At 37.4% G+C, this 72,089-nt stretch overlaps 2 protein-coding genes across 7 annotated transcripts; both read left to right on the forward strand.

The window, feature by feature from the left end:
* The first annotated feature begins 11,572 nt into the window (after positions 1-11,572).
* LOC137946612 (uncharacterized) lies at positions 11,573-12,028 on the forward strand. Its single transcript, XM_068792942.1, has one exon. The coding sequence runs from the start codon at positions 11,573-11,575 to the stop codon at positions 12,026-12,028; it is 456 nt and encodes a 151-aa protein (XP_068649043.1).
* A 13,194-nt stretch (positions 12,029-25,222) lies between these two features.
* Positions 25,223-35,869, forward strand: LOC137945490 (chloride channel protein CLC-c-like). 6 transcript variants are annotated; one of them, XM_068791397.1, is made up of 10 exons: positions 25,223-25,497; positions 25,991-26,582; positions 26,745-26,832; positions 29,911-30,172; positions 30,441-30,641; positions 31,560-31,737; positions 32,393-32,655; positions 33,104-33,373; positions 33,606-34,734; positions 35,195-35,869. In XM_068791397.1, the coding sequence occupies exons 4-10, from the start codon at positions 29,982-29,984 to the stop codon at positions 35,285-35,287; spliced, it is 2,325 nt and encodes a 774-aa protein (XP_068647498.1). In that variant the 5' UTR covers positions 25,223-25,497; positions 25,991-26,582; positions 26,745-26,832; positions 29,911-29,981; the 3' UTR covers positions 35,288-35,869. The 6 variants fall into 6 exon arrangements, with proteins under 6 accessions (XP_068647498.1, XP_068647500.1, XP_068647503.1 ...); XM_068791399.1 differs by having other exon boundaries at positions 26,117-26,582; XM_068791402.1 differs by having other exon boundaries at positions 26,452-26,582.
* Positions 35,870-72,089: the final 36,220 nt, after the last annotated feature.

Consider the following 72,089-nt stretch of genomic DNA (forward strand, 5'->3'; position numbering starts at 1 on the left):
TCAAAAACTAGCATCCAAAAAAATTCTGGTATGTGATCCCTGGTTCATCAAATCTCTGCTGTCATGATAGCTTATTGCTAGACCATTGCTATCATCGTTATTATTTTCTGTTAACGTTGTATCTTGCTTGTTGGCATCTTCTTTCGGAAACCAGTCTGGTGATTATGTTGTTAATTACGAGTATCATGTAGCTTAATTAATTCCTGTAATTCAGGCTTCAACACGTTGCTTCTACTGTTGCTCATTGTATACCTGTCGTTGTTGATCTAGCCTGCTACCCACGATAGCTGTTGTTTCGTTTACAATCAAGCATATATGCTAAAACTGTTATTGGATCTTGCTGATATTGACTTGCCGTAGCAGAAACGGGTTTTTGGATATTTTATTTCTAAGTTGTTGGTTCATTGTTATTTCCATCCTGGGAGCATTGGCGACGAACCAGCATGCACTCCACTTCAGAATACAAAGACCTGATGAATTAACGGGATTTTCTGCTATTTGGAAGATTATCTCGTTGGCACATCTTCTTTGATCCAAAAATCTGATCATCTATTTTCATGGGGAGATAATCTTGAATTGCTGATTAAAGAAGAGAATGAGTAACATTTTATAATATACTTAAATAGAATATATACCTAAATAAATAATTAACCAAAATAAACATGGTTATTACACTTATAAGTGATTTAACGTGTAGTATTAGAATATATTAATATCCTAATTAATGAAAAATTATATTATATTACTTAATGATTATAGATTATTATAAATTAAAACAATGACTAGAATAAATTATTTAAAATAAATAAAAAATTTAAAAATAACATAAGTGAATATAATAAATAAATAAATTATTTTTTAGTAACATAAGATATAGTTTAACATTAAAACTCACTATTTTAATACAAAATAAAAAATACATAGTAAATAAATAAATATGTTAATTTATCAATAACATAATATATATTTTACATATTATTAATTAATAATATATTAACAAAAAATGAAAAAAATAATGGTTTAATTAATTGGATAATTATACCAATTATGACGATGGTTTAATTTTTCCTAACTTAGGAAAAATTAAACATCATCTTCCTTAGCGCGCATCGTCTTCCTCAGCGGTGGGCCAACGGACAACGGTGATGGAGGCGACGCTCCGACTGTACACCGAAAGGGAGAAAAGAGGGAGGCCGAGAGAGAAGAGAAGCCGGGAGGCCGAGAGACTCTGTGATAGAGGCTCGGCCTCCCGTGCTCTGTGACGGAGGTCGAGAGGGAGAGGAGAGGGAGGCCGAGAGGGAGGAAGGCCGACGAGGGAGGGGGAAGAGGGAGGAGAAAAAAAAACTTTGTTAAATGATCGCGGGGGGAGAGGGGAAGGAGCAACGCGCATCACGCACTTCAATCTGTTGATTCGCAAAATAAGTATGAATCTGCTTTCCCCGATTTTTGCCTGAGTGAATAAAGTGGTGTAATTTCACTTCAATGTAATTCATTCTACACTAACGCCATTATTTAATGAATTAAGTAATGCGGGGGGAATTCATTCCACTTCATTGTGGACTAACCCCAAGTTAGGAAACATTTCATTGGCTCACGAGGTCTGCCCAAGTCTCGGACCGGACTGTTCTGCCGAGTTAATCCGGGTCAACCCGGACCGTATCATCGTCTCTCCCGACGCTGCCACCCGTTGCCGTCGAAAACCGTAGCCACAGTCGATGCTCTCTTCGCCGTCGCCACTGTTCGCCTCAACGGCCACAACGCCGAACGTCCCAAGCCAGTCGACGCCGAAGCACAGAAAGCAGGGGCTTTGCCTCTGCCAATTTCTCTCCCTTGTTCGGTAGGAGGTTGAGTAGGGTCTCTGTTTCCGTTTGTGCAAAATAATCTCACGGATTTGCGAGAATCTCATTCCCGTTGCTATTGTCGGAGAAGACGACCCCAGACTCTGTCGAGTCATCTTACTGTGACGCTGAGTCTCTGTAATCACCGGCACCACGGGGAGGAAGACGAAAACGTCTATCTGCCAATGATTTATTTCAGGCGCTATTGATTTTCCTTTCCAGAAATATTTGCCTCAGTCGGTGTCAAGACGATCTTTCCCTCTAGTTTGCTGTCGTTCCAATCTCTCGGAGGAATATCATGAAAAATCAATTTTTCTAAGTAGGAAACCTGATTTAAATCGCCGATTCAGTCGGTTGCCGAGTCTCGGACCAGACCTTGTCGGGTCAAGCCAGCGAACCTAGCTGCCCTTCTTGCTGCTATCGAGCAGCACCTGTCTACAGAGTTAACTCGGGCCAACTCGGTCTGTGTCAACTTAGCGGGTCAACTCGACCTGGGTCAACCTTACTTGGGCCACTTATTTTCCTGCATCAGTATACGTGTCCAGGTCCTAAGTTCATACATATTTTTTATGACTCGGCTAAATTGGTCTACTATTTGACACTCACGTACCCTTAATGGCCAACCATTTTTAAAGCATTGCTTTGGTTGTCCCTTTTATTGATATGGGTGTTTTAAGTCCAATGAAATTTTTTATTGGTACCCGTGGGTCTTTTATCGTCATCTTGTAAATGACAGGCATTACCCACTTTAGTGATTATTGTCACTATATTCATTCGAAATCCTTTGAGTTTGGTTTCGACGTATGTTTTATCACCCATTTTTACCTTTTGACAGTTTGTGTCCAATTTCGTACTTATTCTTGGGACACCATGATGGAGGAGATTATTACTGCATTTATGTTATTTTGTTCAAGCTGGAATCATTGCCATTACCTCCCAGCTTGAGGGGGGTGTTGGAATATATTATGTAATTAGGGTGGCACTTATGTAATTAGTTTATGTTTTCTGTCTCTTCTTCACTCTTATCAGGGTTAAGGGTATACTTGTAATATTGATAGTTTTGATATCTATAAATATAACTTATGGGGGAGGGTTTGGATCAAGTCCATAACCTCTTTTTTCATCTTGTTTTCTCATAATGATACCTCTCCCTTTTTCTCCATGAGCTAAATCCATGGAGTCTTGAAAATCAACAAATTATACCTTGTGCAAACTTGCAAGTAATATATAGCATCATTTATCATCCCCTCAAATTTATCGATCAACCAAAACTTTTCAAAATGAACTATAAAGTATGATCGATCATTCTCACCATATTGATCAATCATACCTGTCTAGGCATTGAAAATATAAGACATGATTGGTCATACCTATGTATTTGATCGATCTAACATAACCATACCATTATGGGACATTAATGATGATCGATCATACCCACTATATTGATCTATCATACTTAAGTTTGCACAACCAGAGCTTCAGTGCATTATCAATTATTTAGGTTCTAATTGATTGATCAACATAAGTTTTTTGAAGGCTTGATCTTTCATTGATCGATCTTACCATCGATTAATACTTTTTTCAGACTTTTGATAACGGGCAAAAGACAACTAATTTGACTTGAAAATCTATAAATAGGCAGCAAAATCGTAGAGTAACATAACGTTAAGCTTACCTTTGCATACCCAAACTCTACAAAAGTATTTTGAGTCTCATTTTCCAATCTTACCCTTTTGAAACGAAAAATCTCATCATTGCCCAAATCTTTCTTTTCTCTTCCTATTCTCTATGCATAAATTAATTCCATCCTACTCCAAATATTCAATATCTTGTGATAAAAGCAATGGAGGCATAGATCTCACTTGGAGAATATTAAGTTGTGGAGCCTAATCAACGCCCTATGCTATGTCGATGCACGGATCAACCTTAAGGGTAATTTGGGAATTTTACTCTTGTATCGTTGTTGCCCTAGTTTTCTCTTTATATTTCAGGTGCCGCTATTAGGATTCATTCATCCGAGGAGCATCAGTTGCAGCCGAGAGAGGTTAGAGAAAAACAACACCTGTAAGTGTGTGCGATCTCTCTTGTAAGTTATTTCATCTCCATAGTGGATTACTGCAACAACGAAAGACAAGACATAGTCTCACCTTGAGGCGAACCTATATAAATCTTGTTATGTTTTTCAGTGCTTGTTTTATTTTTATTTTTTCATGATTATTATTTTTTCTCTCGTTAGTTTGGAATTAGGTGTCTAATTCCTAACAGGTAGTATCAGAGCTTTGGTTCGTGATTGAGATCAATGGCTAGCGGAGAAGGATCGACACTAGGAATCAACAAGTTCGATGGTATGGATTTTGCATTTTGGAGGATACAGATCAAAGATTCTCTATACATTAAAAAGTTGCACTCATCACTTCTGGATATGAAACCAGAAGGTATGAAAGATGATGAGTGGAATCTTCTTGATAGACAGGTGTTGGGAGTAGTCCAGTTAACACTATCGAAGAACATTGCTCACAACATAGCATCAGAGAAAACCTCAGTGGGGATGATGAAGATTTTTTTCAACATGTATGAGAAGCCTTTCGCAAATAATAAGGTATATCTCATAAAAAATTCTTCAATTTAAAGATGACAAAAAATACATCAATGGCAATGCATTTGAATGAGTTTAGGACGATCGTCAATCAATTGACCTCTGTTCAAATTAAATTTGACGATGAGGTTCGTGCCAAATTTTTGGGAGGCTATGAGGGTTGTGATAAGAAATTCTATAGGCAACAAAAAATTGATTTTTAGTTATGTTCAGGATACCATTCTTGTAGATGAAGTTTTTAGAAAGGACTTCGGAGAATCGTTGACATCTAATTATGCTCTAAATGTTGATACTAGGACAGTAAATTCGAGAGAAATTCTAACAAGGGCATTGGTAGAGAGAAGTCAATGAATAGAAGAAGCAAGTCCCAATTCAGAAGGAATGTGGAGTGCTGGAATTGTTGCAAGTTTGGATACATAAAGAATAACTACATAACACCGAAGAAGGATGAAAAGAAAAATGATGCTACAAATACGGTGACTGAAGAAGTATAAGATGTTTTACTCTTGTCGGTTGATAGCTTTATTGACTCTTAGGTGTTTGATTCAAGAGCTTCTTTTCACACTGTTGGATTTATGGAAACGAGAAATACTTCATTAACTTATTGTAATCAGAGTACATGAACCTCTATTTATAAAAGACGACGGTAGTAGAGTCCCACTACAATTAAACTACTTTTGTCCCAGTTACACCCAAACTTTAACACTTTAAAGATAAGTCCTAGCACAACTATATAACCCAATATAAATAAAAGACTAACATGACTAAAACACCTTTAAATTGAAACTCTTCTATGAGACCTCCCATAATAATTGTGGCTCCGCAAGACTTCTTCTTGTGTAAGACTTCTTATTGTGTAAGACTCATAATGCCACCTCACGAGATCATGATGGGTCCCACCAGCTCGTGTGATCATGGTGGGTCCATATATTATGGGTTTGGGCCCATCTTCCAACAAGGAAGGCCCATATCCCCCAACACACTTGGATATGTGGGCCTTCCTTGGTCTTATGGGCTTGGGCCCATCTTCCAACAAGGAAGGCCCACATCTTCCAACACACTTGGATATGTGGGCCTTCCTTGGTCATGTGGGCTTGGACCCATCTTGCAACACACACCACTGTGCACCATGAGATCATGGAGAATTATGTTGCTGGAGATCATGGGAAGGTGTATCTTACTGATGGAGCACCTTTGGATATTGTCGATATTGGTAATGTTAATTTGAGGATGTCAAACGGAACAGTGTGGAAAATTCACAAGGTGAGACATGTACCAAAACTGATGTGTAATATGATCTTAGTAGGACAACTTAATGATGAAGGTCATAATGTGACTTTTAATGGTGTTGCCTAGAAAGTCACAAAAGGAGCCATGGTTGTTGTACGATGAGTTAAAATTGGAACTCTTTACATCACCTCCAGTTGCAGAGACACAGTTGCAGTTGTTGATGATGTTGTTGATTCTGATTTGTGGCATTATAAGCTCAGTCACATGAGTGAGAAGGGAATGAAAGTGCTTCAGTCCAAAGGGAAGCCACCAGGGTTGAAAACTGTAAATAACAATTATGTGAAGGTTGTATTTTGGCAAGTAGAAAAGGGTTAGCTTTTCTAAGGCTGGAAAAGAGCAAAAGACAACAAAATTGGAGTTTGTTCACACAGATGTGTGGGGGCCTTCAATTGTTACTTCCCTTGGTACTTCTAACTACTATGTGACATTTATTGATGATGCAAGCAGAAAGGTATGTGTATATTTCGTGAAAAAGAAATTTGGTATCTTTGATACATTCAAGAGATGGAGAGTAATGGTTGAGAATGAGACTGATTTGAAGGTGAAGTACTTGTAGTCAAATAATGGGGGAGAATACATAGATGATGATTTCAAGCGGTACTGTGTTAATAATTGAATCAAGATGAAGAAGACCATTCTTGGAAAACCTCAGCAAAATGATGTAGCTAAAAGGATGAACACGACCTTGAACGAGCGTGCTAGGAGCATGAGATTATATGCGGGATTGCAAAGATGTTCTAGTATGAGGCTATTAGCATCACTACCTATTTGATCAACAGAGGTCCTTCAACATCATTGGATTGCAAAATACTAGAAGAGATCTGGAGTGGCAAAGAGGTAAACCTTTCTTTTGTGAAAGTTTTAGGTTGTGTTTCTTATATTCATATTGTTTCTGCCATTAGAAGTAAACTTGATGCTAAATCTAAGATATGTTTCTTTATTGGCTATGGTGGTATCAAGTTTGGTTATCGTTTTTGGGATGACCAAAGTCGTAAGGCTATCAAGAGCAAGGATGTGATCTTCAATGAAGGTGCCCCGTATAAAGACAGGTTGAGAACAGAGTCTCAAAGCACAAGTAATGAAGCCAATAAGTCTAAAGTGATTCAGTTGAGAGATCTTCCAGTTATTGAGATGGAGAATATTGCTCAGGAAGACCAAAAAAACATACCCCCAGAAGTAAATTAGAACATTCATGTAATTGAACTTAGGAGATCTTCCAAAACTAGTAGACCACCATAGAGGAACTCCCCTGCGCTGACTTATAATCTGTTGACTGATAAAAGTGAACTAGAGAGTTATGAGGAAGTCGTGCAAGCTGATGAATCAAATAAGCGGGAGTTGGCCATGAAGGATGAGATGGATTCACTTCTATCCAATCAGACATGGCAATTGAATGAGCTACCAAAAGGGAAGAAGGCCTTGCTGAATAAATGGGTGTATCGAATAAAAGATGAACATGATGGAAACAAATGGTACAAGGCAAGACTGGTGGTAAAGGGATTTTAACAAAAAGTAGGCATTGACTACACTGAGATTTTCTCTCCACTAGTAAAATTAACTACTATTAAAACAGTGCTTGGACTAGTGGCAAATTAAGACTTGCACTTAGAGTAGTTGAATAAAAAAATAGCCTTTTCTTCATGGTGATTGTTAAGAACTTAGCCAATACTACCCAAAAGACCGGCCTATTAGGAGCGAAAGACATAGGTACTTAGCCTAGGACCATAACATCACACCCCACTTTCACGAGCCGATGACCACGGCAGCCCACTCTAGCGACGACCTACTCTAGCGACGACCCACTCTAGCGATGGTCCACTCTAGTGACATTGGTCGGACCCGAGTTAAATTCAATTGTTGAAGTTAAAAAAATGGAACTACAAAGGGTAAATGACTGCTGGAACTTCATCAAACATATAACGGGCATCCAACAACATAACACAAACCCATGAACAACCTTAAGTAGGAGAAGATACAGCAACATGTACTGGAATTCTACCTCAAATGAGATGGATCCAAATTACATAAAGGTAATTGAATTTTATCAATCTTAATAAGATGCAAACAACAAATGATCTTGATCACTCTTGTAATTGATTTACAAGGAGTTAAGATTATAACATCAATTTAGTCATAAAAATAAATCTTTACAACATATAAAGATTTATCTTGACTTGATGTGACTCAAAATTCAAGAAGTAAAAAAAACAGTAAAAAGAAGTATGTAAATAAGAAAAGGAAACAAAAAAATACGTAAATAAGAAGAGTATGAACTTATCTCTTCATAACTGAACTCCTTTTAAAACTTCTTGAACATATTTCATAATAACTCCATGAAGAGATCCTGAACTCCTTGCTCTGGTACCAAGTAGAATTTAGGATCTCATGAAAGGAGCTTTAGATCAACAAGAAAGAAGAAGAAGAAGAAGAAGAGGGTGGAAGGAGAAGAAAAGAAGAAGAATGTGGAAGGAGAGAGTTTGGATTAAGGAAGAAGAGGGTTGCGTCAAAAAGAAAAATGAGGGCTGGACAAATTTGTGGAAAGAGAGGAGAGTGCTTCAATGCCCTATCTCTTAGCCAATGCCTTTATTTATAGTTGTACAATGCCCTTAGGGCTACAACTTGATGAAACAAAAGACATAAAAGGAACACATATTTACACTTCTATGCCATCTTTATGGAAAGTACCATATTTTACACATGTGCCACTCCTTTGACATGTGAGCTTCTTGTCTTGAGTTCGTGGGCTTGAGCCCATCTTCCAACATGAGGATCTTAAAATCAACACAATGCTACAATGCCATGGCCAAAAGCATCACATTCAACAATAAATACTTTGTTGAGAAATTCGACAAAGCTAAAATCTAGGCTTACTTCATTACAACTTTAAGATGTTGAAGGAATGGTATAGCCTCCTTGTTCCATAAGAAGGCCCCCTTCTTCAATAGTCTTATGACGTGTCCAACTAGGATGACATAGTTCTTTATAAATTATCTGTAATAACTCATCAAACCAAAGAAAACTGCTAAAATACTTAAAAGGGGATTGAACTGGACAAATGTCAATTGCAACCAACTTGTTGGGATCAGCCATCACTGCTTGGATGCCAATAACGTGACCCAAATAAACCATCTTGTTGGGGCCAAAAACATACCTAGAACTCTTCAAATATATCTTGGATCTCATTGAAGAAACATGAATGAAGGGTTGTCGACCAGTTGACACACCTATGGATATAAATGTAAAATTGTGTGCCACAATTGGAGAAGATATTGATATTGGTAAATATCAAAGACTCGTGGGAAAACTGATCTATCTCACGGTAACTAGGCCGAAAATTTTAAATGTTGTAATTATTCAAGTCAACATTTTTGTGGGATTTTCCATAATATTTACTTCATCGAATTGCTATTATCTACCCTCGTTTATACATGTTCAGTTGTGAAAAAGTCGGTTGTATAAAGTCATTGACAAGGGTAACTTTTCAGCACTTGATTACTAGCTATTAATCTAGTGTTGATCCTTGCTCCTTATCTTCGTAAGTCGTTGTTTCATTCATCAATCCCTTTAGAATTAAAGTCTTTCTTTGTTGCTTAAGATGGCTGAAAATTCAAATACATTATCATATTCCTCATCATATGCTAATTTAGCAAGCATGATCTTTTGAGAATCAATACTAGTCCACTCGAAGGTTTGAGAAATTACTAATACTGGTCACAATCAGTTAAACATTTCTTGATTACAAGTGAATTGGCTCTGACACCTATTACTTAAGATGATTCTTGGTTGAAGGAAGACATTTTGGTTATGAGTTGGTTGATAAATAGTATGGAAGAATCAGTTGCAAATAAAATTTTGCACTTGGATACAACCATGATTATTTGGGAGGCGTTTAAAATTGCATTCCACTCCTTATAGTCTTCAAAATATTAATGATAATTTTTAAGAGATGTATATGATAAAGCAAGGTAGTAATCTCCATGAATACTTTGCCAGATTTAGAGGTCTTTTACAAGAGTGGAATGTTGCTCAGCCACACTCAACTGATATAGAAACTCAAAAACCAAAGAGAGGCCTTTGCCTCTGCCATATGTCTTGACAGTTTAGTCATATCTGGACGCTACAAAATCTCAGGTATTTAGTTCTTTAACTAGACCTTTTGATGATGTTAGTGTTGTCATGCTTAGGATTCCAGCCAAGCGATCCTTATCTCAGTCATAACCTATAGAAAATTCAGCTACGTTCTCCCAAGGAAGGAGGAGCAACAACCTATGGCCGAGGTAGAGAAAGAGGTGGTTGATCATAATAGAATGTGTACCTTTCATGGTTTAAATAACCATGTGGTAGAAAAGTGTTGGAATCTACTTGGTAAACCAGAATTTTTCAAGGCTAATCAAGGCTAATCAAGCCTCTATCTCTATTATGGAAACCAGCATAGAACTTCCTCCAAATCTTTCAAAAGGGAAAGTTTTTATAGAGGAAGATTATGATTAGTGACAAAAAATAAAATAAAATTATGGGTGCCCTTCAAAGTGCTCCTATAATTACAATTACTACTGCTAATATTTACTCTCCTATCTCATTTTCTAGTTCTTCCCATTGGATTATTGACTCAGAAGCCTTTGAACATCTTATTGGAAAAATTGGAAATTTATACTCATTATCTTCTTGTGCTATAGATTAATTTGTATCTATTACAAATGGGTCTCAAACAAAAGTTTGGAGTACTAGTACTTCTACCATATCCTCTTCCATATCACTTTCTAATGTTTTATTGGTATGTCTTTTAGAACATCAAGACGAGACAAGTGATTGGTGGCGACCGTGAGTGATGGAGTCTCTACTTTCTAGACTCTTCAATTTTGACAATTGTGGCAATAACAAATCAAGAAGCATTTCAGTGGCATTGGTCATCCATCCATTTCAAATTTAAAAACATTAGTTCCTTATTTTAAACATCTTACTCAGTTATCTTTTGAGTTTTGTGAGCTTGGCTAACATCAAGGTCTGTTTTCCTACCTAAGCAAGTTAAAGTCAAATATTTCTTAATCCAATTATTTTGTTTTATTTGTGGTTGATTATTCTAGGGTTACCTAGTTATACTTGATGAAAGTTAGATTGGAAGTATTTGCTATTTAATTCCTTTTGCTTTGTGGTTGAAACTCAATTTCACAAGAAAATTCAGGTTTTCCACTCTAATAATGCTAAAGAATATTTCTCTTCTCAAATTTAATCTTTATGTAAAAAAAAAGGTATCGTTCATTAATCATCTTATGCTTATATACCACAACAGAATGGTGTTTCAGAAAGAAAAAACAAACACCTAGTAGAAGTTGAAAGAACACTTTCCTTATTTTGTCTAGCTCCAAATTTTACTCGTAGTACATTGTAGTAGATTTGTGTCAATCGATAGTTTATTTACCATCTTCGATATGCAAAGAGATATGATTTGTAGATTTATCTATATGCAAAGAGAGTCGGTTTATATGGTTTGTATAAATCTGTTTTATATTGACTTCGAAAGATCTGTATCTTGAATGAAAATTGCAATTGCTGGTTAATAAAAAAAAATGTTTTAGAGGGAAGATAAAAAGCACAAAACAGTGCTAGAGGGTAATACCGTAAATTGACGCGCCTTGTCATCGACCTGCCGAATGCATCCCCTAATACGAAATCAATTCTCTTTCCCGCGCGGTCCAGTTTCTACCGCCAAACTTTAAACCATGGCGCCAAAATCTGCGCGCCAGTTCCTTCCCTCCTGCCAATAAGAAGAGCTGGCCAAGGAAGGATTCTATCATCACAAGAAATCTGCTTGCTCTGATCTGCGAGAACCGTCCAATTTGCAGCGAGGATGGTAGTTCCTTTGGGTCCAGGAAAGTTTTACGGGAGCAGCCTCCCGAGGCCGCGCTTCTACACGGACGTGAAGCTGAATGAGGAGAGGATAGATCCGCCGTTGCCGGTCCTAGAGCCGTTTCTTTCATGGGCAAGGGAGGCTCACTGGTCTATGGGTGGTCTCAGCTTTAAGCGCTGCCGCCTCCAGGGTAAGATAGAAGGTAACATCACCAAGCTCAAAAATCTACACGAGAAGGTGAATCACGAGTCCAAGAGGAGGGCCTCACGCCTAGATTCAATGCCTGACGAGCACGACGAAGAGCCTCTAGAAGATGCTCCTTTCGTAGCAAGAAGGGCCGAAAGCGCCTCTCTGCAAACTGGGGATAATGAGTTAGAAAAAGCTTCTTCTCCCGACAACGTAACTGATGGCCCGAGGAGGTCATCAAAGAGAGGTAAACGTAAAATGCGCTATTAGACTCCCTGATCTGCTGCTATTCCTCCTAGCACAAGAAGCCCGAGCAGTGAGACGTCCGTTTCCGTATCTCTTGTGACAGAGATTTTTGTCGATATTACAGTGACTGACTGACTTCATACCCATGGTTTAGTTTCTTTTTAGGTGATGTGTTTGCACATGGGATTCTATTTCTTTTACCATTTCCTTACTTGAATGATTACATGAGCTCGTTGCAGAGATAAAGAGTTTGATTGGCTGTATTGCGAGATTTTGTAAATGAAATGTAATTGGAAATTGTGATTTAAATAAGACAGAATTTCTGAAATTCCCATTGTTCAGATTCATGTGCTTCAGTTCCTGTGAATCTAGTTTCAGCAAATTCACGTCAGTATGACGGGTTTCACTTCGAAATTCTCTTGAAAAGACCTCTCCAAACCAAGCTAATTGTGTGTTTTCTATCTTGTTTTGTTTGCGTTTTACGTTCTTATCATGGTATCTAAGCAGAGATGAAATGATTTTAAACATTTTCATGGTTCTCTGCCACTTGAGATGTGCTTTTGAGGAAACCAAAAGACAAGATTTTCGCATAGCTTTGATCCAATGTCATGGTTGTCTTCAGATTTATGAAATCTGAAGTGAAAGGAGTAGCCATTGGAGTAAACTCGGGTTTGGGTGATGGGTTAGGATTTTTCGGGGTCAAAACCCGTCCCTATGTGACCCATTCCCACCCTTATTTTAAACCCATTTCAATAACATGAATCTTGAAGTGTAACCTTCCCAAAATAATTGATGGTTATATAACTGATATGGAAGTTGGAATCACTCTCCTATTCTGTACAAATTCCTTTCCAGTTGTGACCCCTAAGAGGACTGTGAAAGGGGTCTCAACGATGAGGGATGAGACTCAATTTGGAGAAATCCTTCCATGCTTTCTCTCTTTCTCTCTCTTCAGCTTTTGGCTTCTGAGCTTCACTATACGTTCTCCTATACCAGTTTTTTTGAGTTTTGTGAAGTTTGTGAGGTTCTTTTAGTTTTATGTACTTCTAAGAAACCACAAGGTCTATTGTATTCAAAATTTGGCACACACAAGAAGGTGAATCTCTTTAGAGGATAGATGTGTTTTGGACCTAGCCTTTTAATTTTTTGGTGTATGAAGCAGCTCAATGAACAGGTATGAATCAGCATTGATACAATTACATTGGGTTTTTTCATGTTATGCAAGTTCAAATAATTTTTTAAAGAGATTCTACTTTTGAGTCAATAGAATGGGTAAATCCAATGATTTAATGAACCAAATATTGAAATCTTTTGATGGAAAACATTTCATTATATCATAGACAAGAATAGAATATTGGTTTACCACTCTAGAAATGTTATATGTGATCTTGAAAGACACAATTGGGCCTTAAAAGAGCACATACCTAGAAAATTGCCCACCAAACACAAATGTAATAAGGATGATTAATTTATTTTCAAAATTAATTCTTAGTGCTTTTAGCAATAGTTTGTATGATATTTATTAAGATAGCCAAAAGTTCTAGAGGGTTATGGAAAACATTGGAGATGAAATATGGGAAAGAAATTGAGTAACACCAAGTGCTTTTTGTATGAAATTATTTTACCAACACTACTAGTAAATCAATAATCAATCAAACACATGAAACGGAAAATGTAGTTGTTAAGATTATCACCAAAGGTATCCCATCCCCCTAGAAGATAGAGTTTAGATTTTTTATCTCATTGAAAAGCTCTAATTATCTTGGTCTAATTTAAAGTTTAGATGAAACATAAGAGAGAAATTTTTGAATTGGAGAAAGTACTAATATCCTTTTAGATTAAAGAAAAACATAGAAATAACACAAAAATAGAACTAGGTGATAGTACAGAAGTTAGTTGAAAAGCTATGGAAAACAAAAAATATAACTACTCACGGAAAAATCCTATAAACACTTTAGTAATAGAAGATTCAAAAGGAACAAAACAAAAGGAAATTTTGTCCATGGGAAACGTGGACACTCTTCCAAGTAGCGGTGACATTGAATTGAGCTAGTTCATGAATAGCTCGAGCTCGATTCGGTTTGATTTGAATAAACCTGATCTCGAATTGAATTTGACATCGGGTTTTTGTCCTGTTTAAGTAATTGAGCCGAATACAAACAAGGTTTGGAAGCCCTTTGCGAGCTCACGAACTTTTTAAATAATTTTTTTTCTTTTTAATAGCTTGGGCTGGATACATGAACACCACTCATGGTGGTCAAGTGATCTTGCGTGCCCAAATTTGTTTGGGTTCCATAATCCTCACATTTGAAGTCACATTTTGACTACCTTTTCAGCTCCAAATTTGCTTCGCCCCATTTAGCTCAAATTTTCTAATTGTGCATTCAAACATTTAGTGACCATTGACATCCACAATACTAGCATATATGACAATGAGATGACTTCAATGTGGTCCTCAACAAAATTACTCTAAAGTTGTTGCTACGACTCCTTTCTCTCATTTATCTTATCTCCAAGTTAAATGCGTCTTGGAGTTGTTGGTCTAGGTGGTTTCTCAAGAGGGGGTGGAATGAATATCAAAATAAAAAAAAATGATTTGTTGATTGTGAAAATAAAATTGAGAAATATCAGTAAAAATGAACACACCAAAAAGATGCCAAGATTTTTATTCTCGATGTTCTCTTAGTGGTAATCATCGTCCAAAAATCATTACTTGAAAAAAATTCATTAATAAGTTCAAATAACTGAAATTACAAAAGAGATCTTGGCACTCTTTAAGCCAACTATAATACCTAATTACACTACCTCAATCTCTCCCAAAGAGTTTCAATATAACTAGCTTCTAGCTTTAGCTGAAAATTCCCCTCTAGACAAAGGTTCAAGAAAACCTCTTTCAAAAAATTGAAAAGACAAAAATGAAAAAGAAATTTAAACCTTTGGAGACATAGCTACTTCTAGAGTGTTTCCAAGTTTCCAATACTTTAGACAAACGAAAATGATTTTGGAACCTTGGAGGAACTAATGCTGCCAAGAAAAATGCAAGAATTTGAACGATTTTGCTAAAAAACTGAGTTCTCTTGCAAAAGGAAGATTTTGGAAATGTGCATTTACAAATATTTCTTAAGTAATTAGATTCACCAATAAATGCACTATAACTATTGAAGGACAAGTTTGGCTCCCTATTTATAAATTTCCTAATGAAACTAGTCATTTTAGATAGTTGTAAAAAAATTGCTTTCAAGGGTTGATCACTCAACCATTTTCATTAATTGATCAATCGACCCCCAACAACTATATTTTTATCCTTACGATCGATCGTACCATTGATCAATATTATTTTTTGCTCTTCTGTAGTATGTTGATTTATCAAGATTTAAATGGGTTGATCAATCAAGCTTCATACATTGGTTTGGTAGGATTTTGGTTGATCGATCATGCTTTATGACTTCTACTTGTAGTATTTTTTTATGATTGGTTAGGCCTATAGAGGTTGATTGATCTTGCTTTATAAACTTGCGTGTCGTCATACTAGAAGTGCGATCATGGGTACAAAGATTGATTGATCATGCTTTATGCTAAAGTTTATTGCATATTATATAATCGATCATGCCTTGTAAAGGTTAGTCGACCATGCTATTTTGCAGTGTATATAATTAAGTGCAAAGCATAACTAAGGTAATAAATTTTTATTTAAAGGCTCCAAAACTTTTAAATGAGCTTTGAAAACATGCATGTCCTATGCTCCAAAAAAAATCATACCTAAGTTTCGAAAACTTGATGGCGATCCTCTTTACACAACTAGAGTTTTTGAGATTTTTTTTTTTAAATTTGCCTGGACTCTAGGTCTTCAATTCTTCATTCTTCTCCAAGGTGCTTCTTTATTGTCACTTGACCTTCATTTTGACTCGAGGTCTTGTGTCGATTTTCCAGTTCTTCCTCATAGACCTTGTAATTAAATCATTTGAAGAAATACATATGAAAATGCTATGAATTGCAAATTTATTAGCTTACTTAGCTTGAATTTTTTTATCATCAAAATATGGGAATAAATCAACCTAGATTAACATTTTCTCCCTTTTAAATGATGACAAAACCTAGCTTTTGGAAAACAAAACTTTCACCTTGCATTATAAAACATGCATGGTTAACCTAGCTTGAGGAAAATAAAATTTTCACCTTGTATTGTAAAACATGCATGAATATAAAGTCCCCACCCCCCACCCCTCAATTTGTGTATGCATGATAAATTTGATTAAGAAAATTTCACTTTAGCTCTCCCCCTTAAGATATTCTTTGTTTCTTCCCCCTTTTTGTAATTATTCAAAAAGATAAACAAGAGACACTACATCATGATAATCAAAATAGATATCAACAAAGAAAAAATCAAAATACATGATATGAAGCCTAGGTCAAAATAGCTAAGGAGCCAAAGGCCCTACTCCTCAGGTGGAGGAGGTGGCGGTGGGGTAGGAGTCACATAGGTTAGGTTGGAGTAGTTCCTCCATACGTTTCTTAGCCGCTTGAATCTTCCATTGCCCTTCCTTGAGTTCCACCATATCTTCTTCTAGTTTTGTAATGCGATCCATATTAGAAGATCCCACACCTCTCTTTCTTTTTTTGAAGATGAATTTCTCGGTGTCTTCTCTCTTAGGACTTGCCTCATTAGCCAAACACTCCACTATTCGGGGATCCTTACCTAGGCTTTGCTTGGGAACCCATTCCCCATAAATTTTCTCAAAGCCAAAATTTCCAGAGAATCAACATGATGATTTTTTCGATTGGCAAATCATCTATTTCGAGTATTTCCAGCCACATCCATCATCTAGGGTAGAACAAAAAAGGCGTAGTCGAGTTGAACTCCTATTGGTAAGGCCTACATCCAAAACATGTCCGCAGTTGTGAGACATGAGAATGTGTTGTTGCATGGATTGAGGATGTGAGTGATGATCTCCCCATACTCAACTCAATGGCATTCTAATGTCCTTGATCCTTATGTTGTATGAGCTCCCAACATGTTAACCACAAAACTCATAAATTGCATCTTGAATGGATTGAGCATGATTATCCTTAAGATCAATAGACCAACTTTATGTGATGTTTCAACTTAGCCTATACATCTGTGTGCCAAATAGTGAGTTGAGCTCCCTTATGCTAATAGAAATTTTAACCATCTTCATATGAGAGGTGAATCTCAACTTATTTCCTTCTTCCCCCACAATCTTCAAATTGGAGTAGAAAACCTTCACAAGATTGGGGCATATTTCCTCATTCATCTTGAGAATGGATTCATATGGCCAAAATATGTCTTAGGGGAAACTCCCTTCTACATAGACCAATGTCTAGTCTTGGAGGTTCTACCATGCTTCATTCTAAAAAAACTCCATATACATAGTCTGCTCAGCTTTGGTATGAAAACGCCCTTTCCAATCGGGATGTCGAATTGGTCACTCTAGATTCTCCTTCTTGAGGACCTCTTTGTCCTCACCATCTTCAATAAACCAAGAATGAAGGAAAAGAAGGTGTGTATGAGGTTCAGGTTAGGGTTGGGTGGATGGAATCTGCCTGTATATACACCTCAATAGAATCATACTTCCACTCTAAGGTTTGATCTTCCTGTATATACACCTCAATAGAATCATACTTGTGAGTAAATATGTATTTTTTTCATAATATGGAATAGTGGAAAAGATAATAAAAAGTCACAAGATAACAAAAAATGGAATATAAATCATACTATTTTACTTTAAAACTTTTTGGAGTATTAAAAAAGAAGATTGAATAATACTTTTATGAAAGTTATTTTATGTTTTTCAAGACCTTGTAGGGATTAATTAATGGGGACTAATGGAAGGAAGCTGGCATTCACCCTCATCCTCCTCCCTTCCTTGATCAGGAGAAGGGCACTCTTCCCCCTCCCCCCTCCAAAGTGTCGGTTGTTATCATCCTGAATCTTTTTTTTATTTTAGATTTTGAATTTTTGTGCCATCTACCTGAGATAGGACCGATATTCCTTATTTCGATATTGTATCAAAGAACAGTATTTATTCGTGCCTGGAGATTTTCTCAGCCACGAATGGATCATCGAAGGAGATCCACATGAATAATCGCAGGTGCTTTCTCATCGGTGATAAGTCGATATCTGTTTATTCCAGTCTGCTACCAACCATTCCTGGACCCCTCTCACAACTCATCTCTCACGTACTTTACTCCGTTATTCTTCGTCTTCTTCTCTCTCAGGCATCCCATTCAAAAGCAAATCCTTCCCACGTCTCATCTTTGTAGAAAAAACAAAGAAAACGATGTGAAATGAAATATAAAAAGATAGTGGGCTAATCTAAATGTTTTTTAATTGTTCGATCATTCGGAGTTCTCCGTTCTCCTCCGTAGTCATATGCCAAAAGTCAAAGAACACCAGTTAATTCACGGGGATTATGAAAAGATAAGAATGATGAGCAAAGCTGATCTATTAAAGCTCAGACCACCGATCTCTATCTTAAATGGGTGTAGCCACATTTGATGCCCATGATTTCAGATTTTACTGCAAGATGGTGAAACAGATTTCACTTTCTTTTAAGTGGATACAGAAACAAGGGGACAAAAGGAGGGCCCTTCAAATTTTTTTTTTTTTCCATTCATGAGAAGGAGCACGATTGATCCTTTCATGAGGCCCTCCCCTTCTCTGCATCACTTTTCAGCAAATCAGAAGGACATCCCTCCCTTACATTAAAATAAAGAAGCTTGTCCAAAAGGTTCGGAGAATTGTGGAAATTGTCAATAGAAACCGTCTTCCTCTTCTCATGTAGCCTCGTCAAGCAGAAGGTGGCCTCATCGCCGGCCATGCACTCGACCACGGCGACGCTGCACAATCCGGTGAGGCTCACAAAGCAACTATTTGAAGGGGTCCTATCGAGGCAAGGAGGGGGAGATAAAAATGTCAATACCAAGGCAAGGATTAGAGGAAGAACGCTTGGTCGCCATGGTCATACGTGAATTACCCATCTTTTCTATTCTGTCTATGCCATCGTCTACTTCTTGGAACGTTGGGTGCCTTCATTTAAATGAACTTTTTTTGTGACATTTGAACTAGGAAAAAAAAGCAATAGTGATCTAGCAACTATCCCAAGGACTCTTAATTTGAAATCATACATGGAGCTTTGTTGTTCGTCTTTTTCCCAAGCTATCAACGTCTAGAAGCTATCAAGTCCCACACAGTTGCTGGTTCACTTTTCCATGTGAACGTGAAAAGCATAAGCTTCTAAGGGAATCTCTCGCTAGGCCTCAAAAACTGAAAAGATGTGAATCTACCCTAAGAGATTAAAAAATAAAATAAAATCAGGCACGAAGAGGACTGGAAAAGCTTTAATGCAATGGAAAATCTAGTCACCACCAAGCATACTGTGTTGTGGACAATCTAGTCGTTAGGTTGCCAACCTTCAAAATATCCATATGGTTGAGGTACCTAATAAGGCATGGTTTGTAGGCAGTAGTGTTTCATAGTATCTCTTTGATGATCTAGGCAAGTTGTTTGGTCCTCCAGTTCTTAAAAAATGTTTTTTTTTTTTTTTGAAAGATTATTTGTCCTAGAAAACAAGCTATAGGTGACAAAATTGGCAAACTTTTAAATCAGTCCTCATAAATCATGGGGGGTAAGTGTTTTAGAAGAGTGGTATACTTTTAATATTAACTTAATTCAGTCCTTATTTCCAGCCATCATGTCAAGAGGGTAGTTATGTAATTTTCTCAAATTTAAGTGATTATATATAAAGCTTAAAGGGAAGGATTAGGCTAAGATCAAAAACCCTAATCTTCTCTCCCCTTTTCCACACTTTTGAGTTCCCTCTCTGTCTCTACCTTCTTCTTCTCTTTCACCACTTACTCTCTCCTCTCTTCTTCTCCTCAAATGCTTCTCAAAGTTGATATAATGGAATCCTAAGATTTAACTGTATTGAGTATGCACAATATAGGGTAAGAGCTTTTAATGCCAAATGACTCAAAGTGAGATGATATTTTTCGTGTACTCTCGCATAGACATGAGGTGACCTAAGTGTTGAAGAATATTACATGACTCTCATAGCAAGAAGTCTCATAGAGCCAGAATTAATATGGTGGAGTCTATGAGGATTCTTTTGGAAGGATGTCTTATGGAAGAGTCTCAATTTAAAAGGTGTTTTAGTTATGTTTGGCTTTTATTTATGTTCAGTTATTTAATTATTCTAGGACTTATCTTTTAATTTTGACTAGTTTTTAATAACATGCAAAAAATGGCTAGTTTGAATGAGAAACTTATTAATACACCTCTAGACTCATTAGGAACAATAATATGTGCATTTATTGGTCATTTATAGCATTCAACAACCATTTTGAGAGAAATAGAGTTATACATCTTGAAAAAACTCATCTACTCTCTCAAAATCACTCTACATACTAGCAATCAAGCTCCACTATTTCATCTTTTGTGCATCAAAGGATTTGAGGCTGAAAATCACTAGGAGAAGGTTGTCTCTCCACTCAAAAAGGGAGAAAATTTCTTTTTTTCTTTATGTATTTTCTATTCATTTTATCAAAGGTATTCTAGAACCTGAATCTAGAAAGGGAAGCTTACTAGAGCATGATATTTTCCTGAGCAAGGGTTCTTAGGAGGTGACTAGCAATAGGGAATATCGAGAACAATTTTTTTTCTCTTGTATTATATTGTGTGCATTTGTTATTTGCCTTACTCTAATTTTTGCATATAAGCACTAATTTTTAACTTTGGGTCTTAATTTACCCCTCCACCCCTCGTCCCTCTTGAGAAACCAACTAGGCCAATAGGAAGCATGTGTTTATAAAAACATTGTTTAACATCATCAAAATGATGGAGATCAACATGTTCTTACTATGGATCTAACAATTTGTTCATGGAACAAACGGTAACAAGTAAAACCAAATATGACTAAATGTTTTTTTTCATATCCTTTTTAATGGATGAGTAGAGTAGGTATGCAAGAGTCTTACTTGACTCTCACAACAAGAAGTCCCACAACGCTAGAATTATTATAGTAAAGTCTTATAGGAGCCTCACTGGAGGATTCATAGAAGAGTCCCATTTAAAGATATTTTAGTTATGTTAGTCTTCTATTTATGTTCAGCAGCTATATTGTTCTATGACTTATCTTTTAGTGTTTAACTTTGGGTGTAGTTGAGACAAGGGTAGTTTAATTGTAATTGGATTATACTACTTTCCTCTATTATAAATAGAGGCTCATTGTATTCCAATGATATCAAATCAGTGAAGCATTTCTCTTTTTCAAAAATTCAAGATGGTATTAGAGTGGCTTCTATAAGTTGACTCGGTCAACACATAGAGATAATGTGATCATTTTCTGGTTTATCCTCACTAGTAGTTTAGGTTTGTATTCTTCCTTTTACTTTCTTTCCTATCCTAGTATCTATTGTTTCCTTGGCGTTCACACCTCCACACTGAATTTTTCATATAGTAAATTATATATTAACAGAAAATTATTTGAATATACTTTGCAACGTAAATAGAATTTCGTTAATTGGTGTTTTTTTACAAGATAAATTGATATTTGAAGCAACAAAGGTCTGATTACAAGAGAGGTACGTGCAACAGAAGAAAGCTTCAACTTTTGAAGTATTTTATGCCATAAAGAATGAAACTTTATATGGAGAATTATATTTCAAAAGAAATATTTTTACATATATTTTCTTAACTATAAAACCAATACTCAATCTGAGTTTTCTAGAGGGAGATATCAATATCGGAAGAGTCAATGGTCATGTTAGACAAAGAAAGAGTATTTAGTTCGGCTAGGTAATAGTGTCTAAAATATATTAGATTCTTTCTCTCGAAAGAAGTATATTTTATGAAGAAAAATTATACTCTAATGAAAATAGTTGAATTCTAGTTTCAAAGGGAGAAATTTTATGTCAATCTTATCTATATGTAAGGAGATATTCGCATTCGAGTCGGGAAGGGTTAAGCTACAAAGCAAAGAAAAACAAGAGATCATAACAGATTCAAGAACGAAGTTTTTAACGTCAAATTAGGTATCAATTTAAATATATTTGAGTCTAGTTTCTTTAGTAATAATTTTTGTGTGATTATGAGTTATATTTTTGGAGATATCAAAATTAGAAGTACCAAAGGATTTCTCTCCTATTATATCTCCATGCATTTATGTGAATTGAGTTTTTTTTTATCCTAGAATTTTAGTTTTTAGCCAAACTTCTCTTCTAATCAGAGAGTTTTGGTCATACTTAATCACTCCATAACGTGCTCATTAAAGGTATGCATAAATTTCTTACTTCATATTGTTTTCAAGTTTTACTTGTTTGTTACTTGGTTGTGTATCTTCAGCATCATCAACTCCGAAAATTGTGGTCACCCCGAAAAAATTATACTTGGTTAATTATTTAAAGCTCTACCATTAAAATCTCCTAGTTTTTTTTTTTTGAAGGTCATATTCTAGATTTGTTTGGAAGAATGAGTGCTTCATAGTCATCTTCTTTCGATTAAAGTTGTTTTCCTCTAGTATTTTTGTAGTTATCTTGTGTTTACATTACTTCAAAGCAATGCCTAGACCCACCACCTAAAAAGTATAGGAGTGTGTCCAACATCCAGTTTGAGTCAAGTCTTTTGTTCTTAACCAAATAGGTGATTTGTGTTTGAGTTACCCATAAAAAGCAATAGTCTCTTTGTTATACCCCAAAGTTAGGTTTTTTTTTTTTCCTTTGAAATTGAGCGGAGTGTGTTTAGGCTATGACCGTTTTGACTGGTTTATGAAACTTTGTCGTATGGCTAGGAGTGATTTTGTTCTCCATATTGTGTTTTATCCAATTGGGTGTTTATGTTCTTTTTATCCCCAGTATTAAGGGGAGAAGTAGAAGAAGAAGTACAAGAAAGAAGTATTTTATTCTACATGTTGTAATTTTTATGTGATCAAAATATTCAAGAAAGGGGGATAACAAAATATGAAGAATTTTCCATCTATGAAGAATCTTTTCAGCAAAAGAAGATTGAAGACCAATATTTTTTTTTTCCTTGCAAGCTCAAGTCATAAACTCCAACTTGAGCGGAAGTGTTGAAGAGCAGGTATTAAAGAGTCTTACTTGACTTCATAGCAAAAAATCTCATAGAGCCAGAATTATTACGGTGGAGTCTTACAAAAGAGTCTCATTTAAAGGTGTTTTAGTTATATTAGTTTTCTAGTTATGTTCAGTTGCTCATTTGTTCTATGACTTATTTTTTAGTATTTAACTTTGGGTGTAGCTGGGACAAGGATAGTGTAATTGAAATTAGATTTTACTACTTTTTTCTATTATAAATAGAGGGTCATTGTGTTCAAATTATATCAAATCGGAAAAGTATTTCCGTTTTCCAAAAATTCAACAGAGTAATCAAGAAATTTTTCACCCTACTCTCCTTTAATAAAGAGAAACCTTATCCAAGACATGATCCACATAATGTTCTCTTTCTCTCTCTCTCTTTCCTTTGTTTAGAAGGTGTAACCATAAAAGAATATACATGCCCAAAGAGATAAAAAAATGTTTGTCAAAATTTAATATGGTCAAATTAATCCAATACGATTTACAGATCTAATTGAATATTGTATATAATATAAAAACATTATCTTTAAAGCAAGATTGTTAAAAAATTAAGCCATCCATTATGTAAGTTGTGGTTCCTTTTGCACACTTACATGAAGCAGACAATTTAAATGAGAAAAGCACGACTTCTTTTATCAATCTAACGTCTGATCGATTATAAAACTGCTTTCATTTAATAAGTAGTATGTAGTTGAGAGGGTAATTTTAGGTAAATACTTGTAATGGATAAGAATTATTGAACCAACTAGACAGAATACTTGTAATGCGATGAGTCTTAAATTGAACTAAGTTCAAGCTCAAAAATTGTAAATGAGTTCAAACTCAATCTCGAGTCAGGTTCGAGCTCAACATACACTTAAAACTAAAAAAATATATAAAAAAAAAGAATGTGACAATGAGCTTAGTACTAGAGGAGTTGAAGACTTTGCAATGGAGTATACTAATGTACCATAACTAGCTTAATAGACCTAATAGAAAGAGCAAACACCTCTGTCAATAATGTTTATTCCTTTGACAAACAACAACATTAGATGTTGAGGAACCTAAAAGGGTTTGAACTATCAATCATCTTTGAGGTTTGAGGTAAATAAGAGCAACTATCAACCAACTAAAGAGGGGTTTGATGAGAGCAATTAGAGTAAAAATTATTTTCATAAAAAAATCTATATAGTTGGCAAACAACAACATTAGATGTTGAGGGACCCAAAAGAGTTGAACGATCGATTGCCTTTGAGGTTTCAAGTAAATAAGAATAAACATCAATCAATTAAAGAGGGAATTAAAGAAAAAAATTAGAGTAAAGGGTATTTTCAGAAAAAAAATCTATATTAACGAGTCGGCTCACTAGCTAACAAACCGAGCTTGGAAAATCTTGATTTTAGCTTGTTATACTTAACAAACTTTATTTCAAGTTTGAGTTTGAGCAAAACTCAAGTAAAAACTGAACTGAATCGAGTTCGAACAGTTTACGAGCCGGTTTAGATTCAAAATAATAAAAATCCTGTCATAATTTAGGGTATCCATCAAAACTTTGCATCTACTGTAGATTCAATTTAATTAATTGTTTTTGTAAGTCAAATTCTTATTGACGGCACGCAACCCCCGCTGGCCCAACCCGCCCTGACGTTGTTGATGCCGAAACTGGCTCTTCTATTTTTCTCCACGTGGGCCCACATTACATCCAATCGGTATGGCCATCGGCTATCGCATTGCGTGCCATTCAGGGCGGCCTGCGGCAATCGCCAACGGCCGTTCAGTAAATCAGCCAAACCACCGTTCGCCGCAGAAATAGAAATTGTTAATTCATTTTCCAATATAAAATTACAAAATGTGTTAGTACATTGAAAAAGTTGGGGGTGGAAATTACATTTCCTAGGGAATGTATTTCACCTCAATTTACAAAACAATTGGAATGCCAAATTCCATCCTTTTAAAGTCTTCGCTTCAAAGGAAAGAACACAAGGGAACATGGGGTCTACTTACTTTTTATTATAATCGTATATTCAATATTGAGTTAAATGTAAATTATAATAATTAAATAAATATTATAGATATATAAGTAATTTTTCTATTAAAATGGGTTCGTCTTCCTTACTTTGAGGTCTCGTTTTCTCTCCTCACGGGAGGAAACACACAAAAGAGAAACCAAAGGTGAAATCCGTGACTTGCCTTTAACTGGTTCGGTATCCGATCGACTCGTGATTTCGATTACCTGGAACGAAAATCGTTGCGGAAACACTACGTGTTGTAGTATTCATGTCTGTTTCTTTGGTTTCGATCGATTGGAGAAAGCTCGAAACTTCCGGATCCGAACACAGGCTTCTCTTATGATCGGAGATTCCGTCTTGGAAAGGCTTCGACGGATGAAAGAAAGAGTAATTGAGGTAAGCTGAAGTTTTTGGTAGACCAAGTGGAAGCCTGAACTTTGAAGGAATCTTCGGCTATCTCTTTTTTTTTTTTTTTTTTCTGTTCTTGCTTGGGTAGGAGAATCAATTTCCGTTTCGTTATCAAAGACGTCATTTTCTATCTATTGTTCCGATACTTTTTCGTTCTGTCTCCATTCACTGACATAGCTTTCATTTTGAGGTCCTCATAAGCTTTTTGTGGGTATCCCTTAGTTATGAGGATTATCGCCTCTGAAAATCAGTTCTAGTTTCAGGCTTCGCTTACCTAAATTTTCATTCTGTCCTCGGAAGTTCTTCGTGTTTTGTGAATGTCTAACAAATTTGTTTTCATTTTCAACTTCGAGAAAGGTATGGAAACCGATCGGAAAGTAGGAAGTGCAGTTTGGAACCAAAGTATAGAAACCGTTATTTTCCTTTTTTGTGCGCTATTTTGGTGGGATGTGTCATGATCTTTTCTTAGCTGTCGATGCAGAATGCTAATAATGAGTTCGCTGCTGCTTGCTTTATTTTGAGATTGGCTTTAAAAAATCTGTCTCAGCGATCTGGGCCGTTATGCTTTCCGGTTGATCTTGAAATTTCCGTCGATCGGTTCAAAAAGAAAAGTGCCTCTCTGAGACGGGCGGTACATACGGATTGCGTGCGGCATGAGATCCATTCAAGGCGGAGAAGAACGGATGACATTCACGCCACCATCACTTTGTAGTGGCACCCACCTTTTCTATTTCTGATTCAGTACATATAATTTATAAATATATCCGTCGGTTCGCCCCTTCTGAAAACTTATTTTAATGGTCTAAGCTGGCTGATCACGATCGTATATTTATCACTTTTGCGGTTCGGATTGTGTGCCGTCGTGGACCATGTGTTCATTGCAGATTTCGAAATAACGATGGGCAATAATTTTGATTCTCTGTTAAACATTTCCAATGGAAGCTGTGTGGCAGGGATCATCTCCTCCGAGAGTGGCCGGACGGCGATAGTATTCGGTAAATATTATAATCTTGTGGAACGGCAACTCGAAGCTTCTATCATTCTCTGTCACGTGGGCTGCGAGCAGAATCCGGGTGAATCTCGTGTCCGCTGGCCGCGTTGGGAATTCTTTTGTCTTTATTGTAGCTTTGCGTATTTGATTTTTTGGTTGTTTGATGGATTCGTTTCTTTTGTCTTTATTGGAGCTTTGCGTTTTGGATTGTTTGATTGATTCGTTTCTGATAATTGCTTAACAGGCGTCTGATTAGCTCGAGTAGAGGGAAGATGTGGCACGGAACAAAGGCAGGCTGGCGGGGATTCGATTTCGTGGTACAAATACAGGAGGTTGGTGGTCAACTATTTCGTCTTTTAGCCTACATGGTCTTGTAGGTTGCAGGTCCTGCGCATGCAGCGCGTTCATGGGCCTTGATTATGGGAGCTTTGCACTGGGTAGATATTTGGGGATTACTCTGCTTATTGGTTTTTAGGCAAACATTTTTTGTGTTTTTCGTCTCTAGTCCTTGTGGTCTTGATATAGGCTAGTTTTATGGGCCGTGATTAACACGTAGGCGGAGTCTGATCCAAGAAATAGGTTATTGAGGTTTCTACCTCAGATGTTCTGATATGTAGTTCAGAAATAAGTATGGTTAAATTAAATTTTTTAGGCTGTAAATATAGAACTGAGGTTCGTAAATGTTTATATGTTTTGTGTATGAAGCATATATTAAAAGTGAGAATAGCTTAAAACAAAACAAAAATAGCCTATGTATGTGAAATTATGTAACAGTGGCAACACTATGGCCTCGTTAGTGTCCCTGGTTGGAAATTTATATCCCAGGAAAAACTAGAAATGTTTTTCCTAGGATACATATTTCCAAGAAGTTAAAATCCTATTAGTGCCTTACTAGGAAATTACATGGAAAATTTTAGAAATTTCCTAAGAAAATTAAATGGACCTATTGGGTCCCATTAGTTCCCTTGGTTGGAAATTTATATCCTAGGAAAAGATAAAAATGTTTTTCCTAGGATACACATTTTCAAGAAACCTTCAAATAAAATCCTATTAGGCCCGTTAGTGCCCCTAGTTGAAAATTATATCCCAGGAAAAGCTAGAAATGTTTTTCTTGGGAGATATATTTCCAAGAAACCTTCAGTATAAAATTTTATTAGTGCCTTTAGGAAATTGTATGAAAATTTTAAAATATGGATAGAGAATAAGGATTTTAGTAGAAAAGTCATTTTGTGCCTTCATTTCACCCACCCTGAAGTATTTTCTATCTCCAAGAAAAGATTTTTTTTCGCATTCGTTACCATCTGAATAGTTTCTAAATGTTTTGATATTATTAATATCCTTATCGAGAGAGAAAACAGAGGAAGAGAGGAGAGGGAGGGAAGAGAGAGAGAGAGAGAGAGAGAGAGAGAGAGAGAGAGAGAGAGAGAGAGGACTATTACCTGTATTGAGGATGGGAAGAGACAACATTGAGATGAAGAGACCGCCTCGGGATAAGACAACATCGCAGTGTCTGAAGAGGAAGACCAACTTCGCAGCATTGTTGGGAGAACCCGTATGCTGAGGAAGACCAGTGTCGCAGCGTTGCAAAAAAATCAATTCAATCAAGAATGAGGTCAACTTGATGTTTTCCCACTAGTGATTTTCTGGCCTATCATGGCTGGAAAACCTTACCTGGAAAATGATTCAATTTTCCAGGCAGAAATGTGTTTCCTGGAAATATGGGGCTCTAATTATCCCAAGAAACATATTTCTACCTAGAAATGCTTTTCTAGCATTACCATGCTTATCCGATAAATTTTCAGTAAAATAAAATGTCAAATACAAAATTGCCATGAAAAATTGCTTTGTGTTGAAAGTATTACAACATTAATTGTCAAATACTTATTCAAAAATTCCCATATGGTTTTCTGGCCTATTTTGCCTGAAAAATCTTACTTTAAAAATTATATGATTTTCTTGGTAAGAATTTCCAGCTAAAAAAGTGTTTCTAGGAAACATGAGGCACTAATGGTCTTTGGAAATGTATTTCTACTAGAAATGCCTTTCCGGCGTTTCCTGGAAAAAGCACTGACAAGACCTATAAATTTGTGACAGCAAGCACAACAAATGTTACATTGTATAACACTACCATAACACTATGTGCTGATGTTATGAGATGACATGGCAGTTGATATGTTGCCAAATGGTTCAGATCAGTTGAATGGAAGCACACTGTATTTATACTGCAACAACGAATAGGCATTTCCTGTACCAAAATAGATGTTACTAGATCATGTGAGCTGTTGGATGTGAAAAAGTGAAACACTAAAAATTTAACTTCACATAAAATAAATGCAGCGTTGCTGAAAAAAACCATATACCTCAATTTTGAAATCAGCTGTGCTGAATTCAAATTTCACAGCACTAATTCAAATTGAGTGGCACTGAATTGAAATCTGAGGTATCACTTATTTAAATTGAGTGGCACTGAATTTAAATATGAGGTATATAAGTTCATTTTTAGTGACGCTGAATTCATTTTGATGCTAATTTTTTTTTAATTCATTTCTCCATGATCTATAATAGCCCACTTGTTCTACTAACATATCTTTTCTTACATGACAATCACCTATTCGCTGTTGCAGTGTTGCACGCTTATGCCATTTCAATTGATCTTAGGTTGCTGCCATACATGGTTCTCTTCTATTTTACAATTTTTTGAGAGAATAGTTAAAAACATTTTACATTTGATGTGAACATATTTTCTTCTATTGCATGCTGAATTCAGACCTGAAAATCCAGAGACTAATATTAAGATTATGAATCCCATCTTTCACCTATAGGCTATGAGTCAACTCTATCTCTGCTTCTCAAGCATTTTAGAGTCCTTGAATTTTCTTGTCTATTAAGTTTATTATGTTTAATGGTTGACTTATGACTTGCACCCTTTATTCTCACCTAGTGCTGATTTTATATTTTATATTTTTCATCTTTTTCTTTATTTTTTGGAGGAAAACGATCAAAATATTAAATACTTGTATGCTAATTTTATAATTTTTATATTTTATTTTGGCTCTATCTCAGATTTTCTGCTGTCAGGGGAAGGAGTGACAGGGAAATGTCCTTTCCTGTTTCACAGCCACGGAAAGGAGGAAGTCTTCTCCTCCTTTTCTTGTTGGAGGGGAGGGGGAGGTGGTCCTCCTTTCTGGCCCCGTGAACCTTGCCCTCTCTGCCGCCTTCTGCAGAAATTCTTATCTTTTGCTGTTACGGTGTCTTTAGTCTTCAATGCTTCACTTTGGAAAATTTTAAATCGAGTTCTTATCTTTTCTTTAATTTTCTGAAAGTTTTATGTTTTCTTTCTTTGAGACAGTACCAAAGCCCTCTCTCATATGAGGTGGCCAAATTTGAAGTTTGAAACATTTTTTTCCCAGGTCAAAAGCACTAAATAGATATCAAGTACACAGTGCTAATTTGTCATACCGGTAAGCTGAAAAGAAGAGAGATGGAGCGAGATAGGATTGACCCTGACAGTGAAGGATTATTGGAGGCAAAAGACATTGAAAGGAATGGGTCAGAATTCTCAGATAGGGATACTATACTAAGGGAGCCTTTATTAAGGAGGAGAATGAACACTTCTTCTCAGATTGCAATAGTTGGTGCTAATGTCTGTCCTATTGAGAGCCTTGATTATGAGTAAGTTGATTGTCTTGGCACCAATTCTCTGATTTTTGCTATATTCTTCTTTTAAAACTTGAATGACAATGGCTTCTGCTGGAATCCCCTGTTTGGTTTTCTTCTTTAAGATCATTTTTTACTGCAGTAAATCAAGATAATTGCTTTATAATTGAACTTAAATTGGTAGGCATTTGTAAAATTTTGTCAATATAGCTAACTTTGTCATGCTTTAATTTCATTTTTATTTAAAGTTCTTAGTTAACTTTTTTAGTACTATATATTATAGGATCGTGGAAAATGATTTATTCAAGCAGGACTGGAGATCAAGAAAGAAGGTTCAGATATTTCAGTATGTTGTCCTCAAGTGGACTCTTGCACTTCTTATAGGATTGGGTACAGGGCTTGTTGGCTTCTTCAATAACCTTGCAGTGGAAAACATTGCTGGATTTAAGTTGCTGCTTATTAGCAATCTTATGCTCAAGGAAAGGTTAGACCAACTTCAATCCATTGCTTCATTTCCTCACAAATGTTATATTTAGGGCAATTTAATTGGAGAGTCACTCTAATGATACTCCTCCGTGAATATTTTAGAAGTCAAATTCTTGTGTCAACAATAAAGATGCCTTTTCCTGTTTGGTCCAGCTCTATCCAAGTTTGACCACCAGTTGGAATTGTCATTTGTTTTTCTCTTCTTTCTTCCATACATTTTCCTGTTGAACAGAAATAGGTTGTTAGGGGTAAATATTTTCTTTATTTTTACTTATTTTTATTTTGTTCTAGGAAATTCATGTATACCTATTGTTCTAGTATTGTTAGAAATTTGGTTCTGTATTTGAAATGCTGTACCAGACTGCAAATATTGCTTTGGCTGGTTATTTTTGAAAGACTGCCTCAGGCTACTGGCAGTGTCCTTGTCTAGAACATGAAAACGTGTACGGCATTCTGTCAGTGAGACATGTTTCTTTTGTAATAGTAAGGTATTCTGTCTCAGTCATGTTTCTACTATTATGGAAAATAATTGGAAAACAATGCAAAAGTTACTTTTATATCAACATAATTGCTTTTATGTGTACATAAGATAATTTTTTTAATTTAGTTCAATTTAATTAATTGTTTATTTTGTTTTTCGAGGAAGACCTTTAGAGGATAGATTGAATGATAAGTGAGAAGTTTTTTGGATATGTTTATATTGGTTTAATAAGGAATTAGGACGGTGTACCTATTAGGTTTGCACTCTTATATCCTTGTCTGTGCCATTTGCTGCATGTCAATCCAGTAGATATATAAAACTTTGGTATCAACTGCTCCAGATTATGCCTTCCAAAAACATCTATGTGCATTTCCACTTGGACAGAGAGAAGTTTCATGTAAGCAGTGACTGTTTGTGATGTTGTCTCCAGTGCAGGTACTATGAAGCATTCATAACATATGCTGGTTGCAATGTCATTTTGGCAGCTTTTGCTGCAGCACTTTGTGCTTATATTGCTCCTGCAGCTGCTGGATCTGGTATACCTGAAGTGAAAGCTTACTTAAATGGTGTAGACGCTCATTCCATACTGGCTCCTAGCACCCTCTTTGTTAAGGTGGGTACTTATACACTTGTTAGAGATGGTGAAAGGAGGTATTTTTTGTTGGCAGGGAAACTGTCTTATGTTGTGTTTGTTGGATAGAGAATACGACTGGACTCCTTTTTATGAGTAGAAGTTTAAATTACCTCTTTCCAACAAATGGAAAAGTATATTGAGTTGGTAATTTTACTCCTAATATATATATCAAATAATGGGCAGTAGTTGCTAACTATATGTTCAAGTTGAAAGTTAGATTCTATGAGAGTAGTCTCATCTGTAGTCTGTTAATTCATGGTGCTAACAGTGACAACCATCTTCTTTATCAAAAAAAAAAAAAAACAGTGACAACAATCTTCAAGCCTGGTATCCTCAAATTGAAAATAAAGGATTACAAAGAATACTGGCATACACCTGCATTTTCATGTCTTAAAGAGTGAGTGTTTACTTGACTTTCATGATTGTTCTAACTTGAGAACTAACTCAGAAACTTTATCGCTGAGTTGTAGGTCACTTGACCTAATTCGGACATGGCTAATTAACTTCAAGCTAATGCTTTCAAGCATTGTAAAGATCTATGATTTGATCATAGTGAAAGTAGCTTTGGAACATTAGAGTTGTCTTCTGCTGGATTACCCAAATATCTTAATTACATATGATATGCAATGTGCAGATTTTTGGCTCTGTTTTGGGAGTTTCAGCTGGATTTGTTTTGGGTAAGGAAGGACCAATGGTACACACAGGAGCATGCATTGCCTCCTTACTTGGACAAGGTGGGTCTCGTAAATACCATCTCACCTGGACATGGCTCAGATACTTTAAAAATGATAGAGACCGTCGAGACTTGATCACTTGTGGGGCTGCAGCTGGTGTTGCCGCTGCATTCCGAGCACCAGTTGGTGGTGTCCTCATGGCTCTGGAAGAAGTTGCTTCATGGTGAGTGTTCTGTTTTTCTGACTATATGTTCATTTCCAACATACCAGTTCAGAGCTGATTACTCAACACCTAAGCAGGGCATATATAATTTAGTGTACTTATACTCACATAAAGATGGTTTACAGCTTGATTCCCTGAACCATCTCTCTAAAATGAAGGGTTGATCGGCCACATATCTGTCTGCCTCATGCATGTACGCAACCTGCATCTTTGACTGATAATGTAACATAATATCACTTGTGTATAGAGATGCATTGATTTATATCTGATGCTCCTCTGTTATGAACTCACTAAAGGGATCTCCATTCAGGTCTATCTGGACCAGGATCCATTCTGAACTCTTTGGATTGGTATATTAGTACCACAGAGACCAATATGATCCATACATTACTCAGTACTACTCGTCCTCTTGATTTAAATCACCAATTTATGTGCTTGTTTTTTCTAGGTGGCGAAGTGCTCTTCTTTGGAGAACATTTTTCACAACTGCTGTGGTTGCTGTTGTATTAAAAGGTCTCATAGAGTACTGCCGTAGTGGAAAGTGTGGGCTATTTGGAGAGGGAGGTCTAATTATGTTTGATGTGAGTTCTGCTATCACCACATATGGCACGCCTGATCTTGTTGCTGTCATACTCATTGGGGTAATTGGAGGAGTTTTTGGAGGACTCTACAACTTCCTCATAGAGAAGACACTTCGCACTTACAGCATTATCAATGAGTAAATTGCACATCTTTATCCTGTGGATATTTTGTTCTAAGCTCATTTATTTCTCAATTAGTTATGGGTTAGAGCTGCCTGGGTATTCGTTACTGAACTCCTAATATTTATTTTGTTAGGTGCTTGTTCTTGTGTATCTGCATACTTATTTTGACAACATGGGATGAAATTTTTTATATTTTCTGTCAAAGTATGTGTGGTTTAAGATCCTGAAGCTTACCAACATTTGCAGGAAGGGAGCACCATTCAAGATCCTTCTCACAGTCAGCATATCCCTTCTCACCTCTTTTTGCTCCTTTGGCCTATCCTGGCTGGCCAATTGTACTCCTTGTCCTGAAGGCTTGAAAGATCAGTGCCCTACCATAGGGCGTGCAGGGAACTTCAAAAATTTCCAGTGCCCCAAAGGCCACTACAATGACCTTGCTTCTCTCTTTCTCAACACTAATGATGATGCTATCCGAAACCTCTTCAGCTCAGGGACTGCTTCTGAATTTTATTTGTCCTCACTTTTAATATTCTTTGTTGCTGTGTTCTGCCTTGGAATTGTTACTTATGGTATTGCTGTTCCCTCTGGACTCTTCATCCCAGTCATCCTTGCTGGGGCCTCCTACGGTCGCTTTGTGGGGCGGCTCCTGAGTCCCATCTCTCATCTTGATGTTGGTCTCTTTGCTCTCCTGGGTTCGGCATCTTTCCTTGGGGGAACCATGAGAATGACTGTTTCTGTTTGTGTGATACTTCTTGAACTCACAAATGACCTTTTGATGCTCCCCTTGGTTATGCTAGTTCTCCTCATATCAAAGACCGTAGCTGACTGTTTCAACAGGGGAGTTTATGATCAGATAGTGAAGATGAAGGGCTTGCCTTACTTGGAGGCTCATGCTGAACCTTACATGAGGCAGTTGATAGTGAGGGATGTGGTGACAGGTCCTATAATTCATTTTGCAGGAGTTGAAAAGGTGGGTAACATATTGCAAGCGCTAAGGATGACAGGTCATAATGGGTTTCCGGTGGTAGACGAGCCACCTTTCTCGGTTGAACCAGAACTCTGTGGACTGGTCTTGAGGTCTCATCTTTTGGTTTTGCTCAAAGGAAAGATGTTTTCAAAAGATAGAGTGCGCTCTGGGCAGGAGATATTGAAGAAAGTAGGTACTTTTGATTTTGCAAAGGCAGGTTCAGGTAAGGGGCTAAAGGTTGAGGATTTGGAGATTAAGGAAGATGAGATGGAGATGTATGTGGATCTTCACCTAATCTCCAATACATCGCCTTACACAGTGGTAGAGACTATGTCACTTGCTAAGGCTGCATTACTTTTCCGGGAACTAGGGCTTAGACACCTTCTGGTGGTGCCAAAGACCACTGGGGTACTCTCTCTCTCTCTCTCATGCATGATTTTGTTGTTCAAGATAATGGAATGAAAATAACTTTCCACGAACAAGATACTGAAAAGGCATTTGGAATTAATGCAATCATATATTTTCAGTATGCTTCCAGGCGTTTTCCAAATATTCTGTCGTGATCTTCACCCAGAAAGTATAAGTATCTTTCCTTTCAGTGTTTGATGGATGGAATGGAGATCATCTTGTCTGTCAGTTAAGAAAATTGTAGCCAAAGTTGGGTCAGATACGACCAGATTGCCTTCCATCCAGTTGACCCTTTCTCCCCATTTATGTGGCCTTAGTTTTTGTGATCAAGCTGCCATTTATTAGATGCATGGATAGACCAATTATTACATGAAAGAACCTCACATCCCAACTTTGTTAATGATGATATTGTCAAAATAATGACTTTGCATTAATGCCAATGATCTTTTTTATCTTGCAGAGGCCTCCAGTTGCAGGCATTCTCACACGGCATGATTTCATGCCTGAGCACATCCTGGAATTGTATCCTCATCTAAGACGCCTGCACAAATGATCATTTTCTGCCATCTGCTAGGCCCCATTGAGCATCCTGAGGTTTTACCCCTCTTCGAACTCCATATTTGTCCAATGATCTCCACAGGTTCTAATGAAGCTATCTTTCATATTTATCCTGTATTTGGTATGTGCATTTATGAGCTTTCACAATTCATAATAACTCTAGAGAACATATATCTATGTTCATAGGGTTTGAAGTTCATGAAGATTGGTTAGGGTACAGAAGCATTGTTCATGTGTACTACTGCGGATTGGAAAGTTTGAGTTCCAGGCTTCATTTTTTTTTTTTTTTTTTTTTTTGGGTCTTGATAGTATGTTTGTATATATCACGAATCTTCGGAACAAACAACATTTGGAAGACAAGAGCGTTTAATTTTATTGCTGTATTCGTATTATTTCTTGCGGGTGGAAAGCCGAGGGGAGTAATGATGCCCAACGGTGGACATCTTTGGATTTTGGGTTTGTAATGATACACAGCCCTGTAGCGCATGTTTGGTGTAACATTTGTAATAGTATATATATACATGCATTGATCCAATATAAAAAGTCATTTTGGTGCGAAACATATAAAATGGTTATTTGAGCAGGCAGATATTGTTATCGTTACTATCATCATCCCTGGTACATGTAACATTAAATACATATATTCGACGTTGACCAAAGATGTCTGAGACGCCTACCACAGGGTCTACAAATAAATTTCATGTTTCTACATTTATTAGTATAGACTGTGAGCCGTTGCTATATGCTTAGCCCTTTTTCTTCCGTGCTAATTAATAGCACTGACCAAGACAATCCGTCAGCACTCATTTTCAAATAGCCAAATGCAATATGATTGTCAATGGTTTACAGGTCAAAGAGGGCCGCCAGTTTTAAATTGCCAATGGTTGAAATGTCAGGGATAGCAATTTTGTTTTTAGTTTTAGTGTTTTTTTTTAATTATTATTATTAAAAGAACTGTTTTTACTCTATTACATCAATCAAGTATAAATATTTATACTCCATATAAGAAATTTTAGATAGAAAGGTTTTGAGTCTTTCACAACAAGCTTCAACATCTCCATCAAATATGTAGTTGTTTACTGCTTGCTCCAAATAATCATTTAGCTCCAACCATGTTGCACTACCATTGGAGTGTGAATTTGAAGTTGAACAAGTATTTGCCTATCAAACAAAAAAAATACTACTAAAAATATGTCTATAAATCAAGTTGAAGAACTCCAAGTGACTTAGCTATATACATCTCTGAGTATAATCAATCAAGTATAAATATTTATGAAACTAGAATGGTAGGGGTATAACTTGCAACATCTAGAAGATGTTGAAAGTCATAGACAAACTTAGGTGGCATTATTGTAAATATCTTATGTTCATTGTCTTTTCTTCACTCTATCTAGGGTGAAGGATGTACTTGTAATTTATATACTCTTGGTATTTATAAATAGAGGTTAAGGGGGAGGGTTTGGAAATCTTCCACAACACTTATTCTCCCCTCTTCTCTCCTCTACAAGTCCATCTCTCTTTTTAACTCTCTCATTCGCTCTCACCTCTCTCTTCATTCACCTCACTTTACTTTTTCTCCTCTTATCATTCATTCTTCTTTTTTATACTCTAAGTTGAAGATCTTAGTATTATGGAATCTTGAAATCAACATGGTATGTGATTTCAAGATTCTAATTTTTTATTTATTTACTCATATCATGATTCATGAAAGAACTATTCAACTTGGAGGAAATACATGACAAAGATAAGTTTATCTCTTGTTCTTTGTTCTAAAGCAGTTGATATTTCATTCTTCCCTTTAGTACTATTTATCGCTTTTAATCTACTGGCTGAATTCGTTTTTTCTTTTTAAGTTGCTGGATAGAACCTCTCAAAACCATCTGCAAGAGACCTTGCTTGCATACTTTGGAGAAATTGATCCGTCGGTTGTCTTTGTATCAGTGAAGGCTTAAGGTTTATGTAAACCATTTCAGTTTTTTAGAGGCTGAAAACCGAAGGACCATGCAACGAAGTCAGCGCTCGAAAGTTGCTTGCCATCATGTGAGAATTTGATATTTTTGATTTCAGAGGCAAACAACTTTCATGCTCTGATTGGTACGATGATGTATTGATCCTTTCACTCAAGACTTGAATTCAAGATATGTTGAAGACTCGTTTTTAAGACCCGTTTTACTCACAATAGAAGGGTTGTAATGCTTTATCAGCGGCAGTGGAGGTCAAACTCGCTTATAACCTTTTATGTCGGGTACGATAACAAGGTGGTTGAAGCAACTCCAAAGTTCGATCTAACATTGGCTCTTAAGCCATGATCTCATTCAGTTTTTCCTTCCTCTCCAATTTTTGCTTCTGCTTCATCATGGTCATCATGGTATTCGGCCTGATGGTATTCTCTGATGATCATGCACTCTATTACTGCTAATCTCTCTCGATCTCACATAACATGATAATCGGCTGGTTGACACTCTACAATTCCACCTCGATGAATGTATTCAATGGCGCCAACCTGAGATTGACCCTTCAGAATTCAAAGTTCGAGTATGCGTCGACTTCAGCTCTATAACACAACTTGAACAACTGCTACGGATCCTTAAATGGGTTTTAATTTCCTTTTGCTCTCTCACTGACTACCAGAATCAAGGGTCCAATTGGCTTTGTCATCTAATCTCCTTTTGAATTTTTTTGACTGCCTGAGTCATGGATTCAGTTGGCTTCATTACTACGCAAGCAATATTATCTTTGTTTCTCTCTCATTGGTATCATTCAGCCTGGTATCTATCTGCAATCACCAACCTTGATCATTGGATTCATTTCGAGTTGATCTCGTGAGTTATCTGACTGTACTAATCGACAACTTGTCTCGATAGAACTCCATTACTTGATGCTTAGCTAGGAAAGTTTGGATTGAAACAAGTAGCTCAACGTCTTGGGCTCAAGGAACTTCCTTTTGTGTCCAAAGCATGCTAAAGTTCCTGCTGGAACAGTTGTGTTGCTTCCTGGAACATTGTTGGTTCTCTCAAGAAAATCTCTCTACTACTTCACCAGTTCTCTTTGGTAATCTCTCCCCTGTCTCTAGTAATAGAAGAAAGACTCGAGAGACAATTGGTATGATTTTTGGTTTCCATCTAAAGCCTAAAACTATTAAGTTGTGGAGCCTAATCGATGCCCTGCACTGAGTCGGTACACGGATTGAGTTTCGTGGTAAGGTTGTCGTGGGGGTTGGAAGGGGGGTGGATCCCCCGCTCGGTCCACGATATATTAATTATTGTTTCATTAAGGGCAGTTTGAAAATTTTACTCTTGTATCGTGGTTGCCTAGTTTCCTCTTCATATTTTGGGCGCTGCTATTAGAGTTTCAATCATCCGAGGAGCATCATAAGTTGCAACCCAAGAAGTTAGAGAAAAACACTTGTAAGTGTGTGCGATTTCTCTTGTAAACTATTTCATCTTCATAGTGGATTATTGCAGTGGCAGAAGATAGGACGTAGTCTCACCTTGAGGTGAACCTATATAAATCTTGTTGTTTGTTCTTGTGCATGCTTTTCTTTTTTTCCACGATTATTATTATTGCTCTCGTTAGTTTGGAAATAGGGCGTCTAATTCCTAACAAAAACTAGTTCAGAAGGATCTACTATCTATCCTTATTCTCGTGATCTCTAATTGATTTCGTGAGCTTAATCTGGCGATCTAGATCTTAGGCCCACTCAGGTAAATCTGGCTTACTGCCGTCAATTTGGAAAATATTTTTGAGTTATTGCATATAACTGGTTTATCTTCAATCTTTCTAGTTCAAACCATCGATATGCATATTAGCCAGCTCGGGTTAACTTGGACTGGGTTAACTCAGATTCATGAGCAATCGGACTTGGTCATCTCAACCCAGCCTCTGGACTCAGCATGACTCATTCTTGACTTAGATTAAATCAGGATCACTGCCCCAGCTTGACTCATAATCACTGACTTACTATCAAAGTTGCTATTTGCTTGACTCCTCAACTTAATTATTACCTTGGATTATTCTTTGCTTGACCTAGGATGGCTCTTAAGAACACTAGAGGCCAAAAGTCTATCTTTGCTGCCAAGTTTACACTGCTTCAGAAGATCAAGTGCCTAATGACTTGTACAAATAACCAGGCCACCTCCAACAAGATTTCTCTTATTACTGCTACTTCTATAACAGGTATGGTTTCAGTTACTTCTCCATCCTGGATCATTGACTCTGAGCTTTTGAGCACTTCACAGGTAATGATACCCTCCTAAATTCTATTTCTCCTTGCTTACCTGACAAGTTATATTTTTATAGCAGATGGATTCCAAACTAAGGTGTGTGGGGTGGGGTCCACATCTACTACACCTACTCTTCATTTATAAGATGTCTTATTGTTCCTGAGTTTTCATTAAATATTTCATCCATTAGTCAACTCACGAGAAAAATTTTAACTGTTCCATCACTTTTTCTCCCACTTCTTGTGTTCTTAGGATCTGAAGACAAAGTAGGTTATTGGTGGAGTCCGTGAAATAGGGGAGCTCTACTATCTTGATTCACTAGCATTAACGCCCACCACTAGTGCTCAACATATGGTTCATCAATGGCACAATAGGTTAGGGTATCCTTCCCTTTAGTCACTATAACAGATTATTCCTACATTAAGGTCCATTTCCAATCTCAACTGTGAAGACTATCGAGTGAGTAAATACCAACGAAATACTTATTCTCCTTGAGGTGAAACCAAGATTGTTGCCCCATTTTCTTTAGTATATACTAATGTATGGGGCCTTATGAACATCTCCAATGTTTCCTGGTCTACGTACTTCATTACATTTGTGGATGACTTTTCCTGAGTTACATAGTTGTTCCTATTAAAAGAGAGACTGGAAGTCTTACCTCTTTTTAAGTCTTTTTGTGCCATGGTGTCTACTTAGTTCCATACTACCTTAAATACTATTCGCTCTGATAATGCCAAGGAATATCTATCTTTAAACTTCCAAACTTTTTGCCAGGACAAAGGCATCATTCACCAAATCGCTTATGTCTATACACCACAACAAAATGGTGCGGCTTAAAGAAAAAAAAGACACCTTCTTGAGGTTGCTCATGCTCTACTCCATCATATGAATGCCTTATTTCTATTGGCCCCATGCTCTTCTCATCACCTATTATCTTATTAACAGGTTACCTTCTTCAATACTTGGTCAACATACACCATATTCTTGTCTTTTTCCTAGTGATAAGCTATTCTCTCTTCCTTTGAGAGTTTTTGGGTGTACCTGTTTTGTTCATAATACTTCCCCACATAATACTAAATTGGATCAGAGGGCACTTAAATATATCTTTTTGGGGTACTCTCATACTCAGAAAGGATATGTCTGTTACAATTCGTCTCTTCGAAACTAGTGATGTCACATTGTTTTTGGAGACTAGAATGGCTAGAATGGCTAAAGGTTAGGGCAACTCTGTTGGCTATTGTTGGAGTAGGAGATTAGAATGGCTGGAAAGAAGGTCCTCTTGGTCGAGACCATATGAGTGACATTTTTTCTTCTTGAACTCTAGCATGGTGCATTTACCTTAATAAAAGTTTTAGGGTGAAATACTCTCACCTCGACTGCCAACTTAAGTTCGAGTCTTTCAATGAAACTTCTAACCTCGATGTGTTTTAGCCATTCGACTTTGTTTGTAACTCATTCAAACTCAGTTTGGTACTCAACCAAGCCTATCTGCTCTAGCTTGGTTAGGAGAGAGTCAAAGTCTTGATACTAATTTGGTCCAAAATGAACACAGAGGTCGTGCACAAACACTTGCTTAGAGAGGAGAAGGCTCACCTTTTTGTTCTATTGGAACCATCTTCGAGTATCCCCTTCCAAGTGAAATGATGCTAGCAATACCTTTGGGTCCTCATTTGTTGTGGACTCAATAGTACACCAAGTCACACAACGAAAGATGCAACAACAACTAACTCAATAGGATTTATTTCTTATATTACTTTGAGTAGGATTTATTTCTTATATTGTTTTAAGTAGGAGTTATTTGTAATTACTTTTATATGTAGGGGCATTACGGGGAATCATTGTAACCCTAACCCTAAAACTCCATGACGTGATCTATTTAAAGGAAAGAATGAATGAAATAGGTAAGCTTTGAGATTTTAGAATAACCTAGTGTAAACAGGCTGAGATCACCTCTTGATCTCGAGTTTAGGGCTTACTCCAAAAATCCAACCTTTCCTTCACTCTCCATTGCCATCCATCTTCATCCACCTTCATCCATCATCATCCATAGCTGGAAGAGGAGCTTCCTGCCCCTTTTCCGAGCCCAAAGAGAGGGTCTTCCCTCCTCAGCGTCAACAACAAGCAAGGGTTCTAACCCTCTTGACGAGTGGAAAATGGAAGGGTTTCTGGTTCTTCCATGTAAAGGACTGGTGCAACTCCTCTAGTTTGGGAGTCATCACGAAAACAGAGCAGAAACATCCATCAAAGTGAGCCAAGGGCTTCCCCTAAGCTAGGACTTCAATCCTAGCACGAGCAGCAACCAAATCAGGGTTGAAACCCTGATTTATGTGAGCAAGAAAAGATACCTCTTTCAACCCTCTCTCCACGTGATAATATTTCAATTTTAGCTATAATTCTAGCACTAGAAGGGTTCATCAAAAGGGAGACTGATCACATGTGGAAGACCAGTCAAAGAAGGGATCTTTAACCCTCCTTACCGAGTCCAGCAACTCAATACTAGTGCTGGATTCACAAATCCCACGCCGTGTTACTCGATCCATGACCCAAGACCGTAACAACGTGGTATCAAAGCAGGGTAACATGGGGGATACTCTCAGCAATGAAGAAATCCAAATCAGGATACAAAACATAGAAGATAGCCTTGAAACAGCACAACCATTGTTGGGGAAGGTTTGTGATTTGGAAGAAGAGATGAGCCGAGTCATCAACATGTTAACTAAGTTGAGGGCAGAGAGACATCAAAGTCTAGAGGTGAGAGAGGTTGTTCAACCATATCACAAAAGAAGGGAGCAGTGGCCTGGGCGTGCTGCTGTCCAAGGACCCCATCATGGAGACACAATTCCAAGGTATACCAAGTTAGAGTTTCCCTCTTTCAATGGTTCAGTTCATCCTTTAATTTGGTTGCATAGATGTGAATTTTTTTTTTGAACCAAGGGACTGCTGAATGGGATAAGGTGCAACTAGCCTCTTTCCATATGACAGATGAAGCCATGTTATGGGTTAGTCGAGTAGAAAAAGAGAGACCAGGGATGACTTGGGGAGAATTTAAAAATCTATGCACAGTTAGATTTAGCCCTCCCGCCAACAGCAACCCCTGGGGGAGTTAGTCCTATTGTGACAAATTGGTTCGGTGGAACAATATAAAAAACTGTTCCAGTAAAAGTTGGCTCATGCTGGTGAGAGGGTATTGGTTGACCAACAGGTCTCCCTATTCACAGCGGGTCTCAATGAGTATTTACGACTAGAGGTAGAACTCCTTATGCCTACAGATTTAGCTCATGCAATGAATATTGCCCGAGCAATGGAACAACGACAACAGTTGCAGCAATGTAAGCAGGGTTGGTCGGGTGAGAGGAACACTTCCTCCGCGTGGCAAGGGCACCGCTATACTTCATCTCAGGGAGCATCTCCAGCAGCCCCATCCTCCAGACACACTCCGACTACGACTCGGGTAGCCAATCCCCGCCCTGGTAATCCCCTACCGAACTTTATCAAAAAATTAACGAGTGTGGAGATGGCAAAAAGGCGGTCCAAAAATTTATATTATAACTGCGATGAGCAGTATCTGGTGGGGCACCAATGTAAACGATTGTTTTGGCTCGAGGTGGAGGATTCAGAGGATCTAGAGGAGTCAGAGGATATTATCCAGGAGGAACCACCGGAGATATCCTTGCATGCTATTACTGGGCAAAAATCGCTTAATACAATGCAAGTCTGAGCTTATGTCATCTACCGAGAATTGGTGGCACCAGTCGACTCGGGGAGTACACACAATTTTTTGAGTTTGACATCCATACAACATCTCCAGCTCCAGATACACACTCATTCGACAACCACCATTTCAGTGGCCAATGGCGAGAAGGTCCCTAGCTATGGGATTAGTAAGGCGGTAACTTTTTCCGTTGGCTCTACTTCGTTTAATGCTGAATTTTTTGTTATTCCCCTGGCGGGATTTGATATGGTATTAGGCATTAAATGGTTACAAACGTTGGGGCCCATTCTATGGGACTTTTCGACTTTAACCATGAGCTTTGATTTGGCCGGGAGTCGAGTGCTCTTATAGGGTTGTCAGGTAAACAGGGCCCACCACATGCACACTTTGCAGACACAGGAACAACCTGACAGTACCAGTGATGGTCTGGTTGAGGAGTTCTCTGACCTCTTCCAGGAGCCTTCGGGTTTGCCTCCCCTGAGGCATTGTGACCACAGGATCTGTCTAAATCCAGGATCTGAGGTAGTGGTCGTGCGACCGTACCGTTACCCACACATTCAGAAGGACGAGATAGAGCGTCAGTGCCAGGAGATGTTGAAACAGGGTCTTATTCGTCCCAGTCGCTCCCCGTTCTCTTCACCCGTCTTACTTGTGAAGAAACATGGGCCTATGGGCCTACTCTTTGATCTATTGGCCTTGAGCTCATCTTCTTTATCTCTTGGATCCATGGGCCTTATGGGCTTGGGCCCATCTTCTTATACATTTTGATATGTGGGTCTTCCTTAGTCGTGTAGGCTTCTGCCCTATATTCTAATACTCCCCCTCAAGCTGGGGGTGAGAAAACAACATGAACTCGCAACTTGCTGCAAATGATGTATACATTTTTTTTTGTATAATATGTCTTCATCTTCCAAAACTCCCCCTCACGCTGGTGCTCTCGTTCATGAGGCCCAACTGGTATAATATCAGTGAGAGTAAATTACTCCTAGCCGCTAAGACATTGCTTTGAAATGTCCACCTCCACCACCATGTCCCTCCACAGGACAATGACTCTCAAGTGGTAGGATAATATATGATATTAATGGGGAAAAGTAACATAAATATAACAATAAGTTTCTCCGTCATGGACTTCCAACTACAAAAATGTGATTTTTTTTTACGAGGATGAAGTTCCTCCGTCATGGACATCCAACCACAAAAATTTTGATATTTTTGACGGGGATGAAGTTCCTCTGTCATGGACTCTCAACCACAAATAAATTTGATATTTTTGACGGGGATGAAGTTCCGTCGTCATGGACTCCCAACCAAAAATAAATTTAATATTTTTTATGGGGATGAAGTTCCTCCGTCAAGGACTCCCAACAAAAAAAAATTGATACTTTTGACGAGGTTGACAATAAATAATGGTATGAGGTTACCTCTTCTTCAATAATAATGTCTCGTCAAAAGAGACACAATAGCAACAGATGAAATGAGTTTGGCTTGGGCCCAATTAACACGACCCAAAATAATCCTTGTAAAATAACCCATGAAATAGTCTAATGCACATATTTGTTCCAAATACTTTTTTGGACCAAGTAATAATCTGTCAATTCTTCAAAAATAATAATCCAGCCAGAGAAAAAAAATTTACGGAGTTGCGCCGAAATCCTTGGCACATTTACCGAGGTAGAAAATAAGTGGCCCGAGTCAGGTTGACCCAGACCTGAGTTGACCCGGTCCGGGTTGATCCGAGTTGACTCGGTCTGGCTGGTGCAGAAACTGTATCCTCGGGTCGGCTGGGAACTCGGGGTCTGGTTGGTTTGCTGGCTTGCTGGTTGACTCGGGCGAGTCCGGATTGCGCCAGTACAGAGCGCTTTCCTAACTTGGGCGCTGAAATAATAATTCCTTAACTTAGGTGAAGCTTTAATCGGGAAACAGAGTTTTCTTCCCTGCGCGAAGAGAAGGAAACCAGAGAGATCGGGAGGAAACTTTCCAAACCGATGCCCAAAGGAGTTTCCGAAAAACAGAAGTAAATCTTCCCCGACCCTTTTCGGCCTCTCCGACGTCGACGAACGCCGGCAGTTCTCTCTTCCCTCCCCCGGAGGTCTCTGCCTCATCGCCCGTAAGTTTTAAAAAAACAGCCAACGTCGTCGAGTCCTCTGCGGTCGGAAAAAATCTGGAGACAAGGAGGACGACGCTTTCACTTTTGATGATGAAGGTGGCGGCGGTGGGTCGTCTTCCCCGTGCGGCTCGGGCAGATAACGACGGAAAAAAAACGCCTCAACAATGGCAGCAGAACGTCTTCTCCGGCGACGGTGGGTCGTCTTCCCCACGCGGCTCAGGCAGAGAAGAATTTTTCGCAAGCTGTCGTCGTCTTCGGCTTCCAAAACAATCGGCAGCAGCATCCCAAGTCGTACCGGGCCGTCAAGGCGGCGACCGCCGTCACCCTAGGTGGCTCCATGCTGGTGCTGTCGGGGCTCACGCTGGCATGGACTGTGGTCGGACTCACGCCGGTGACGCCGCTGCTGGTGATATTCAGCCCGGTGCTGGTACCGGCTGCCATCGCGGTTTGCCTCATCGGCGCTGGGTTTCTGTCGTCGGGGGGCTTCGAGGTGGCTGCGCTCTCGGTGCTGTCGTGGATATACAAGTACGTGACCGGTAAGCATCCGGTGGGGGCGGATCAGCTAGACCAGGCGCGGATGACTTTGGCAAGCAAGGAAAAGGAGATAAGGGAGCGAGCGGAGGAATATGTGCTGAACAAAGCAAATTATACTTCAACGACGGTGAGACAAAAAAATCGGACTAAGCTAGAGTGGGAAAAAAACAAGTAACAAAATCAAACCGAATTCCAGCAACTATGAAAAAAAAAAAAATGAACCCTGAAGGTCATGGAATTGATGATTCCATACCCTCCCCATGAAGCTCTATTTATATATTTATGAAATTATAATATTATAATAATACCCCTGAACTTAGGGTTTAGAGTTTTAACCTTGGAACTTTAACATAATTACATCAATGTCATCTCTATGAGATGACCCTTTATTTACCATCCTGCCATCAATGTATATGGGCCTATGGGCCTTCTCCTTGATCTATGGGCCTTGAGTTCATCTTCTTTATCTCTTGGATCTATGGGTTTTCCTTGGTCTTATGGGTTTGACCCCATCTTCTTATACACTTTGATAAGTGGGCCTTCCTTGGTCGTGTGGGCTTGTGCCCTGTCTTCCAACAAGATGGTAGAGAAATATGAGGGTTTAGAAGTTGAAATGTAATCTTGAATTGGTGAAAGGGTAATTGGCATGTCAACAAGGGTGGTGGGGCATGCACATCCCAAGGAATTTTTCACTTAAGAATTGATCTTACTAGGCCCACATTTTGGTCTCCATTATCTTGATGATAACAAAATGGGTAGTGTTGAATTTATGGAAAAGAAAAAAACTTAATTGACTTAATGTAATCAGAGTACATGAACCTCTATTTATAATAGAGGAAAGTAATAGAGTCCAACTACAATTAAACTACCCTTATCCCAATTACACCCAAACTCTATCACTTAAAGATAAGTCCTGGAATGATAATATAATCAAATATAAATAGAAGATTAACATGACTAAAACATTTTTAAACTGAAACTCCTCTATGAGACCCTGCTTCCATAATAATTGTGGCTCTGTTAGACTTCTTATTGTGTAAGACAGAAAATGCCACCTCACGTGATCATGGTGGTCCCATATCTTATAGACTTGGGCCTATCTTCCAACATTCCCCCTTAAGTTGGGGGGTGAGAGAACATCATGAACTCCCAGCTTGCTACAAATGATGTATAGAATATTTTTGTATAAAATGGCACATCTTCCAATATGCCTTTATCTTTCAACATTCCCCCTCACACTGCTACGTCCTTCCATGAGGCCCTGCTGGCATAAGATAAGTGAGAGTAAAAATTACTCCTAACCGCTAAGACATTGCTCCATACTCCAGTCTTATCTCATGTTGGATGTAGGACACACTCCATCTTCTATAGGTAGTGTGTCTATCGGCATTGCTCTGAAGTGTCTACCACCGTGTCCCTCCACAAGATAACGACTCTCAAGTGGTATGAGTAATAAAAGTTATTACAGAGGGGGGGTGGGCTTATTGATCATGGTGTTCCAATCCAGACACCAACTCTCATGGTGTCCCAACCGTGATATTTTTTAGAGTTAAATTATCATGGTGTCCCAATCATCGACTCTCATGGTGTCCCAACCATGATAATTTTTAGAGTCAAATAAATTATGGTATGAGAAAAGGTATTAAGGCCACCTCTTCTTTAATAATAATGTCTCATCCAAAGAGACACAGTAGCTGCAAATGAATATAACACGACCATCTTCCAGCACATATAATAAACTTTATAAAAGAACCCATGAAATATTCCGATATAAAAATTTCTCCTTGGATGCACAAGCTTCAATTGTGCTCCCCCTTTCATGAATATTTTAGTCACATAAACTTTATCCATATGAAATAAAATACCTATTTCTTGTACTTCTTCTATTTCTCCCCCTCAACCCGGGAGGTAATGACAGTGATCCTAGCTTGAACCGAATATCATAGATATAGCAATAAGCCCAAATAACAGAGATGTAGTAATAAGCCTTCAAACTAAGGAGAAGTGAAATATTTTCCTGATATAGCAACTCAAAAGTGACGCAAAAAAATTGGCTTAAATTCGGATATTCAATGCAATAGAATACCAACATGACCTTTGATTCTTCCAATAAGAATATATCTTTAAATATAGATAAGATGGATTGGTTGGTAAATGAGTTTCATAAAATATAACTTCACTTCATAAAATATAATTATCAGAAGATAAATAATCTGATAGATTTCGGTTTTTGTCATCTGAGCGAACTAAGCACTGTTTCTCCTTTTTCCCAGCATGACCACTGACTCTTCCAAAATCAATATCTCCTTATATAAAACTCAGATAGAGAATTGGTTGAATAGGTAAGAAAATAGACTTATAGATCTTTATTTATATATATAATTCTCCATATAAAGTCTCGTTCTTGATAGCATAAAATACCTCAAAAGTTGAATCTTTCTGCTACTACTAGAATCTTTTTTTTCAATCCGACCTTCGCTGCTTCAAATATCGATTTCTCTCTAAATTTGAAGTTTTTTGCTATTGCTCGAACCTCTTTTGCAATCTGATATTCGGTCATTAAAATATCGATTTATCTTTGTAGATAACTTCGATTGGAAAAAATTATTTTTCCTTGGAAAGTATACTCAAATATCTTTCCATCAATATATAATTTGCAATATGAAAATCACAGTATAGAGGTAAAAATGCAAAGAAAACTACGGGTGTAGGGACTGAAAAAAATAACTATGAACTTAGACTTAGGGTTTAGGGTTTATGATCTCATTATCTCTATGGGTTGACCAAGTCAATTCATAGAACCTGCTCTGATACCATGTTGAATTTATAGAAAAAAAAACTTCATTGACTTATTGTAATCAGAGTACATGAAGCTCTATTTATAATAGAGGAAAATAGTAGAGTCGAACTACAATTAAACTACCCTTGTCCCAATTACACCCAAACTCTAACACTTAAAGATAAGTCTTAGAATATTAAAATAATCAAATATAAATAGAAGATTAACATGACTAAAACACCTTTAAACTGAAACTCCTCTATGAGACCTGCTTCCATAATAATTGTGGCTCTGTTAGACTTCTTTTGTGTAAGACTTCTTATGCTACCTCACGTGATCATGGTGGGTCCCATATCTTATGGGCTTGGGCCCATCTTCTAACGCTCTTGGATATGTGCGTTTTCCTTGGTCTTATGGGCTTGGACCCATCTTCCAGCACACTTGGTTATGTGGGCCTTCCTTGGTCATGTAGGATTAGGCTCATCTTCCAACAGGTAGCTTGAAAACATGCTATAGCAGTCTTATCAACGTATTTTAGATTCATGCCTTCCAACACAATATTATGAAGTCAGTGGAAAAATCTCAAGACAAAAAAATGGTCAATCACATTGTCAAGTTAAGACCTAAAGGAAAAACACATTGAAGATTGTTACTGTGAAGAAGAACTTACACAATGAAGAAGCTGGAAGACTTGAAGATCTGGAGTTAAATAAAAACTCTAGCTATGTAGGTAGATGGTCAACCAAACTCAGATTCTTAAGTACAATTATGTTATGGAGCGTTAGGGTATAAACTATTTAAAACCATATTTTAGCTGATGCATATAGATATTTTACAATTGGTAAATCCCTTAGAATAGCTTATATCATGCTTAAATGTTAAAATAATACATTGACATATAGCATGATTGATCAACCTACATCATACATTGATCATCCCGAATGCCGGATAGTAAAACTTATAAAGCATGACCGATCATATAGAATGCTACTAGATGAGATTATAAAACATGACAGATCATACTCTATTACATGATCAATCATAAAACTCAGCTTAACCAGTGTTATAAAGCATGATCGTTCAATCAAGATGGATTGATCGGTCAATGAGTTTCATTAAAAGGTTAAAAACTCGTTGATTGATGCCTTGATCAATCAATAGGCGTAGGGAAAGACAAAAAATATAGCCATTATACAAAGATTGATCATACCTTTCCAGTGATTGATTAACATTTTTTATAGTTTTTTTTTAAATGGGCAAAAAATGACTATTTGGATGGGAAAGTTATAAACAGGCCCCCAACCCCCAAACTCGTTGGGGACCAAGAAGTGAACCTTTATTGGCAATTCAAAGCACTTCAAAAGCTTTTAAAATTGAAATTTTATGCAAGCCCTCTTTGAGAGAAAAAGAGTGTTAATCCATCACTCAAAGGTTTGCGTACACAAAGCTCACCCAATACAAATAGAAAGATATGTTCTCTATTACAATTAAGCTCTCCTAGGGCTTTTTAAAGGTTGATACCACAATAAGGCTAACTAAAAATTCGTTTCGATCCTAATTTCCCCTCCAAATGTAATAGCAGCTCAGAGAGATCTACAAATTAACTTGATTTGAAAGTATAAGGCGCTTTTCAAAAAATGACCAATGATTTAACAATAACTCTTTTAAAGTAGCTCAATATATTAAAGGATTTGAAATTATAGGTTTGAACTTGTTGAACATTAATTGATGATATGAAAGTTGATATTTTCAAGATTCCATAACGTTAAGAGAGAAGGAAGAAGGAGAAGAAGAGAGGAGGAGAAGAGAGAAGAGGAAGTGACGGCTGAGGGAGAGAGAAAAGAGAGCACATTGAGGAGAGAAAGAGAGGAGGATTAGAGCTATGAACTAGGATCCTAATCATCCCCCTCAAACTTTATTTATAGATACCAATAATATAATAATTATAAGTATACCATTCACCCTAGTAGGAATGAATAAGAGACAAAAGATCATAGGATAATTACATCAATGGCCCCCCAAACTTGTCTATATCTTCTAACACTCCCCCTCAAGGTGGTGGTGAGAAGACATCATATATCCTCAACTTGGTGCATATAGTGGAGAGAACTTTTGAAGTAATTGATTTTGTGAGTATATAAGCAAGTTGTTTGTGAGACTAGACATGTTTAAGACATATAGTACCTGCTTGTAGCTTTTCTCTCACAAAGTAATAGTCCACTTTGATATGCTTACTTCTCTCATCAAAGACCAGGTTGGAGGATGCTGAAGAGCAGGTATGAAAGAGTCTCACGTGACTCTCACTGTAAGAAGTCTTACAGAACTAAAATTAATATGGTGGAGTCTAAGAAGAGTCTCGTGGAAGGAAGTCTTACAGAGGAGTTTCAGTTAAAGGTGTATTAGTTTTGCTAGTCTTCTATATATGTTTAGTTGATCAACTGTTTGAGGACTTATCTTTTAGTGTTTAACTTTGAGAGTAATTAGGATCAAGATAGTTTAATTTTAATTGGATTCTACTTGTTTCCTTTATTCAAATAGAGGCTCATTGTACTCAAATTACAAAAAGTCAGTAAAGTATTTCTCTTTTCCAAAAATTCAAGATGGTATCAGAGGGGGATCTATGAGTTGACTCGGTCAACCAATGGAGATAATGTGATTTTTTTCTTTCTTTCTTGTCCCAACACCTGTTATTTTCTTGGCATTCGTACCTTCATAATGAACATTTCATATATCAAATTATATATTGACAAAAAGATATTCAAGTCCACTTTCTAACGCAACAAGAATTTTGGTAATCAGAATTTTCTACAAAGGGAAATCAATATTTGAGGTAGCAAATGTCAAACTACAAGAAAGGTTTGAGCAATAGCAGAAAGTTTCACTTTTCGAGCCATTTAAGCAATAAAAAATGAGATTATATATATATATATATATATATATATATATATATATATATATATATATATATATATATATATATATATATATATATATAGAGAGAGAGAGAGAGAGAGAGAGAGAGAGAGAGAGAGAGGGTTGATCCAATACAAAAAGCAATTTAGTGGGAAACATGTGGAACGCTATCTCAGTCATTCGATCATGATCAAAGACTATCTGAACCATCCAATCATGATCCACGACTATCTTAGCCATTCGATCAATGGCTATCACAGTCGCCCGATCATGATCAGACAGTTGAGATAGTTGTTTCACATGTTTTGCACCAAATGGATTTTCGTATTGGATCAGCCGTGTAGATGATGGTTGATCCAATACGAAAAGCCATTTGGTTCGAAACATGCGAAACACTATCTCATCCATTCGATCATGATCAACAGTTATCTCATCTGTTCGATCATGATCAATGGCCATCTCAACTGCCTGATCAACGGTTATCATAGTCGTCCGATCAACAACTATCTCAGTTGTCCGATCTGTCTGATCAATGACAATCATAGTTGTCCAATCAATAGCTATCTCAGCCATCCGATCATGATCAGACGACTGAGATAGTCGTTTCACATGTTTCGTACCAAAAGGTTTTCGTGTTGGATCAGCCATGTGTGTGTGTGTGTTTATATATATCAAAATAAATATCTATAAGTCTAATTTCTACCTTATCAAACTAATTCCCAATCCGAGTTTTCTAGAGGAAGATATCAATTTTGCAAGGGTCGATAGTCATGTTGGCCAAAGAAGAAAAGAGTACTCAGTTCGACCAAATTATAGAGTCTGAAATATATCATATTATTTATCTCAAAATAAGTATATTTTATGAATAAAAATTATATTTTTATGAAATTTATCGAAGTCTAGTTTCATAAGAAAATTTTATGATGTCAATCTGATCTATATTTAAGAAAATATTTGTATTACAGTTGGCAAGGGTCATGCTACTAAATGGAGAAAATCAAGAGGTCATAAAAGATTCAAGTATGAATCTTTTTATGTGAAATTAAATATCAATTTAAATGTATTTGAGTCTAGTTTCTTGTGCACCAAACCGTTTGTGATTCTGAGCTATTTTTATGAGATATCAATATTAGAAGTGCCAAAGGTCAGTTCAATCAAAAATATCTCTTTTTTTCCTCTTTTCTCTCCTATTATCTCTCCATACATTGATGTAGATTGAGTTTCCTTTTCTCCTAAAATCCAAGTTTTTTAGTCAAATTTCTCTTCTAATAAGAGAGTTTTAGTCAGACTTAATCACTCCATGATGTGCTCATTCAAGGTATGCAATATCTTGCTTTAATGTTGTTTTTAAGTTTTGTGGTTTTTTATTTGGTTGTGTATCTTCTGCATAATTAACTCCGAAAAATTGTAGTCACCTCAAAATTTATACTTGGTCAATTTTATTATGTTCTACCATGTTGAAAAAAAGAGAAGTACTTCATTAACTTATTATAATCAGAGTACATGAACCTCTATTTATAATAGAGGAAAGTAGTAGAGTCCAACTACAATTAAACTACCTTTGTCCCAATTACACCCAAACTCTAACACTTAAATATAAGTCCTAGCATAATTAAATAACCCAATATAAATAGAAGACTAACATGATTAAAACACCTTTAAACTGAAACTCTTCTATGAAACCTCCTTCCATAATAATTGTGGCTCTGTAAGACTTCTTCTTGTATAAAATTTCTTATTATGTAAGACTCATAAGGCCACCTCACGTGATCATGGTGGATACCACTAGCTCATGTGATCATGGTAGGTCCATATCTTATGGGCTTGGGCCCATCTTCCAACACACTTGGATATGTTCCTTGGTCGTGTGGGCTTTAGTCCATCTTCCAACACTCCCCTCAAGCTAGGGATGAGAGAACATCATGAACTCCCAACTTGCTGCAAATGATGTATAGGATATTCTCGTATAAAATGGCAGTCCATATTTTCTAACACTCGCACTCACGCTGGTGCTCTCTTCCATGAGGCCCAGTTGGCATAATATAAGTGAGAGTAAAATCACTCCAAGCCGTTTGACATCACTCCATACTCTAGTCACAACCCATGCTTGATGTAGGGCACACTCCTATCATTCGCAGGTAGTAACACTCTTATCTTTCGCAAGTAGTGGGTCTATACACAGTGCTCAGAAGTGTAGTAAACTCCACCATCACCATGTCCCTCCACAGGACAACGACTCTCAAGTGGTAGGAGTAATAAATGTCAATTAAGGGGGGTGACATATATGTAGTAATAAGCTCCTCCATCACGGTGTCCCAACCCGGGTACCAACTCTCAAACGTGATAAGTAGGTAATACCTGTCATTCACAAAATGGCAATAAAAGACTCACGGGTAAATATATAAAGAAATCTCAATGGACTTAAAACACCCATATGTATATATGTATGGACTTAAACTCCCAACCGAAGCAACACGGCCCAAGCCCACACGACCAAGGAAGGTCCATCTTCCAACATACCATTATAGTCTCCTCTAGTTTTTAAAAGAAAAAAAGCTCACTTTGGAATTAAGTGTGTTGCATAGTCACCTCCTTCCAATTAAATTTGTTTTCCTCATATATTTCTTCAGTTTATCATCTTGTGTTTTTATCACTGGAGAGCAATGCTTAGACCACTACCTAAAAAGTATAGGAGTGTGCCCAACATCCAACTTGAGTAAAGTCTTTTCCTTTTCACTCAAGAGGTGATTTGTGTTTGAGAAACCCTTAAAAAGAGAGAAGTCTCTTTGTTAACCCTAATGTTGGGTTGTTTTTTCGTCTTTAAAATTGAGCAGAGTGTGTTTCAAAATATAACCATTTTGAATGGTGCATGGAGGTTTTTGTATGGCTAGAAGTGATTGTCTTCTCCCACTTTGTGTTTTGTCCAAACTAGGTGTCTATGTCCTTTTTATCCCCAACTAGAGGGGGAGAAGTAAAAGAAGAAGTACAAGAAATATGTATTTTGTTTCACATGTTGTGGTAATTTTTATGTGTATTTTGTTCCACATATTAGGTAATTTTTATGTGACCAAAATATTTAATAAAGAAGGAGCACAAAAGATGAAGTTTTTGCATAAAGATAAAGTCTTTGTGTCTATGGAGAATTTATTTTAGCAAAAGAAAATTGAAGACCAAAAATCCTTTTCATTGCAAGATGAAGTTATAAACTCTAGCTTGAGGGGAGTGTTGAAGAGAAAGTATGAAGGAGTCTCATGTGACTCTCATAGTAAGAAGTCTTACAGAGCAAAAATTAATATGGTGAAGTCTAAAAAGAGTCTCATGGAAGGAGGTCTCATAGAAGAGTATCAAGTAAATGTGTTTTAGTTATGTTAGTCTTCTATTTATGTTCAATTATTCAATTGTTCAAGTACTTATCTGTTAATGTTTAATTTTGGGTGTCACTGGAATAAGGTAGTTCAATTGTAATTGGTTTCTACTTGTTTCCTCTATTATAAATAGAGACTCATTGTACTCAGATTACAACAAGTCAATGAAGTATTTCTCTTTTCAGAAATTAAATAGAGGCAATGTGGTTTACAGCTTGATTGTCACAGTGGGGTTCCATCGGGTTTTCTTTGTTGAATCCCAACTTTGCTAGAAGGGATTTAATCCATAGGCCCTCACTTACCATATGTGCCATGGCTCTATATTTTGATTTTACACTAGATCTTGCAACTACATTTTGTTTTTTACACTTCCATGTAACAAGGTTGCCTCCAACTAGAGTATAGTACCTTGAAGTGGATTTTATATCATCTAGAGATCCTTGAGTGTGCCATTAATCTCGGTCCAAACACATTGGAAAATATTTTACTTGAGAATTAGTTGAAATTATGCCAATCAAAATCGATTTTTTTCCTACCAAAAAACCATGAGTGGACATTTCCATAAACCATTAGGAGTTTATTAATTCTCTAAGCTAGGAAGAGAATTAAGCATGAACAACCCTCCTTAGACTAGATGGCTCAAGATTAATGAAAATGAAGGGTATCCCCATTAAAAATAAATTTATTGAAAATTCAAGAATAAAACTTGGGATACACCTTTTCTCTACTTTTGTCTACACTCATGCCTTGAGTATTATCTTTTTTATGTATGACAAAGAGAGGGAGAAAAAAGTGTCGCATAGATTAAGGGCAAGTCTACACCAAATAGAAACACATTAGAACAATAAATAATGCATGCATAAATTAAAGGGAGACTTAATTACCATGCATGTAAAATCTAGGGGAAGCCCATATTTAGGCAGTTAAGTTCATCTGTTGTAATGCTAGAACATTTAATACTTTATTTCATATAGTTGATGAATTTTGAAACACGCATAGAAATATGATCTTTGGCAATAACATACCATTTCCAAAATTATCAACATGTGCTTTTAATGTATCTAAACTTCAAGCTAGAGATTTTGTCATCATATAAAAGGGCGAGATTGTTAGACAAATGGTAAATTCATATTGGTCTCCATTATTATGATGATAACAAAATAGGTGCCTTGAAAGTGTGCTACTAACGATGTTATCAATGTATTTTAAATACATGCTTTCCAACACAAATATTATGGGGTCTATGGTAAAGGCTCAAGACAAAAGAATCCTCAATCAACTTGTCAAGTCAAGACCCAAAGCAAAAACACATTAAAGATTGTTGTTGAGAAGAAGAACTTACAAAAAGAAGAGGATTGAAGACACAAAGACTAGAGTCAAAGTCATATAGAAAAGCTCAATAACTCTAGCTATGTATAGTAGATAGCCAACCAAACTTCGATTCTTAAGCACATTTATGTTATGATGCTTTAGGGCATAAAATATTTTATAATGGTAAATCCCTTAGAATAACTTATATCATACTTAAATATCAAAATACTCCACTGGTATATGGAATGATAGATCAACCTACATGGGCTTGATCGATCATTTAGAAAGCAATCTAGCATAACTTATAAAGCTTGACTGATCATTGGCTCAAGCATTATCGATCATACCGAATGCTTCTAGGAAGATGCTATAAAACATAATCGATCATCCCCTATTGCATGATCGATCATCGCCATCTACAAACACACTTGTATACTTGGGTTTTCCTTGGTCGTGTGGGTTTGGGCCCATCTTCCAATATTTTATTATTTTATATACTTTATTTTAGCACTCCATGTGTTTAATTTTTAACTTAAAATCTCAATTTTCCCCATTCCGAAGAAGCAACTTGGGGCAATAATTTATACATTAGGTGTTCAGATTGTCCATGGCCAGTCAAATGGAGGATCTATTAATTTTACTCAAATAAAAATTGTCAAAAAGAAAGATCATTTTTTAATAGAGAACTTGTACTTGTCAAACCAAACATCAATATCGGTCAATAACTATTTCATTGTTCTCTCTTGGAGAGAGTGAGAGAAATAAAAAGGATGATATCAAGAGAGAAGTATTGAGAAGATACGACTGACAAAAACAGACCCATATAATAAGAGAGGGAAACAGACAACTGAGATAGGAGGGAAAAGTTTTGAAAATCCTATTTGATTCCCTCATAACTCATGAGGCTTCCACAACTAGGAAGCCTAGAGGGAGAAACTAAAAGACTCTCACCACCACTATTCCACTAGGCCCTGCTTAGTCTATCTAATTAGAGCATTAGGTGAAATAAGGTAGGCAAGCTATGCCTAAAAACAAGGGTATTTAATCTTGTCACTCTTTGTTTCTTTGTAGAGAGGCTAGCTTGCCCCCCTTTTTTATTTATTTCAAATTCTACTTCAAATAAATGCAATCCTACACACATAGCAAGTGCAATAATCAATAACCACAATGAGCACACTAATTTATTGTACTTTACAATTCTCTCTACGGATTCCTAATCCACTCCTAAGGAGTTTGCACCTTATAGTTAATTTACTATTTTTAGTAGCCTAACAATATCTACAATAGTAGACCACAAAGGTCTAAATTACAATAATTATCCACACAAGGACTTACAGTCTATTGTAGTTAGGTGTAAGAATCTAGACCCACACAAGGATTTTCAATTACCAATCAACTTATACAAACTTCATTACTTGGTTTACAAATTGCAAAGTTTGTTTATTTTATAGTTATTGCACAAAAGCACCTAAATAGGTAGATATTGCAATATATAATCAACTTACAAATGAATACACTCAATCCTAGGTGATTATACCACAACAATAGCAGCTTAAATTTAATCTCAAATAATAATTCAAAGTAGAAGCTCAATGAGATTTGAAAACTCAATAATTCAAAGTTTTGGAAAAGCTATGGAAGGTCCCATATAAGGGTCTAAATTAAAGACTCACAACCAAAACTAATGTTGAACTCAAATCAAAGTATCTCAAAGTATGATTTCAAATGTACTAAGCTCTTTTGAAAACCACTTGATTTTGACCTTCTTTTAAATTCAAAAATCACATAATTCTTGGATGAACGGATTAGTTTGAAAATGCTTTAATTCATTGTAAGAATGCTTGGTCCACAATGTAGGGCATGAATTCATTTAAATAGAAATCGATTAAATGGTCAAATACCTAGATATTTGTAGCTCCTTTTCTCAAAAAATGAGCCTTTGTCCTTTAACAAATATGGGCCAAATTGATCAGTAAAATACTAAAAAAAATGATTAAAATTAATGATTTGAGCTACTAACCACAATAGTCACTTGAAAATTTTCTTGACATACAATGGCCGAATTGGAACTCTAAAACTTCACCCGCACATTTTCTAGAATGAGTCGTTCAGATAGTTTTGGTTTGATAGGATTGTCTTCATAGGTTACCTCTTTCTTTTTCTTAGTCCATTTAGAAAGATGGTAGAACATCTTACAAAACCTTTTCTCTCTCATATTTGTCCATACGGTATTAGTCCAATCGAACAATCTTCTTGGTAGATCTTATCTTCCCCTTTCTCTTTTTTGGTGTTCATAGCGCAAGTTGATTAGGCATCTAGGATGTTCTTCCATAGAGGTTTTTCTCTCTCCTGGTCATTCAAGTAGTGGTTGTTTGATCAAATGGTCCTAATGAATTTCTTATTTTCTCTTATGGCCTTCATTGGCTACTCGTTTGGACATCTAAGGTGAATGGATCCAAACAATACCTTTTCTCATGTATTCAATCAGGCTCTAAAGAGTTTGGATAGCCCTTCATTATTCTTGATCAATCATAGGCCCTTTTTGCCAATTTTCTTCGAGGTATTTCTGTCAAGTTTGGTTCTAATTATTTTTTAATATCAAAATTACCTTAATGGAGATCTTCATACCAATAGTAACTTATGTCACAAGTAATTTAGTAATTTTACAGAAAAAGATATGTTGGAAGATGGGCCCAAGCTCATAAGATATGGACCCACCATGATCATGAGCTAGTGGGACCTGCCATGATCAAGTGAGGTGGCATGAGAAGTCTTACACAATAAGAAGTCAATGAAGTATTTCTCTGTTCCATAAATTTAACATGGAATCAGAGCAGGTTCTATGAGTTGACTTGATCAACCCACAGAGGTAATGTGATTTTTTCTGATTTATTATCTCAAGCAGTTTAGGTTTCGAATTTATCTTTTTTTCAATCCCTATACCCGTTATTTGTTTTAAGTTTTCACCTCTATACTCAGCTTTTCATATTTTAAATTATATATTGACAGAAAGATATTCGAGATTAATTTCCAAGGAAAAATGATTTTTTTCCAATCGGAGTTATCAACAAAGACAAATCAATATTTGAAGCAGTGAATGTCAGATTGCAAAAGTGGTTCGTGCAAAAGCACAAAGCTTCAACTCTCGAGCTATTTTATGCTATCAAGAATGAGACTTTATATAGGAAATTATATATCAAAATAAAGATATGTATGTCTATTTGATTACCTATTCAACCAATTCTCGATCTAAGTTTTTTATATGGAGATATTGATTTTGGAAGAATCAATGGTCATGCTGAAAAAGGGGAAAGAGTACTTAGTTTGGCAGATACTGAAATCTATCAGATTATATATCTCAATAGAAGTATATTTTATGAAGACATATTATACTTGGATGAAAGGAATTTAAATCTAGTTTCATTAAGAGAAAATTTTATGTCAATTTGATCTATATTTAAGGATATATTCGCATTGGAAGAATCAAAGGTCTTACTAGTATCCTGTTGCATTGAAAAATCAGAATTTAAGCTGATTGTTTTGCATCACTTTTTGATTCGTTGTTATTGATCAACTACATCAGGAAAATATCACACTTACCCTTTTTTGGCTTCTACATATATGTTATTTGGTTCAAGCGGGGAACATTGCCATTACCTCTCAGCTTGAGGAGAAGAAGAAGAAGATGAATTTTTTGCATCTAAGAAGAAATTTTTTTCAGCAAAGAAAATTGAAGATCAAGAACCCTGATTCGTAGTAATAATTGTGGTAATTATTGGTGATACCTGACTGACTCGGCTCAACTCGATTCTATTTCTCTGACTAGATTATTATTTTGAGGTATTCACAATATATACTTGGTCAGCATATTATTTGGGGGAGATACTCGCATCGGATTGTTTCATGAGTCCTTTTACAAAGATTTTTATTATTTTGGTTCGTGTTATATGGGCCCTGACCCATTTCAGCTGCAATTATTGTGTCTATTTGGATGAGACATTATTATTGAAGAAGTAGTAGCTTTAACATCCTATCATCCTAGTTATTTGACAACCTTACTCCTACCATCCTTTATTTGACTCTCAAATACATCTTTGGGCCAACCTTTGGCGTGTTGCTTCGGTTGGGAGTTAAAGTCCATCATGTATATGGGTGTTTTAAGTCCATTGAGACTTACCCATCTTTTATCGTCGTCTTATGAATGACAGGCATTACCCACTTATCACGTCCTTTATTGTCTTCTTGTGAATGACAGGCATTTATCACGTCTTTTATCATCGTCTTGTGAATGACTGACATCTATCACCCATTTCTACTTGTGAGAGTCGGTGCTCGGGTTGGGACAACGTGATGGAGGGGTTTATTACTACATATATGTCACCCCCCTTAATTTGCATGTATTACTCCTACCACTTGAAAGTCGTTGTCCTGTGGAGGAACACAGTGATGGAGGAGTTTTTACTACACTTCTGAGCACTACGTATAGACCCACTACCTGCGAAAAAGAGGAGTGCCACTACCTGAGAATAATAAGAGTGTGCCCTACATCCAGCATGGGTTATGACTGGAGTATGGAGCGATGTAATACTACTTGGAGTAATTTTGCTGTCACTTATCTTATGTCAGTTGAGCCTCATGGAAAAGAGCACCAGCGTGAGGGGGAGTGTTGGAAGATATGGAAGACTGCCATTTTATATGAGAAAATCCTATACATCATTTGCAGCAAGCTGGAAGGTTCTCTCCACGTCCCCCATCCCAGCTTGAGGTGGAGTGTTGGAAGATGGGCCCAAGCCCACACGACTAAGGAAGACCCACATATCTGAGTGTGTTAGAAGATGGGCCCAAACCCAAAAAGATGAAGCTTTTGCATCTAAGAAGAATTTTTTTTTAGCAAAGAAAATTGAAGATAAAAAATCCTGACTCGTAGTAATAATGGTGGTAATTATTGGTGATACCTGACTCGGCTCAACTCGATTCTATTTCTCCGAAAAGATTATTATTTTGAGGTATTCGCAATATATTCTTTGGTGCAGATACTCACATCGAATTGTTTCATGGGTCCTTTTACAAATATTTTTATTATTTTGGTTCGTGTTATATGGGCCTAGACCAATTCAGCTACAGTTATTGTGTCTATTTGGATGAGATATTATTATTGAAGAAGTGGTGGCTTCACCATCCTATCTTCCTGGTTATTTGACAACCTTACACCTACTGTCCTTTATTTGACACTCACATACATATTTGGGCCAACCTTTTGTGTGTTCCTTCGGTTGGGAGTTTAAGTCCATCATGTATATGGGTGTTTTAAGTCCATCATGTATATGGGTGTTTTAAGTCCATTGAGACTTACGCTTGGGTCTTTTATGGTCGTCTTATGAATGACAGACATTACCCACTTGTCACGTCCTTTATTGTAGTCTTGTGAATGACAAGCGTTTATCACGTCTTTTATCATCATCATGTGAATAACAGACATCTATCACCCATTTCTACCTGTGAGAGTTGGTGCTCGAGTTGGGACAATTTGATGGAGGAGTTTATTACTACATATATGTCACCCCCCTTAATTGGCATTTATTACTCCTACCACTTGAAAGTCGATGCCCTGTGGAGGGACACAGTGATGGAGGAATTTTTACTACACTTCTTAGCACAACGAATAGACGTACTACCTGCAAAAAATAGGAGTGCCACTACCTGAGAATAATAAGAGTATACCCTACATCCAGCATGGGTTATGACTGGAGTATGGAGCGATGTAAAACTACTTGGAGTGATTATACTCTCGCTTATCTTATGTCAGTTGGGCCTCATGGAAAGAGCACCAGTGTGAGGGGGAGTGTTTGAAGATATAGAGGATTGCCAATTTATACGAGAAGATCCTGAACATCATTTGCAGCAAGCTGGAAGTTCATTATGCTGTCTCCACCTCCCCCCTCCAAGCTTGAGGTGGAGTGTTGGAAGATGGGCCCAAGGGAAGACCCACATATCCAAGTGTGTTGGAAGATGGGCCCAAACCCAAAAGATGAAGTTTTTGCATCTAAGAAGAAATTTTTTGCAGCAAAGAAAATTGAAGATCAAGAACCCTAACCTGTAGTAATAATTGTGGTAATTATTGGTGATACCTAACTCGGCTCAACTCGATTCAATTTCTCTGACTATATTATTATTTGGGGTACCCACAATATATTCTTTGGTCAACATATTATTTGGTGCAAATACTCGCATCGGATTGTTTCATCTATCCTTTTACAAAATTTTTTATTATTTTGGTTCATGTTATATCGGCCCAAACCCATTTCAGCAGCAGTTATTGTGTCTATTTGGATGAGACATTATTATTAAAGAAATAGTGGCTTCAACATCCTATCGTCCTGGTTATTTGAAAACCTTACTCCTACCATCCCTTATTTGACTGTCACATACATCTTTGGGCCAACCTTTTGCATGTTGCTTCAGTTGGGAGTTTAAGTCTATCATGTATATGGGTGTTTTAAGTCCATTGAGACTTACCCGTGGGCCTTTTAGTGTCGTCTTATGAATGACAGGCATTACCCACATATCACGTCCTTTATTGTCATCATGTGAATGACAGGCGTTTTTCACGTCTTTTATCATCATCTTGTGAATGATAGACATCTATCACCCATTTCTACCTGTGAGAGTCAGTGCTCGGGTTGGGACAACGTGATGGAGGAGTTTATTACTACATATATGTCACCCCCCTTAATTGGCATTTATTACTCCTACCACTTGAAAGTCGTTGTCCTGTGGAGGGATACAGTGATGGAGGAGTTTTTACTACACTTTTGAGCACTATGTATAGACCCACTACTTGCGAAAAATATGAGTGCCACTACCTGAGAATAATAAGAGTGTGCCCTACATCCAGCATGGGTTATGACTGGAGTATGGAGCGATGTAATACTACTTGAAGTGATTTTACTCTCACTTAGCTTATGTCAGTTGGGCCACAAGGAAAAAAGCACCAACGTGAGGGGGAGTGTTGGAAGATATGGAGGACTGCCATTTCATACGAGAAGATCCTATACATCATTTGCAGCAAGCTGAAAGTTCATTATGTTCTCTCCACCTCCTCCTCCCCCTCTCCCATTCCATCCCAGCTTGAGGTGGAGTGGTGAAAGATGGGCCAAAGCCCACACGACTAAGGAAGACCCACATATCCATGTGTGTAGGAAGATGGGCCCAAACCCAATAGATGAAGTTTTTGCATCTAAAAAGAATTTTTTTGCAGCAAAGAAAATTGAAGATCAAGAATCCAGGCTCGTAGTAATAATTGTGGTAATTATTGGTGATACCTAACTCGACTCAACTCGATTCCATTCTCCGACTAGATTATTATTTTGAGGTATTCACAATATATTTTATGGTCAAGATATTATTTGGTGCAGATACTCGCATTGGATTGTTTCATGGGCCCTTTTACAAAGATTTTTATTATTATTGTTTGAGTTATATGGGCCCAGACCCATTTCAGCTGTAGTTATTGTGTCTATTTTGATGAGTTATTATTATTAAAGAAGTGGTGGCTTGAGCATCCTATCTTCCTGGTTATTTGACAACCTTACTCCTACCATCCTTTATTTGACTTTCACATACATCTTTGGGTCAACCTTTTGCGTGTTGCTTCGGTTGGGAGTTTAAGTCCATCATGTATATAGGTGTTTTAAGTCCAATGAGACTTACCCGTGGTCTTTTATCGTCGTCTTATGAATGATAGGCATTACCCACTTATTACGTCCTTTATTGTTATCTTGTGACAGGCGTTTATCACGTCTTTTATCATTGTCTTGTGAATGACAGACATCTGTCACCCATTTCTACCTATGAGAGTCAGTGGTCGGGTTGGGACAACGTGATGGAGGAGTTTATTACTACATATATGTCACCCCCCTTAATTTGCATTTATTACTCGTACCACTTGAAAAGTCGTTGTCCTGTGGAGGGACACAATGATGGAAGAGTTTTTACTACACTTCTGAGCACTACATATAGACCCACTACTTGCGAAAAATAGGAATGCCGCTACCTGAGAATAATAAGAGTATGCCCTACATCTAGCATGGGTTATGACTGGAGTATGGAGCGATGTAATACTACTTGGAGTGATTTTACTCTCACTTATCTTATGTCAGTTGGGCCACATGGAAAAGAGCACCAGCGTGAGGGGGAGTGTTGGAAGATATGGATGATTGCCATTTTATACGAGAAGATCCTATACATCATTTGCAGCAAGCTGGAAGTTCATTATGTTCTCTCCACCTCCCTCCTCCCAGCTTGAGGTGGAGTGTTGGAATATGGGCCCAAGCCCACACGACTAAGGAATACCCACATATCCAAGTGTGTTGGAAGATGGGCCCAAACCCAAAAGATGAAGTTTTTGCATCTAAGAAGAAATTTTTCGCAGAAAAAGAAAATTTAAGGTCAAGAATCCTGACTCATAGTAATAATTGTAATTATTGGTGATACCTCACTCGGCTCAACTCGATTCCATTTCTCCTACTAGATTATTATTTTGAGGTATTCACAACATATTCTTTGGTCAACATATTATTTGGTGCAGATACTCGCATCGAATTGTTTCATGGGTCCTTTTACTAAGATTTTTATTATTTTGGTTCGTATTATATGGGCTCAGACCCATTTCAGCTGCAGTTATTGTGTCTATTTGGTTGAGACATTATTATTGAAGAAGTGGTGGCTTCAACATCTTATCTTCCTGGTAATTTGACGACCTTACTCCAACCATCCTTTATTTGACTCTCACATACAACTTTGGGCAACCCTTTTGCGTGTTGCTTCAGTTGGGAGTTTAAGTCCATCATGTATATGAGTGCTTTAAGTCCATTGAGACTTACCCGTGGGTCTTTTATCACCATCTAATGAATTACAGGCATTACCCACTTATCACGTCCTTTATTGTTGTCTTGTGAATAACAGGCGTTTATCTCGTCTTTTATCATCGTCTTGTGAATGATAGACATCTATCACCCATTTCTACCAGTGAGAGTGGGTGCTCGGGTTGGTACAACGTGAAGGAGGAGTTTATTACTACATATATGTCACCCCCCTTAATTTGCATTTATTACTCCTACCACTTGAAAGTTGTTGTCCTGTGAAGGGGCACAGTGATGGAGGAGTTTTTACTACACTTTTGAGTACTACGTATAGACCCACTACCTGCGAAAAATAGGAGTGCCACTTCCTGAGAATAATAAGAGTGTGCCCTACATCCAGCAAGGGTTATGACTGGAGTATGGAGCGATGTAATACTACTTGGAGTGATTTTACTCTCACTTATCTTATGTCAGTTGGGCCTCGTGGAAAAGAGCACCAGCGTGAGGGGGAGTGTTGGAAGATATGGAGGACTGCCATTTTATACGAGAAGATTCTATACATCATTTGCAACAAGCTGGAAGTTCATTATGTTCTCTCCACCTCCGCCCTCCCAGCTTGAGGTGGAGTGTTGGAAGATGGGCCCAAGCCCACACAACTAAGGAAGACCCACATATCCAGGTGTATTGGAAGATGGGTTCAAACCCAAAAGATGAAATTTTTGCATCTAAGAAGAAATTTTTTGCAGCAACGAAAATTGAAGATCAACAATCCTGACTCATAGTAATAATTGTGGTAATTGTTGGTGATACCTCACTCGGCTCAACTCGATTCCATTTCTCCGGCTAAATTATTATTTTGAGGTATTCACAACATATTCTTTTTTCAACATATTATTTGGTGCAGATACTCGCATCGGATTGTTTCATGGGTCCTTTACAAATATTTTTATTATTTTGGTTCGTGTTATATGGGCCTAGACCCATTTCAGCTGCAGTTATTATGTCTATTTTGATGCGACATTATTATTGAAGAAGTGGAGGCTTCAGCATCTTATCTTCCTGGTTATTTGACAACCTTACTCCTACCATCCTTTATTTGACTCTCACATACATCTTTGGGCCAACCTTTTGCGTGTTGCTTCGGTTGAGAGTTTAAGTCAATCATGTATATGGGTGTTTTAAGTCCATTGAGACATACCCGTGGGTCTTTTATCGCCGTCTTATGAATGACAAGCATTACCCACTTATCACGTCCTTTATAGTTGTCTTGTGAATGGCAGGCGTTTATGACGTCTTTTATCATCATCTTGTGAATGACAGACATCTATCACCCATTTCTACCTGTGAGAGTCGGTACTCGGGTGGGACAATGTGATGGAGGAGTTTATTACTATATATATGTTACACCTCTTAATTTTCATTTATTACTCCTACCACTTGAAAGTCGGTGTCCTTTGGAGGGACACAGTGAAGGAGGAGTTTTTACTACACTTTTGAGCACTACGTATAGACCCACTACCTGCGAAAAATAGGAGTGCCACTACCTGAGAACAATAAGAGTGTGCCCTACATCCAGCAAGGGTTATGACTGGAGTATGGAGCGATGTAATACTACTTGGAGTGATTTTATTCTCACTTATCTTATGTCAGATGGGCCTCGGGGAAAAGAGCACCAGCGTGGTAGGGAGTATTGTAAGATATGGAGGACTGCCATTTTATACGAGAAGATCCTCTACATCATTTGCAGCAAGCTGGAAGTTCATTATGTTCTCTCCACCTCCCCCCTCCTACCTTGAGGTAGAGTGTTGGAAGATGGGCCCAAGCCCACACGACTAAGGAAGACCAACATATCCAAGTGTGTTGGAAGATGGGCCCAAACCCAAAAGATGAAGTTTTTGCATCTAAGATGAAATTTTTTGCAGCAAAGAAAATTGAAGATCAAGAATCTTGACTCGTAGTAATAATTGTGGTAATTATTGGTGATACCTAGCTCGACTCAACTCGATTCCATTTCTCCGACTAGATTATTATTTTGAGGTATTCACAATATATTTTATGGTCAAGATATTAATTGGTGCAGATACTCGCATTGGATTGTTTCATGGGTCCTTTTACAAAGATTTTTATTATTATTGTTTGAGTTATATGGGCCTAGACCCATTTCAGCCGTAGTTATTGTGTTTATTTTGATGAGTTATTATTATTGAAGAAGTGGTGGCTTGAGCATCCTATCTTCCTGGTTATTTGACAACCTTACTCCTACCATCCTTTATTTGATTTTCACATACATCTTTGGGTCAACCTTTTGCGTGTTGCTTCGGCTGGGAGTTTAAGTCCATCATGTATATGGGTGTTTTAAGTCCAATGAGACTTACCCGTGGGTCTTTTATCGTCATCTTATGAATGACAGGCATTACCCACTTATCACGTCCTTTATTGTCGTATTGTGAATGACAGGCGTTTATGACGTCTTTTATCATCGTCTTGTGAATGACAGACATTTATCACCCATTTCTACCTGTGAGAGTCGGTGCTCAGGTTGGGACAATGTGATGGAGGACTTTATTACTACATATATGTCACCCCCCTTAATTGGCATTTATTACTTCTACCCCTTGAAAAGTCGTTGTCCTGTGGAGGGACACAGTGATGGAAGAGTTTTTACTACACTTCTGATCACTACATATAGACCCACTACCTGCAAAAAATAGGAGTGCCACTACCTGAGAATAATAAGAGTGTGCCCTACATCCAGCATGGGTTATGACTAGAGTTTGGAGCGAAGTCATACTACTTGGAGTGATTTTACTTTCACTTATCTTATGTCAGTTAGGCCTCATGGAAAAAAGCACCAGAGTGAGGGGGAGTGTTGGAAGATATGGATGACTGCCATTTTATACGAGAAGATTCTATACATCATTTGCAGCAAGCTGGAAGTTCATTATGTTCTCTCCACCTCTCCCCTCCCTGGTTGAGGTTGATTGTTGGAAGATGGACCCAAGCCCACACGACTAAGGAAGACCCACATATCCAAGTGTGTTGGAAGATGGGCCCAAACCCAAAAGATGAAGTTTTTGCATCTAAGATGAAATTTTTTGCAGCAAGGAAAATTGAAGATCAAAAATTCTGACTCGTAGTAATAATTGTTGTAATTATTGGTGATACCTGACTCGGCTCAACTCGTTTCCATTTCTCCGACTAGATTATTATTTTGAGGTATTCACTATATATTCTTTGGTCAAAATATTATTTAGTGAAATACTCGCATTGGATTGTTTCATTGGTCCTTTCACAATGATTTTTATTATTTTGGTTCGAGTTTTATAGGCCCAGACCCATTTCAGTTGCAGTTATTGTGTCTATTTGGATGAGACATTATTATTGAAGAAGTGGTGACTTTAGCATCTTATCTTCCTGGTTATTTGACAACCTTACTCCTACCATCCTTTATTTGACTCTCACATACATCTTTGGGCCTACCTTTTGCGTGTTGCTTCGATTAAAAGTTTAAGTCCATCATGTATATGGGTGTTTTAAGTCCATTGAGACTTCCCCGTGGGTGTTTTATCGGTGTCTTATGAATGACAGACATTACCCACTTATCACATCCTTTCTTGTTGTCTTACGTCTTTTATCATCGTCTTGTGAATGACAGACATCTATCACCCATTACTACCTGTGAGAGTCTCTGCTCGGGTTGGGACAACGTGATGGAGGAGTTTATTACTACATATATGTCAAACCCCTTAATTTGCATTTATTACTCCTACCACTTGAAAGTCGTTGTCCTGTGGAGGGACACTGTGATGGAAGAGTTTTTACTCCACTTTTGAGCACTATGTATAGACCCACTACCTGCGAAAAATAGGAGTGCCACTACCTGAGAATAATAAGAGTGTGCCCTACATCCAGCAAGGGTTATGACTGGAGTATGGAGCGATTTAATACTACTTGGAGTGATTTTATTTTCACTTATCTTATGTCAGTTGGGCCTCGGGGAAGAGAGCACCAGCGTGAGGGGTAGTGTTGTAAGATATGGAAGACTGCCATTTTATACAAGAAGATCTTATACATCATTTGCAGCAAGCTAGAAGTTCATTTTGTTCTCTCCACCTCCCCCCTCCTAGCTTGAGGTAGAGTGTTGGAAGATGGGCCCAAGCCCACACAACTAAGGAAGACCCACATATCCAAGTGTGTTGGAAGATGGGCCCAAACCCAAAAGATGAAGTTTTTTGCAACAAAGAAAGTTGAAGATCAAGAATCCTGACTCGTAGTAATAATTGTGGTAATTATTGGTGATACCTGACTCGGCTCAACTCGATTCTTTTTCTCCCACTAGATTATTAATTTGAGGTATTCACTATATATTCCTTGGTCAACATATTATTTAGAGCAGATACTTGCATTGGATTTTTTCATGGGTCCTTTTACAAAGATTTTTATTATTTTGGTTCGTGTTATATGGGCCCAGACCAATTTCAGCTACAGTTATTGTGTCTTTTTGGATGAGACATTATTATTGAAGAAGTGATGGCTTCAGCATCCTATCTTCCTGGTTATTTGACAACCTTACTCCTAGCATCCTTTATTTGACTCTCACATACATCTTTGGGCCAACCTTTTGCGTGTTGCTTCGGTTGAGAGTTTAAGTCCATCATGTATATGGGTGTTTTAAGTCCATTGAGACTTATCACGTCCTTTATTGTCGTCTTGTGAATGGCAGGCGTTTATGATGTCTTTTATCATCGTCTTGTGATTGACGGACATCTATCACCCATTTCTACCTGTGAGAGTCAATGCTCGGGTTGGGACAACGTGATGGAGGAGTTTATTACTACATATATGTCACCCCCCTTAATTGGCATTTATTACTCTTTCCACTTGAAAAGTCGTTGTCCTGTGGAGGGACACAGTGATGGAAGAGTTTTTACTACACTTCTGAGCACTACGTATAGAACCACTACCTGCGAAAAATAGGAGTGCCAGTACCTGAGAATAATAAGAGTGTGCCCTACATCCAGCATGGGTTATGACTGGAGTATGGAGCGATATAATACTACTTGGAGTGATTTTACTCTCACTTATCTTATGTCAGTTGGGCCTCATGGAAAAGAGTACCAACGTGAGGGGGGTGTTGGATGATATGGACGACTGCCATTTTATACGAGAAGATCATATACATCATTTGCAGCAAGCTGGAAGTTCATTATGTTCTCTCCACCTCCCCCCTCCCAGCTTGAGGTGGAGTGTTGGAAGATGGGTCCAAGCCCACACGACTAAGGAATACCCACATATCCAAGTGTGTTGGAAGATGGGCCCAAACCCAAAAGATGAAGTTTTTGCATCTAAGAAGAAATTTTTTGCAGAAAAAGAAAATTTAAGGTCAAGAATCCTGACTCATAGTAATAATTGTGGTAATTATTGGTGATACCTCACTCGGCTCAACTCGATTCCATTTCTCCGACTAGATTATTATTTTGAGGTATTCACAACATATTCTTTGGTGCAGATACTCGCATCGAATTGTTTCATGGGTCCTTTTACTAAGATTTTTATTATTTTGGTTCGTGTTATATGGGCTCAGACCCATTTCAGCTGCAGTTATTGTGTCTATTTGGATGAGACATTATTATTGAAGAAGTGGTGGCTTCAACATCTTATCTTCCTGGTTATTTGACGACCTTACTCCTACCATCCTTTATTTGACTCTCACATACAACTTTGGGCTACCCTTTTGTGTGTTGCTTCGGTGTGGAGTTTAAGTCCATAATGTATTTGGGTGTTTTATGTCCATTGAGACTTACCCGTGGGTCTTTTTATCGTCGTCTTATGAATGATAGGCATTAACCACATATCATGTCCTTTCTTGTTGTCTTGTGAATGACAAGCGTTTATCACGTCTTTTATCATTGTCTTGTGAATGATAGACATCTATCACCCATTTCTACCTGTGAGAGTCGGTGCTCAGGTTGGAACAACGTGATGGAGGATTTTATTACTACATATATAGCACCCCCCTTAATTTTTATTTATTACTCCTACCACTTGAAAGTCGTTGTCCTGTGGAGGGACACAGTGATGGAGGAGTTTTTACTACACTTTTGAGCACTACGTATAGACCCACTACCTGCGAAAAATAGGAGTGCGACTACTTGAGAATAATAAGAGTGTGCCCTACATCCAACAAGGGTTATGACTGGAGTATGAAGCAATGTAATACTACTTGGGAGTGATTTTATTCTCACTTATCTAGTGTCAGTTGGGCCTCGTGGAAAAGAGTACCAGTGTGAGGGGGAGTGTTGGAAGATGTGGAGGACTGCCATTTTATATGAGAAGATCCTATACATTATTTGCAGCAAGCTGGAAGTTCATTATGTTCTCTCCACCTCCCCCCTCCCAGCTTGAGGTGGATTGTTGGAAGATGGGCCCAAGCCCACACGACTAAGGAAGACCCACATATCCAAGTGTGTTGGAAGATGAGCCCAAACCCAAAAGATGAAGTTTTTGCATCTAAGATGAAATTTTTTGCAACAAGGAAAATTGAAGATCAAGTATTCTGACTCGTAGTAATAATTGTTGTAATTATTGGTGATACCTGACTGGGCTCAACTCAATTCCATTTCTCCGACTAGATTATTATTTTGAGGTATTCAGTATATATTCTTTGGTCAAAATATTATTTAGTGCAGATACTCGCATTGGATTGTTTCATGGGTCCTTTTACAAAGATTTTTATTATTTTGGTTCGTGTTATATGGGCCCAAACCCATTTCACCTGCAGTTATTGTGTCTATTTGGATGAGACATTATTATTGAAGAAGTGGTGGTTTCAGCATCCTATCTTCATGGTTATTTAACAACCTTACTCCTAGCATCCTTTATTTGACTCTCACATACATCTTTGGGCCAACCTTTTGCGTGTTGCTGCGGTTGAGAGTTTAAGTCCATCATGTATATGGGTGTTTTAAGTCCATTGAGACTTACCCATGGGT

The sequence above is a fragment of the Aristolochia californica genome, unplaced genomic scaffold, assembly GCF_029961685.1.
Source record: "Aristolochia californica isolate CCGP_79_NKW_82.1479 unplaced genomic scaffold, dmAriCali1.0.hap1 SCAF_12, whole genome shotgun sequence".
In the NCBI taxonomy this organism is placed as follows: Eukaryota; Viridiplantae; Streptophyta; class Magnoliopsida; order Piperales; family Aristolochiaceae; genus Aristolochia; species Aristolochia californica.

Excerpts from the sequence above, each read along its gene's own strand:
- LOC137946612 (XM_068792942.1), top strand. The coding sequence starts at position 11,573 with ATGGTAGTTCCTTTGGGTCCAGGAAAGTTTTACGGGAGCAGCCTCCCG.
- LOC137945490 (XM_068791397.1), top strand. The coding sequence starts at position 29,982 with ATGGAGCGAGATAGGATTGACCCTGACAGTGAAGGATTATTGGAGGCA. Across the intron at positions 30,642-31,559 it reads AATCTTATGCTCAAGGAAAG|GTACTATGAAGCATTCATAA; the intron begins GTTAGACCAACT and ends TCTCCAGTGCAG. Across the intron at positions 33,374-33,605 it reads ACTTACAGCATTATCAATGA|GAAGGGAGCACCATTCAAGA; the intron begins GTAAATTGCACA and ends CAACATTTGCAG.